The 72,089-nt window shown below is 41.2% G+C and overlaps 1 protein-coding gene across 1 annotated transcript; it reads right to left on the bottom strand.

Moving 5' to 3' along the window:
• Positions 1–49,974: 49,974 nt before the first annotated feature.
• On the bottom strand, positions 49,975–52,883 carry LOC147460724 (uncharacterized). Its single transcript, XM_086499371.1, has 7 exons — positions 52,537–52,883; positions 52,300–52,407; positions 52,171–52,215; positions 52,057–52,067; positions 51,886–51,965; positions 51,736–51,801; positions 49,975–51,647 (listed from the first exon to the last, which is right to left on the bottom strand). Exons 1-7 carry the CDS (start codon positions 52,657–52,659, stop codon positions 51,565–51,567), a joined length of 516 nt encoding a protein of 171 aa, XP_086355497.1. The 5' UTR covers positions 52,660–52,883; the 3' UTR covers positions 49,975–51,564.
• Positions 52,884–72,089: the final 19,206 nt, after the last annotated feature.

Genomic DNA, 72,089 nt, shown 5'->3' on the forward strand with positions numbered 1-72,089 from the left:
GCAATATCCACTTTCGGTGTAAACTTTCGCGGGCGCCTTATTGCCCATGTCGGCATGAACGAAGCTGTAGGGGTTAATGACACTCAAGAAATCACAACCACTTTACTTAACAGGGAGCCACCCGAAAAGGCCAAGCGCCAGAAAATTGTAATTAGAAAGATCCTAAAGCAAAAGCTGGATATCATGTAAAGCATTGATTTCTTTAATGAAACTACTTTTTGCTGTCTATGACTCTCTTTCTTGCAAGGTTTTGAATTTCTTATATGCTGGGCTTCCATTGTGTATGAGAAGCACCATAATTTCTCCTATGACTACTAAAGGGTCTGGCAAGCATTAAAATTTAAAAAATGCATACTTTGTTATATCTAGGCTTCCAAAGTTATGTATGTGCCTAGTAAAGGGCTTGGAAGTCCCTAAAATATGCTGCCACAAGGGCGCGCATTGGGGCTTTCCATCAGCTGATGAATTGTGCAAATGCGCGCCCTTGTGGCAGATGAAATTGGACACATCTAAGAGCATACCCAGGTACAAAACAGAGTGACAAGACATTAATACCCAGTTGCAAAAGAGAAAGACATGGAGACCTAGGTAACCTTAAGCCCATCTTGCCCCAGATACCTGAAGTTGTATCAACAAACCACAAGAGTAAACTGTGGCAATATCTAAGCCCTTTTTGGAGTATAGGAGCATACCCAGTTACAAAACAGAGTGACCAGGTAACCTTAAGCCCATCTTGCCCCAGATACCTAAATTTGTATTAACAAACCACAAGAGTAAACTTTGTGGCAATATCTAAGCCCTTTTTGGAGTATAGGACTGACATGGACTAAGAGGGGATGATTGCCAGCATCATCTATGCTAATTGAAGCATTGAAGCAAACAAAACATACTTATTGCTTGTCAAAATTGTCCGGAAACCACTGGAAAGTGTCTAGAAAACACTAGGAAAGGCTGCCACAAGGGTGCGCATTATGTCCATCCATAGGCCTCTGGAAGCCCCAAATGCGCGCCCTTGTGGCAACCAATTTGGGGGCATTCCAAGCCATTTTCGACACTTTGTAGATGTTTTTGCCATGCAATAGTGAGTCACATAGCATGGATACATCAGGAAGTGCATGCCCCACTTAGCCAAGGTGCTAAACATAGGAAATTTTTCACAATAACAAGCTAATGGCTACATACATACAATAGAAGGTAGACAAAACTTGAACCAGTGCTACATTGCATGGTACAGAATTAAAACAATACAATGCGCAGTGGGGTATACAATAAAAGACGATTATATTCCAATTCTTCCCAATACAATGCACAGATCGAGTGGGATATACAATCAAAAGACGCTTGTATTCAAATTCTTCCCAATCTTGGAGTTCCGTAAATTCAAAAAGGTTGATGCCTAATTACAAGCTACTCCTCATGGCACAAACGGTGAGCAAGCTGCATATCCTTGGGCATAATGGTTACACGCTTTGCATGGATGGCACAGAGGTTAGAATCCTCGAATATGCCAGTTAAATATTGCTCTGCTGCCTCTTGGACTTCCTCTATGGCCACGGCGCCCATCCGAAACTGAGTGTTGTACAATTGCAAAACCTCCCTGCATAGCCTTGCAAAAGGGGCCCTCCGAATCAAGAGCTCGGTGCTCTTCTGATAGTGTCGAATCTCCGCAAAAGAACGATTGCGCTTTTGTACCTTCTGAGGTCGACGTGGAGGTGCATTTTTGGCACGAGTCGCGGCAGATTGCTTCCTCTTCTTGTAGACAATGCTCTTTCTCTTTTTTTTCTGCACAGGCACTTCCGACACCTCATAATCTGATTCCACCCACTCTCCATCTGATTCGTGCTCTTCACTATTGACCGGATGTGATGGTGTAGGTCCACTCCCTTTAGGAAGTGTCTTACCCCCAATAGACATGTGAGCCTGATAAGTTTGTATTTGGACGCCAACCCATGGGGCATCTTCATCCGTTTGCGTCTCTTAGGAGCCTTCTGATGGTTGCTTTTGGCTGTTTGTTTCTTTTCCCTGGTCGCTCTGATCCTCCCTGTTGCCATCAAAATCGTTGGAGTCCGATGAATAGACAACAAGGCGATGCTTCTGTCTCTCTTTTGTTGCTGTAGAGGACTGGCCATGCTGATTTGAAGCTCCAGCTTCTTCTGTGTGGACTTCACCTTGAGCTTATGAAGTTCCAGCTTCTGTTGCTGTACCTTTGAGTTGTTGGCCATCCGGCCCCTCTGGATATGCAATCCTAGCCGTTTGTTTTGTTCTTGCCATGGTAGCAACTAGTAGGGAAAATGACAAAATGAGCCCCTTCAACCTTTAAATAGGTTTTTTTGAGATTTGGGCCCTTTCACACTATGCGGCCAATTGAGTGAAACTCAAATAAAGCAATTGAATTTAACAACTAAACCTGGATCATGCGGACGGCTGACGCGACGCCCAAACGCTGCCTTTTCGATATTAAGTTGCACGCCAAGCTTCATGGCCCAGGGATGCTCGTGAGCGTTTCCACTTCTCGGATGCTGCAGTACGGGAAGCGTTGCATAACTGCTTTGCTAACATCGATTCTCTTGCTTTCTCAATAGTACGAGTTCTCCCAAAGGTGTGCCTAAAAAACCAGTTAAACATCTCTTGGAGGTAGTTGGAGTGTGAACTACCACCACCATGCCGAGTATTCTTGAATTAGACTCCTTTTGCTCGATAGTGGGACTTCTCCATGCCTTGTGTACTCCATATATCAAGCGAACCATAGTGGTCCATGAAGTATGCACCATGCGCATAGAGAATGTGCTAAAACAACCAAAAAGGAGATAAGCGAATAGAAAAGTTGCATTTTCAAACATTGCATATGTATTAAGTCCGTTAAAACAAACCATGTAGTGTGTAATCTTGCTTTTAGACCATCCGTCCTTAGCGGCCTTTGTGAATTCATAAAGCACCTTCTTGAACTCCTCTCTCTGCTCAACGGTGGTGCTTGAAAGATTCATCAATTGCACAACCTTTTGAAAGGATGACCATACTAGCTTGCGTTGGTTAGCAATCTCCACATTGGGATCTTTGTCCGTCGTGCATGAACACAAATCTTTCCACAACTCCCACCGCTTCTCACTTGCTAGATCGACACTTGCCTTGGATACCTGCATTGGAGACTTTGACATCTTCTTGAAAAATCGACGTGCCTTGGCTCCATTCATGGAAACCTTCTATGCCACCTCATATGTCTTCTCCCTACAAGTCTCTGCTACAATGTTCACCCTTGATCGGTGACATCCAATCTCATTAAGGAGCGTCTCCACCCCCTACAAGGAGTCTTTTGACCGTTGAAGGGGCTTCATTGTGAAAGCATAATCAATGTGATGCTTTAGGATCCTATCAAATATTCACATAAACGCATGCAATGTACAAAAGTGAACATTGTTGAGGGAGAAGGGAATTATGGGGTTCCACCCAGGATCTTTGCTATCCCTATTGGGCACCTGCAGCATATCACATGAAAGAACCGAAGTTTGCCACTCCCTATTTACATGGTCATCATTATCTTCGTCCCGACCTTCCACTTGAGTTTCTCAACTTGTCTTGCGCCCTTTCGTACAGAATGGATAGGGAAGTAAAGAATTTGCACCTTGGTTGCATCCAAGCATGCACTTTATGGTATTTAGATCACCACCTAAATGCCATTCAACATCAAAATCCCCACGTCCTGGAACCATGATCTTCTCACCGTTTATTTGAGCTTTAATGACCTCTCTGACCCATGGGATTCTACTGAAAATCCATGGAAGGACTTCATGTGTCTCTTTCGAAACTTCAATTGCACCAAGCCACCATATATCCTTCTCTGATTGCACACTAAAAGAGGGCTTTGTCGCTTCACTCGAACTGCAAGATTTCTTGGCATAAGCTAGGGCTTCATTCATAAGCGTGACGCTCATTCTCTCCAAATTTCTCCCTTTAACAATTACACACTCATCCAACTTCAGCACGAACACAAGCTTGCCTTCAAGAACTGCCAACAACATAAAGCCTCAGAATGCTTGTTATGACACATCATAGAGCACGTAGGCAACTCTAAACTAACCTGCATCACTCAAGTTGTAGAAAACAGCCATGGACTGCTGCAATCGTATCAAGTCCACAAAGATATTGTTGAATTTGGTGTAAACAAACCCTTTGGTCCGCAACACACTGTTAGAAACATCACCGCTTCCCTTCCCACGGCCCTTCCTTCCTTCTGATTTTCTACGGAGTGGCTAAAGAGGCATCGTGTCTTCAGTATACAAGTAGTCCCCTAATCGGTGAACAACATCTTCATTTGACACCTTCTTGGCAATCTGCACTCTGCGAGGAAGTGGGAATAGGTTTTCTGTGACTCCTCGACTTCTTAATGCATCTTTTAACACTTGATGTATTGCTTGATAGCCCTTGGTACTAATCCCAACAGCATCACAAATAGCCTGAACAGCTAGATCAGTGACAATATTAGAAAAATCACTAAGAACTCTCTTAGTGATTGCGTCTTTCAAGTGTTTTGCCTCTGGAGCATCAAGCATCCCAATAAAATCCTCTTTGTTGAAACAAGAACGAAGTAAAGTAGCCCTAGCTTCCGCATTCTCGCCGCCGCACGTTTCTTGGATGAAGTTCCTATTGCCCAAAACAACAATGATGAGCCGTATTAGACTTAAACAACATGAGGGACAGAACATGTTACCTCATAGCTGTCACCCTTTGTTTTCTTGCACCTCCACGTGGTGCAAGAGTCTGAATTTTGGACAACTCTCGTTTCCTCACCCTACCTCCCATGGAAGTACTCTTCATGTGTGAAAGAGTATCCTCAAGCTTTTTAATTACATTTTCCTTGGTTGTGATGGTACTCTTTGCCTCCTCAAGCGCACTAGTAGCTATTTGCATCTGATCTTGAAGATTGTGGAAACTCCCATTGAGCAACTGCCAATGACGCAAGTAGATCTCGGACCGCGCAATCTCGTGTTTGTTGAGTCTCTTGCAGTAGCCCAACAAACCTTGCTCTCCATTTCCAACGTATTGTAGAAGTGATGGAATGTTTGTAAAAGACGGATGAACATTGAGAGAAGGATCCTTTGGATACAAGCATCCGTCTGTCCAGAGATCCACATTCTTCTCCCCTTGAGCACGGCGTTCGTTGGCTGAAGGTAATGTACCCAAGCATGTTTTCTTTGTCGGAACATACTCTTGAGGTAGGCGTAGGAAAATCCCTGGAAACCTACCGCGTGAAGAGCTTTCTGGGACATTGGTCACGTCGTCAAGAGGCATTGTAGGATGGAGAGATGGAGCTTGAAGGATGGAGAGATAGAGCTTGTAGGATGGAGAGATGGAGCTTGAAGGATGGAGAGATGGGTGTGTAGGTGCAGCAGCAGGTGCAGGTGCAAGGGAGATGGGTGTAGGAGAGGAGCTTAGATTAGGAGGGAAAGTTTTCAATTTTGGGGGGAATTTCCTAAAAGTTTGGAGGGAGTAAAAAAATGTTGAATTTTGAGTAATTTAACTTAAAAATATTTTTTTTATTATGTGTATATGTTGGGGATACTTTTTAGGGGGGAATAGAGTTTTTTTGAAAGTTTTTGAAAAAAGTCATTTTTTTAACCTCTTTGACCCACGGATTTGCTTAGGTGGCATGGGAGAGTTAAGAGGCCACTTACAAGTTGGCCAAAAAGTTAGAGAGAGAAGACCCCCTACCCCCCTACTTTTCAAATGGTTTACCCCCCCCTTCCCTACTTTTTAAATGGTTACCCCCCCCCCCCCCCTTCTCCCTACCTTTTTAGGGGTCAAAGGTCGAGGAGACCCTACCAAAATAGCCCCATTCAAAGCCTTTGTCCCCCTTAATCTTGGCAAGCTTCCTTTAAATTAGGGATTCTTACAAGGCCCATGGAGAGTCCATTTTTTTCCTAATGCCACTACACGACTTAACTAAGAAGAACGTTAAGTTTGTGTGGACTGCTAAGGAGCAAAATGCTTTTGAAAAGCTCAAAGAGAAGCTTACTTCCCAACCAGTCCTCATGCTTCCGGATCTCTCAAAGCCGTTTGAGGTCCAATGTGATGCTTATGGTGATTGTTGCTTCAAGAAGGGCATGCCATAGCATATGAGAGCCGAAGGCTCAATATTGATGAATGAGTCTTGGGCATTTATGAGAAAGAGATTTTAGCTGTTGTACCTGCCCCAGACACATGGAAGCACTACCTATTGGGGGCTCCATTTATCCTACGAACCGACCACCAAAGTCTCAAGTATTTCATGACGCAAACCAAGCTTTCTGACATACAAATGAGTTGGGAAAATTTTCTTTCGCAATTTAATTTCCATATTGCTCACATAGCTGGAAAGCACAATCAAGTGGCCAATGCACTTTCACGACGACCCAAAGTTAATGCGGTGTCTATAGCTACTCACAATGATCTATCCTCTATGATAGATGAGTATGCTACTGACCCTGACTTTAGAGACATAATGTCAGCCCTTGCTTTGGGGAAGAAAGAGGAACCATTCACCTTGCAGGATGGTTATCATCTCCACGGCAATAGGCTGTGTGTTACCCATTCCCTTCGTGAGAAAGTTATGTATGAATCCCATGCTCCTCCATATGCGGGGCATAGAGGTATTCAACCTACTCTCCGAGGAGTAGAGATGTACTTCTATTGGCCTACCATGAAAGTGGACATACAAGAGTATGTTTCAAAATGTTTAGTATGCCAAAAGACCAAGTATGATAGAGGGAAGCAACCTGGATTACTCCAGCCATTGCCTATTCCAAATTCACCATGGGAGAGTATATCCATGGATTTTATCTTTGGATTACCCAAGTATATCCATGGGAATATAGGAATATGGACAATAGTTGACAGGTTTAGCAAGCAAGCACATTTTATTCCTGTCAAAAAGACTATTAACACTAGAATGGTAACAGGACACTTTTATGTCCTTGGACACTTTTGTGTCCTGTTAAGTGACCATTTTGCTTGAATTATTTGAAGAGTATGAAAATGAATTTCTAGGTGCTATATATCCACAAAGTTGCCTTATGAGCTGAAAAAAACTTAGCATTTTTTTTTTGAGTATTGATCTCACCATTAACCTTACTCTTGCACAACATTTTTGAAGCAAATGTACAAATTTCTTCTAAATGACTCATGTTTTTGTCTTATAAGACTAGTCCTCTTTTTAATTGTGCACAAATTTAACTAGTATGCATGCTTAGAATCATGTTTGTGATGACGAAGTCTCTCAAACACCAAGTAGAATTTGTTACTCTACTTTGGGAGAATGAAATGGACTAAAGAGCAGACATGGTTGCGGCAGCTATGTCTCCCAAGCACCAAATGGATTATTCGTCCATCTTGGAAAGATGTCGTAGGGTAAAAAGGGATCCTCTACCCGCTAGGTAAAATTGACTAATGACTAAGGCTTTATCGCTTCTACCTCATAGTCCAGGATGACTATGATTTCAAGAGAGAGGTAATGTCATAAAATCTAATATCTAATATCTAACCAACCCAAATGATTTTCTCATATTAAACTGATCACTTAATGTGGGAGAATAAACGGAAACAAGGGTTAAGATATAGACATGTGCTTATAGATCTATCTCAACACGGGGCCAATGGTAAAGGAGCCCAAATGAGAGATGGTCTATCAAAGAGCAAGGTTAAAAAATGGAGCATAAGACCTTAGGGTTAGCTTCATTGAAGACCTCCAATAATGTGTGTGAAAGTTCTTAGATCTACGACCATAGTCAAGCTAGGTCTGAGCTTGAGGTGGGAACCCGGCCCAAGCTCGAGGTGCTTGTCCTGCTTGAAGTGCTTGTCGTGCTTGAGGTTCTTGATTAAGGTGCTTGAGGTACTTGACCTATTGCATGATTAAGGTGTTTGAGGCGCTTGACCTGCTGCAGGGTTAAGGTGTTTGAGGCGCTTGACCTGCTGCATGATTACGGTGCTTGAGGTGCTTTGACATGCTTGCCTGAGATGCTTGTGGGAACACCCCTAGTCCAAGTGCTTAGTCATGCTTGATGACTAAGGTGCTTGAGCAACCAAGGTCAAAAAGATCCCTACAAAGAGGGGGGCGAGCCCTTTTCTTAGGGGTTAGAAAGAGAACACACACACACTCTCTCAAGGAAATCCCAAGCTTAAAGAGGTAGCATGGACACATGGCAAGCCCCTACCCATGTTACCTCCATGAGGTGCTTGAACCCTATTGGGTAGGATTAAAAGGGGTCCAATGATAATTTACAACAATTATCTAATTGTTTTTGCATTTATCAAGTCCTCTCTCTCTCTAAGGGGAAAGGGGGACACTTGTCCCAAGACTACACCTATTGCTAGAAATGGCCCAAGCTTGTGATTGGCTAGGCTTGGCATGAGCCAATGAGCTTCAATGATGAGCTAGAAGAGGGGGTCGACCTAGCAAGGAGGGGGGTTTCTTGCAAGGTATACTCACCCACACACACTCACAAACACTCTCATTGTGTGCTATGCAAAGTGCAAGAGCTCCCTCTCCTTCTCCAAGCACGTAGAGGTTGAGAGCCTACACCAACACTCTTGGATATGGAGTGCAAATCCAACCGAGAGCCATGCTTCAATGCTAAAGCTTGCCATCTCCTTCTTCTTCATTACTATGCTATTATGTATGCTAGCAACAAGAGTTATGATAAGTGAGGAACTAATTCTTTCTCCTACGAAATGTTTCTTCTTCCTCTTCCCTACCCTCATTCCCTGCTAGCTCTCTCCACCTTTGAAGGTGTTTGAGGTCTTGGGACTGAGGCTTGGGATAGTTAAAGCTTTCTTCAAGTTTATGTTATGTTTGTGATGCATGAAGCTTTCCATCTTCATTGCATCACCTAGGTCACAAGGAACACAAAGATTGTATTGTAACAAGTCTCTCTTAATGGGAGAAATCATAATACAAATGCCTATTGGAGGGGGGACCGGCTCCACATGAATCCGGTCCTCAACTGTTGTCATGTTCTCTAAATTCTCTCTCTTGCAAAAGTATTGTTCAATATGCCAAGTTAACTAATTGCTATGATTATGTTGCTATCTTCAACTGTGTTCACCCGCTATGCTCACAAAGTCATTTCTCAAAAGTACTTTCATTAATTTCCGCTACTCTCAAGTTAAATAGGCCAATTCCATTACATATCGCGTGCGCTTTGATGTCCCATAAGCAAAATGCCTACATTATATTGTCAACTCATGCAGGCAAAAGTAAACATGGGAAAAAAAGTAAACTCCAATACCACCCAACGATGCACCCCCATCACGGTTTTCGTACCCCAATCCATTGTCGTGGATCCTAGTATGCAGGCTTCATTGAGGACCCCATGGGATTAGCCTTAAAGGCGGGTGGCACCTTCTATAAGAGGAAAGTGAGAAAAGCGTGCTAGAAAATTTGAATGCACAACTTGGGGAAATAGTGTTATTAGCTTGCTCCCCTATAAGCATGCTTGAAACACATTGCAAGATTGGAACGTGCAAGAAACTTACTTACACAATCCCCCTTCTTTACAACATTAAAAATCATATGATTCGATCGATCTCGGCTTATGAAGTATCATTTACGCTAGGCCTTCACTAGCTCTATGGATTGTGTAGTATCATTTGTGCCGGGATCTATGCTACAAGGACTAGCTCCATTTTGCACCCCTTCTTGCCCAAAATGGAGCAATATAAACAACTTTCAGCCCAATACCACTAAAATACATTATAGGGTAAGGTAGCTGACACACTCATTTGCTGTAGAACATGTCACATGTGGACAATTGGCAAATGTTTTTAACAAATGATTGAGAAAATGTTTTTTAATTACCGAAACAGACAACAAAGAGAAACGGAAAATGTTTGTAAAATTCATTTTCTTTCTTGTATGTAAACTTTTAATTAATGATGAACCTAATTGGCAATAATATTAAAACAATGGAGATTCCGATGAATTTGAGAACTTGGGAAAGGACACCATAATACCATTCGAGCTCGAGAAGTTCGTAGGAGGGACTGGCGGCAGTGATGGAGGGAGGCGTGGAGGTTTGGAAGGAGGAGTAATTCTCATAGCTGTAGAAACAGCCCAGGCTGGAATCGCAGAGTGCGCGATATGAGTATGTAACCAGGCACTGCGAGCATTCCGTCTGGCTGAGGTAGCCCATGCATTGGGCCAGCGCGTTCATGCCGAATGAGCTGGCAGTCGCAAACCCGCCCTGCGAGGGAGCGAGCGTGGTCACATTCTCCATCACAGTAGCGATGGCGGTCAAGGTTGTGGGGTCGATAGTCTTAGCGACGGTGCAGGAGCCGACCATGTAGCTGGTGTCGAGCTCGAAGAAGGAGCGATTGTCGTAGGGCAGAAAGCAGCCGATTTCCAAGCTGGATGCGCGCCTCAACCGAGCTCGGGCACTCCACGTCCGTCAAGCCAGTAGCCGCCTCTTGCACGCAGCCCCAGCATGATTCCACGGACTGGTCGCGTCTGCACTGAAACAGAGCCTAAAGAAACGGTGGCGTATTTGCCGCCTTGAGATGCCTTCTTTGTGAGGTTGTTGAGTGAGAACCCCAAGGTGCAGTTCACATGGAGCTCTGGTTTGCAACTGGTTGCCAATTAGTTGCGAACCAGTTTGGTTCCCATGAGGTGTTGCGAGGAAAAAGTTTGCAATTGGTTACAAACCGGTTGCAATGCTGCTCCTAGGGAGGAGGTGGAGCAGGCTGGAAACCATGGAAAAGGACAAAACTTTGCTCACTTTTTCAGCTTCGCAGAGGAAAAATACGCCATTTTTCAATGCATTTCCAGAATTTTCGCTTTTCATGGGAACTGAGTAGTTGCTGGTTGCCAACCGGCAGCCGGTTGCGAGCCATGGTTCCACGTGAACTGCCTCCAAGTAAGCCTTGAAGGTGCTGCCTGCGACCCCCGCCAATGCGTTCCGCGTGCACTGGACATAGAGGGCATTCGGATACGTGTACACTAGGTAGGGATCAAATTCCGCGATGCCTATATCTAGCAGGCAATAATAAGTATATTAGGTTACGTGTTGCTAATATTCATATATTATTGGCTTTTTAAACGAATTAGCCTTGCAGGCCGAGGAGGCACACACTTGAGCATCCCAAGGCTAAGCTGTCAAAAGAAGATTTATAATTTTTTTCATGTAGGAAAACAGAGTCTTTTCCTGTGTTTTTCATACAATGAATAACATCATGAGCTTCTACTCCAGAGTCACCGCATACCTCTCTCTCTCTCTCTCTCTCTCTCTCTCTCTCTCTCTCTCTCCATCACTTCACTCAGTTCACTGCCTTTCCTCTTTACTGTGTGTTGTACATGACGATCAAATCATACACTTTCCCTTCTCACATTTCTCTCTCTCTCTCTCTCTCTCTCTCTCTCTCTCTTCACTGCCTTTTCTCTTCACTATGTGTTTCCGATCAAACCAAACATTTTTTAACCATACACTTTCAACCTAGCCACCACTGCTGAAGAAACAAGTGAAAGAATCATGGTGGCTTTTTAGAACGTGATAAAATCATTAGGCTGAGTTTAAGTAGAATCAGTGTTCAAAAAAGGATTGCCTCAGCTTAGCCTTCGGCCGATTGGAAATGGAGACTACCTGGTTTCAAACCATGGTAAAGGGAAGAAAAACTGGTGAAATATGTAAGAAAATAGTTCAAAAATCCTACAAATTTTAAATTTATGCTAGTATTTTCTTTTGTTTTCTTTGTGGAAAGGAAACTCATGCGTCGGCCTCTTAATAAAAGAGACTTAATCTATCTATATAGAGACCCTCCATGTGTCACTCACTGCTTCAATAAGAGAAAACCTTATAAGACTTCTGTTATAAAATGCAAGAATCAAGAGTAGGAAGATTTAAAATGCAAAAAAGACTTCTATACTATATATGAAGCAGCTTAATTTTTTCAGGGAAGGAGAGACCCTCCATGTGTCACTCACTACTTCGCTTAAGAGAAAACCTTATAAGACCTCTATTTTAAAATGCAAGTCAAGGGTAGGAAGATTTAAGAGAAAACCTTATAAGACCTCTATTTGAAAATGCAAGAGTCAAGGGTAGAAATATTTAAAATGCAAAAGTGAATAGTAACATTGCAGGAAATGAAGACTTTGGGAATTGAAAATCAAAGACTTTGTACTTTACACAAAGTAATTGAACCCATTTAAGTACACATAACAAAAAGACTTTTGAAAATATAAAGTCAAAAGGCTTTCTACTTTACATAAAGTAAATGGTCCACGTTAACTGCACATAACCAAAAATGACCATTGTTGTGAATATTTTATTGTTTAATAAAAATCTAATTTTTAAAGACTAATTTGGCTTTGTTCTTTTAAAAGGGTTTTTTGAAGATCAATATTGATATCTTTTAAAAATTTGTGCAAGTGTATTTTCAAATACAACATTTGTCCAAACTCACAATAGTAAGTGAATATATTTGAATCTCAAAGAAATTACCACTACAAGAGGCTATTCATATTAGCGACGCTCAAAAAAAAAAATCCCGGCGTCGCTATGAGCGTCACAAATTTACTTGTAAATTTGCGACGCTCATAGCGATGCCGACTGGGCTAAAAAAATAACAGAGAGCGCCCAAAAACTCAGATCTCAGATCTGAGTTTTTCGGCGCCCTTAAGCAAGGAGCAGGTAACGCTCTCTCTCTCTCTCTCTCTCTCTCTCTCTCTCTTTTCTCCACGCACACACACACACACACACACACACACACACACACACACACGAGGAGAGGAAGGAGAGCCAAGTATGCTCCTTCCCTCTCCTCACTCTCATGTTCCCTTCCCCTCTTTCTCTCTCCCTCTCTCTCTCTCTCACACACACACATACACACACACATAGTGTTTTAGAGAGAGAGAGAGAGAGAGAGAGAGAGTACAAACATAAACAAAAACTCACACACACATACATAAACAAAGAATGCACACACACATTGAGAGAGGAAGAGAGAGAGAGAGCATGCATAAACAAAAAACGCACACATTGAGAGAGGAAAAGAGAGAGAGAACATGCATAAACAAAAAACGCACACATTGAGAGAGGAAAAGAGAGAGAAAACATGCATAAACAAAAAAACGCACACACATTGAGAGAGAAAGAGAGAGAAACTAATTTAACGTCGTAGGAAACTAATTAAAATTAAAAGACCTAAAGATCTAGCCGACGAGGAGTTGAACTCAAGACCTATTATTCAAGAGGGAAATGGCATAACCAATCTATCATACTTGGCATGGGTGATAGAAAGGTTATACCATTTATCTCTTTTTATTGGCACACACATCCACACACGCGCACACACACAAGAAGAAGAGAGTTATAACGTCGTAGGAAACTATCCTAAAAGACGTTAAAGATTAGGTTAGATGTAGACTTACGTTAAATTAGATTTAGGTTTATTTAAGTTAAATTAGATTAGATTTAGGTTTATTTTCAAATAGATTTACGTTTATTTACGCTAGATTTAGATTTACGTTATATTAGATTAGATTTAGGTCTCCATAGACTGCGATGCCTGCATGAAGCGGGTGAAGAAAGCCCTCAATGGAATATAGGGTATTGCTACCTTCACTCATGGTGGGCTCCGTCGATCCAAAAGTACTGGTGAAATGTCTTCAGAAGATAGGGAAGAAGGTGGATCTTCAGGGCGGCAAGAGGCACTACATCCCTGACACAATGACCATCTAGACAACCTCTAGTCATTCAACAGCAACTTCAAAGTTAGTAACAAGAGCAAGAACGGTCTAAAGGGCCAATTGCTGTCGTCAGATGAGGATGGAGATGAGGCAGCGTCACCGCCGGAAGTTAACTCTCACATCTTTAGTGATGAGAATGCCAACTCTTGCCGAGTTATGTGAAAAATTATGTGTTAAATCAGTTTTAAGGTTCTTATAATCCCTGTTAGTTTAGTTCTTTGTTTTTAATATAACATAATTTACGTTAGATTTAGATTTATGTTATATTAGATTAGACTTAGGTTTATTTAGGTTTACCCACACACACACACACACACACACAAGAAGAAGAGAGTTTTAACGTCGTAGGAAACTATCCCAAAAGACGTTAAAGATTAGGTTAGATGTAGACTTGCGTTAAATTAGATTTAGGTTTATTTTTAGTTAGATTTACGTTTATTTAGATTTACGCTTATTTACGTAAGATCGAGTCCACGCAAGAATTACTTACGGTTTAGGGTTTAGAGTTAGACGAACAGTGAAAAGATCTACTGTGAAAAGATGTTAAGATGCTATGAAGTGCTACAGCTAGATAAGAGGCAAAGGGGTTTTGTCCACTACATGCAGTATCATGTAGACGTGGGTCTGTAGATTTCTTATACCCACAAATATAGGTATTGACCAATAAAGACGAGATTATAACCCGGTGGTTCTGATCTCCATGCACCTCTAGACCGAGGTGTGCGGGGATTGGACATGACTAGAGAATGTGAGGTAAAGAGAGAGAGAGAGAGAGAGAGAGAGAGAGAGAGAGAGAGAGAGAGAGAGAGAGAGAGAGAAGACGAAGAATGCCAATAGAATATTAAATTTGTTGTCCAGGTTATAAGATTTTTATCCTCATTATGAGTAGTGACGAGGATGTGGGACCGTCCAACCGAAACACCTATCTCTCAACGAGGGTCTTATGTCCTTGTAATCAATGCAAGCATTCTGTGCGACGGACAAGACGTGTTTCTTTGCATCGAGTTGTTGCCAATTATAACTCGTCGGACTCTGACGCTGGCCAACAAGCAGCAATCTTGCAACCCAATAGACGTGTTCGCAGGCGCTTTGGTCAAGCAGCATATGTGAGGCCACAAGATGTAGCCTCTGACAGCTCGGGGGATGATCATGCAGAGCACATTCCCAACGAGGCAATGTTTGAGCCCGAGATTGATGAAATGATCGAGACGATCATGGATTCAGAAAGGCTTATCTATGATGATATGAAAAGTGAAGCCGATACGCCATTGTATAATGGAGCACGTATGTCTAGATTGAAAGCACTCCTGGTTCTTCTCAATATGCAGGCAAAGTTTGGATGGAGTGACACTAGCGTCACAGCGCTTTTCAGGTGATCTATTACAATTAGTTTACTTTAATAAACTCTAAATGTATAATGATCTGATAGATTTTTACACGACTGTATCGTATTTTTATGTTGTGTAGATTGCTTAAAGAGCACATACTACCAGCTGACAATGTGATGCCAGATTCCCGAGATGAAGTAAGAAAGATTTTGCGAAACTTGGGGATGGATTACAATTCTATCCATGCTTGTCCTAATGACTGCATTCTTTTCAGAGGGGAATACATAGACATGGAGAAGTGTCCGAAATGTGATTCCGAAAGATATCGAGTAGATCTCCACGGGACAAAAATTCCACAAAAGGTTTTGCGACATTTTCCTTTGCTTCCTCGCATCAAGCATTTCTTCGAATGTAAGTCCATGGCCGCCCTAGCATCATGGCATGAGGAGAATAAATCTTCGGATGGTGTGCTACGAATTCCTGCAGATTGCGCAGCTTGGGAACATATAGATGGAACATGGTTGGATTTTGCCAGGGAAGCTCGAAATTTGCGCTTAGGCCTGGCTATGGATGGCGTAAATCCATTTGGTCAAAGATCAACATCTTACAGTGTATGGCCCGTTGTCATCGTCAACTACAACATTCCCCCGTGGTTGACTACGAAGAAGGGGCACCTATGGCTAAGCTTGATTGTGCCAGGGCGATATAAAGTGGGGAATATGGATGTGTATCTTCGTCCACTATTGGAAGAGCTACAACATTTGTGGATTGGCATAGAGGTGGTGGATATGAGCCGACACATAGGACGACGGAATGCTTTGATCAGAGGCATTCTAATGTGGACAATGCATGACTATCCCGGGCTAACAGAATGCTCAGGTGATCTATTGACACTCCTCACTCAGACACTGTAAATCTTGTTTTTTCCCATAGTTGATCTATTATCATGTGTATACATGCAGGGCTTCAAACAAGCGGATACAGAGCATGTGTCACATGTGGACCTAGACTGAATGCACGTAGGGCGCCCTCACTGAAGAAGAAAATCTACGAAGGTCATCAAGCGTATCTTCCAGAGAATCATGTGTTACGCGACGGCTTTTTGGGAAGAGAGCCACCAAGGATGTCTGCACAAGCATGGTTAGAGCAAAAGGAGATGTGCGATGACGGATTGCCTCCAGGGATGAGGAGACTATCTCTATGGTACGAGTTACCATACTGGCCCCGACTCATGATCAATCACTTGCTCGATCCAATGCACATATTCAAGAATGTGGGTAATCTACTATGGGACCATCTGACCGGCAAGAAAGATACTTTGGGAGCCAGAGTTGACCTTAGAAATGTGGATCGTATGGAGCAATATTGGCCGCAAACAGCGTTTGATGGATCGATAAAACTCCCTAAAGCACCATGGATTTTCACAGGAGCCCAAGAACGCAAAGTAAAAGAGACCATTCGATCTTTGCGGACCCCCACTGGCGTAATGCACTCGCTCCGAACGTGTTTTACTAAAGAAGGAAAGCTTACCGGTTTGAAGTCACACGATTGGCATAAAATGTGTCAGGTACGTTCATAGTGGACTTTAATATCATTGCATAAAATGTGGACTTTAATATCATTGCTGCACATACTTTACAATTTATTTTACTGGTTGCCATTGAGGGATGTTTGTCTCTCGACATCCGTAACACAATCTACAAACTTGCAAAGCTGGTGCAATGGATCTCACAAAAGGAGATCAACGTAGACTCCATACCATTCGCCAAACTAAATGCTACGGAGCTTGTGTACATGTTTGAGAAACATTTTCCTACTACCATGCTAACCATTCAGGTGCATCTTCTTGTTCACATAGTTGATGAGGTGGAAATAGCTGGCACAGTTCATTCCAGATGGATGTTCTTCTTAGAACGTTTTATGAAAACTCTTAAGGGATATGTGCGTCAAAAGGCACGTCCGGAGGGTAGCATGGTAGAAGGTTGGTTGGTATCAGAGTCCCTAGTGTACATTGAAGAGTGGCTAGACGGATTTGATAAAGCCCGGGACACGCTATGGCGAACCATAGATGATGAGCGCATATCTGGGATTGTCATGTGCAATCTCGGTGTTGAGAAGAAGATGACGGAAGATCTAGAGGCTAAAATCAACCGATTTTGCATGCTTCACAATCTAGTGATGCAAAAGTGGATTTCACAATATGAGGATGCAAAGCAAGAGCGACAAAGGGCACGAATCGAGTGGAGACAGGGAAGACGACCACCGATGCACTATCCAACGGTTCTGGAGAGCCTACCAACCTTCATGATCTTAAGATGGTTGCACAACCAATTGAAAAGCGCACAACAATGCGGTGACGAAGTGACTGAGGAAGAGTTGGAGTACTCTCGGGGTTGCGCGACCAAGGTAGTTTGCGATGTACGACTAGCTAGTGACTTTATTTCTAAACGTTTGAACGGCCACTCATAATCTTTGTTCGTTGTAGTATAAGTCATACACAGCAGCATGGTGTAAAGGTCGACATTTTAGGGTGAAACGTCGACAAAAAGCGTTTTACTCAAGATTGTGGAATCATGGAAAAATTTGAACAGTCTAGTCGACGACGTTCCTCTGATGCAGATCCAGTGGTGGTGGAACTCACTTACTTCGGCACGCTGCAAGAGATTTTGAGGATCGATTACAGAGGATTTTTTGTCGACTTGTTCGACGTGCAATGGTTCAAGATAATCATGGAGGATCGCAACGCTACTGTGCGTAGAGGAGAGTCTGGTTTTCTTGAGGTGGATTCTACTAAGAAATGGACTGACATAAGAGACACTTTCGTACTACCCGAGCATTGTGAACAAGTAAGTATGTAAATAGTTAACATCCCCCTTTTACAAGTTATGTTCTTGAAAGCTCTCATGTAAGTTATGTGGCTCTGGCAGGTAATATTTCATCCTACAAAGTCTACATCAAACTGGTGGTACGTCATAGAGGTAGCCCCTCGTAGTGCAAGGATGTATGAAGGCTACCATGTGCCAATCACAACGGCATCAATGGAGGAGATCAGAGAAGATGCTCAAACAGAAGCCGCTGCGGTGGTGCCAGACGAGCATCAAGATGCTACTACTCTATATGGGGTGCATGCAGAGGAGCTACAAAATGAAACAGAGGATATGTGTTTAAACGGAGAGCTCTATATAGATATAGGAAGTTATGCTGAGTTATGTGAGGATGAGAGAGAGATCTCTTAAAGCCACAAATATTGTATTTGAATAATTTTGCTCCGTGTTGTAAAAGCTCTGGCTCTCTAAGTACCTTCCATGGTGTATAACGCTCTTTTCTACTAGCGCTCACATCTTTTGATTGAAAATTCTGAGTTTTGGACTTTCCTCTTCTATCACTCAATTCATTGCGTCATTGTATTTATATGCATCATAACGTCATTGTATTTAATGGTCTTTGCGTCATTGTCTACTCTATTCATTCAATATTAAGTTTCAATATTCGTGTGTTTAATGCAGGTATGGATGATGAGGAGTTTCTTTCTTCTTTGTCACCGCAGCAGAGACAGTGGTACGTGGAGCGTCATCGCTCTGGCGCATCATCGCGCGTTCCTACTCCATCCGCATCTCCCTTTCTTTCGGAGCATTCGGCGCGCTCCGAAGCTTCGGCGTCGACGAGACGAGCTTCACACTCGTCTAGACACCGGCGCTCTAGTGGTGGTGGTGGCGGTTGTTGTGGGGATTCTTCCACCGATGCCTCCACACCGCCTCGTGTTCGACGAGGCTCTTTACCCTCCCGTTCTTTGCCCGCCCCTACACCAGCCACAGCATCGCCATCTACGCCATGTTTTGCACGTCTGACTGTTCCTAGAAGCTACACACCTCTACCTACTCCGCCAAGAGCCACCCCACTCGACACTCCTCGCTTCGGGGCCCAGACGCCGGTGGAGACACCTGACGGCCGTACCCCCATCGACACGCCGCTAGAGACCCCTGCCGGGACACCCAGGTTCACGCGTCACCGGCTAGAGGGCTTGTCTTACTCCGTCGACTTCAGCGGCGGCATCATCATGGATGATGACGGCAAGAAGGTGATCTCGCGCATGCGTGGTCTTTGCTCTCAGATGTTTAGACACTACATACTAAACAAATGGAGTGAAGTACCAAGTGATTTAAAAAACAGAGTCATCAACATACTTCATGATGAGTTTCCCATTCCAACACGGGATCAACGCTTCAATGAAGACCTGATGAAGATTCGAATGCACGAATACTGCAAACACAAGCGTTCCGAAGTGCAAAAAGCAATCAAGAATGGGTGGAACAGGCCACATTGGCTGGCCAAAGAAGATTGGAAGAATGCAAAGAAAGCAGCGCGCGAGAATCCCGACAAGTGGAAGCAACAAAAGGATGCAGCCCGAGCGCGAGTAGAGGCAGGGAGCTCGCACCACTTGGGGAGCGGTGGATGGGCATCATTTGAGGCCGATTTTGTAAGTGTTTTCGCATTGCTCTTTATGTTCGATAGTTTAGGGTTTATGAGTTTTTTAATTCTAACATAATGAAATCTTTGTATGTTTTGACAGTGGTCGATGACAGGACGTGATCCCACACCGTACGAGCGCGAGTACGCAGGCAGGAAGGGCTTAAACGCCCTGATGGACATTCTCAGTTCTCGCGGCGGCATGGTTAGTATTAGAGTTTACTCTTTTCTATTTTTTGTATTGTTTTATAAATGTCGTTATATGTTTATACTTACTGAAAGCTGTCTTATTGTCTTTTTTTGCAGAATCCGACAGATACGCCGCTTGGACGCGATGAGACGTCTGACTAGACGACGTCAGTTTAGCCGTAGCTAGATAGCATTAGTTTAGGGTTTCTCATAGCTTATGTATCATGAGACGGATTTTATACGTCTTTTTGAACCATGTATATTATTACATTTGTCACCGCAGTTCCTTTTGCCAATCAATTCTTTATGCCTATGATGTTGTACAATTGTCATTATTACATTTGCCAATCAATTCATTTTGCCTATGATGTGTACAATTGTCAATTTTACGCTTGTCAATTTTGCAAACAATGCGTCTTGTGGGTGACTATTTTGGGTCAATTATCTACCCTTGCACTTTTTTTAAAAAGTGAATCAAGTACAATATGGTTGATGGGTGGCAGGGTTTTCAATGCCCTGTCACCAAAAAAAAAATTCTCTCGGGCGTCGCTATAACCGTCGCTATTTATGGCTCTGTAGCGTCGCTATGAGCGTCGCTATAGACTTCTGTGTAAACGTCGCTATAACCGTCGCTATGAGCGTCTCTATATAGCGACGCTTATAGCGACGGTTATAGCGACGCTCTCGTAGCGACGCTATTAGCGACGCCGGGGGTTATAAAAACCTAGTGTATTTCCGTCGCTAACAGCGTCACAAGAGCACACAACCTCTTGTAGTGTACAAACGGCCTCAAGCTTGCCGAGCCTTGAGATGCTGAAGATTACACATTTTTTCCCTTCCCGAGGCTAACAAGAACATAGTAGGTGTACTATAATAACAAACTTTTACTTACCGCAACTTGCCACAACGACATTAGTGTATTTTCAAAATTGTAAAAATGACTATAAAGAGGCAGTTCTATACCCTTTCTTAAAGTGCTTGAAAAATTGTTGAGAATTGGGTACCTATGTTGGTGTCCCTTGTCTCCCAATTTATCGCTTACTATAGACTAGATGTATGTATGTGCATGAACATGACAGAGACATTAACGAAAACTCAAACATTGAGTATATTTTTATGAAGAGAGGAGGGCTTGCCTGCTTACAGCAAAGCTCGGCCATCCATAGGGTAGCTCTCAATGCAACTCAAGTATGTCACCGGGGGGAAAAAGAGAGAGAGAGAGAGAGAGAGAGAGAGAGTTGACAAAGAGAGGAATTTTGTGGACAATCCACTATTAGATTTAGTAGGAGTACATCTTCTTGTGTGAATCACCTTTTTAGATGGTAGATAGGTCAATTTCAACACGTGCATACGTGCGTGTATATGTGTGTGTGAGTGTCTGTGTGTGTGTGTGTGTGTGTGTGTGTGTGTGTGTGTGTGTGTGAGAGAGAGAGAGAGAGAGAGAGAGAGAGAGAGATATTAAAGGGGCACTGATCAAGAAGAATAAGAAGAGAGGTTCTGTGTATGTGTGTGTGTGTGTGTGTGTGTGGAGAGAGAGAGAGAGAGGGAGAGAGATCAGAAAGGCTCTAATCAATGAAAGGAAGATAGGGGGAGAGAGAAAGGGAGGCAAAGAGATCAGAGAGAGGTTGACTCTCATAACGTCTCACGTTAAGATATGCTCAATTTTTGGTAAAAGATGATAAACGGGATTTTCCTTGGGAAGAAACAATGGGTCCACTACACGCACACATATATAAATACATAGACGGAAAGAGAAGAAGAACAAGATAAGATCTACCTTCAATAGATCTCTGTGTGTGTGTGTGTGTGTGTGTGTGTGTGTGTGTGTGAAGAGGCAAATTTGTACTACTGAAAAACAACTCTAAGAATTAAAACAAATGGTGATAATTATGAGGGCACTAAAGAAACAACCTGGAACTATACAACTAGCCACATGGGAAAACTGGAAAAACCAAAACCCAAATGAAAATTCTCTCTTAAAGGATTAAAATTTTTCCATGGTAAGCTAAATGGAGAGAGGATGATAGTAACCTCAGAAAGATAGGCACTTCCATCAAGAGCACACTCTGCAAACTCTCTTTCTCTCTCTCTCTCTCTCTCTCTCACACACACACACACACACACACACACACATACACACACATCTATGATAAGAATTTCTAATGTATGTGAATATACATTCCTATATATATATATATATATATATATATATATATATATGTATGTATATATATATATATATATATATGTATGTATGTATGTATATATATATATATATATTATATACATAAACATATGTATGTGTACACACACACACACACACGTGTGTGTGTGTGTGTGTGTGTGTGTGTGTGTGTGAGAGAGAGAGAGAGAGAGAGAGAGAGAGAGAGCGGGTGTGAACAATGTTGTATGTGAAGATCCCTTTTGCTTTGAGAGAGAGATAAAGAGAGAGTGAGATATATATATATATATAAAAACTCATGCTTCAGCTTTCTGGGCTAATTGAACAACAAAATCTTAGAAATTATGATTGGAATATTATGTGATATGCAATCTGTAAATGCTCATAAATTATACACCATGTACACCAAGGTTATACATCCCCTCTATACATCCTATATAAATTAGACCATGCTATGAGCAAAAAAATGTATAACCTCTAAGTCATTTTCCAACCAATGAACATAAAAAATAACCAGCCCAATGGAACAATATAGTAACTTAAAGCAGCCAGCAATTACTTTATGTTTCAAAAAGGTTATAACGATAAACACATTGATGTGAGTGGATTTTCATTGGGTTGTCTTCTTAGAGGGTTTATATATCATCTCCTCGATTTTTCTATATGAGATGTCACTATTGATAGTTAATTATTATGGTTGCCTTATCGTAGCTTTGGAGGATGATCTTAGTTAATAATGAAGCATCCAAGAATATATTTGGCACTACCTCATCGATGCATAGAGAATGTTTGCACATGTTTCCACCTTGCGGAAAGATGAGGGAGGAGAGTATCACAGACTTATCTTGGCTTCTAATTAGCCGCAGCAACACGCGGGTCACATACTAGTTTGAATATTGACTAGAATTAAGTTATAGAACATAAGAAATGTTAAGCCATGTGAAGTTCTTAAATAAAAAGAACTAACTAATATGTGTGTGTGTGTGTGTGTGTGTAAAATTTACTAAAATTATGCGAGGTGAAGCTTCACTTTAGCGTTCTAAAACAATAGAATGCAAGAAAAGTAAAGACATGTCAGGATGTGAAATGAAAGTTAAGTCTCCATCATGCACGGAAAACAATGAAAGTCTCCCTAACCCAAAACAACACTAAGGGTTTATTTTAGAAAGCCAAAAAGCATTTTCTTGTCCATGATTTATAACACTAATTTGGTATGGAGAAAGACACTTTTTAGTGTACTTTTTTGCTTGCTTTTAAAAACATAGTAGGAAAATTTCCAGAAAAGATATATCCAAAAATCTTTTGATACGCTTCAAATATGTTAGCTAGAGTATCTATAAAAATTTAAAGTTTTTATTTTTGAACTTAAATTCTTATGAAATTACACTCATTAAAGCCACCTACACAAAACAACCTATATTTTTCAAAAATATTCCATTCAATCCTAGAAAAACAAGTGATAAAATCGCGAGGTCTGCCTCAAAAAAGATGCAGCAAAAGTGAAAAAAAGTGACTAGAGTGATCATGAATTCAAAATAGAAAAATCACTACCATAACCACCACCAAAAGAGCCAATGTGATCTATAAGCATTTTTTGTGGGCAAATGCATGTATATGAATTATTATATGTGTATTGCAATCTGGCCAGCAGACGCATGAGCTACCAAAACAGAGAGAAATGAGAGGTTTCCATGTAGCAGGTACGTATACCATTTGACATTCATACGAATTGGGACATACATATGCTTGCATGCGTGTGTGTGTGTGTGTAGAGAGAGAGAGAGAGAGAGAGAGAGAGAGAGAGAGAGAGAGAGAGAGAGAGAGAGAGAGAGAGAGAGAGAGAGAGAGTGGTTGCCATGTAGCAGTTACGTAGCCCATTAGACATTCATAAGAATTGGGGCATGCTTATGACTGCATGAGAGAGAGAGAGAGTTCTTAGAGATAGAAAGAGGATGAGCGAGCAGCACAATTCACTCATGAAACACACACATACACACACACAAACACACACACACACAGCTCATTCTTAGAGAGAAAGAGGATGAATACGCAGCAAAATTTAAACTCATGGAAGAGAGAGAGAGAGAGAGAGAGAGAGAGAGAGAGAGAGAGAGAGAGAGAGAGAGAGAGAGAGAGAGAGAGAGAGAGAGAGAGAGAGAGCTTATTCTTAGAGAGCTCGGTCAGCCATGGCCTTATGGACTCATTCTCCATCCTTCAAGCAAGCGACAACTTGGGAAATTTGGGGGACATTTGTGAGGGTTGATATGGGAAATTTCACCCATGTCAAAACCATTAGGCAACATCGCTCTTGCAAAAGATATTGTTTTTCTATACCCCATAGGCCCACTCGTCCCAATAAAGAACCCATGAATTCTGCCGATGTTCTCCACCTTCTTGCATCACACATCCACAACCCATGTTCCGCCATTTTCGCTTGCAGCCCTAATGCCACAAGAATCGTCTAGCATCAATCATGCAACCAGCCTACTGAGGCCCGAGAATCTTTGCTTGCTATCCAAATGCCCATGCTCTATGTGATTCCATATTCCGCCCTCGTCGTGAACCATGATCACCGCGACCTTCATCAATACTCTCTCTCTCTCTCTCTCTCTCTCTCTCTCTCTCTCTCTCTCTCTCTCTCTCTCTCTCTCTCTCTCTCACACACACACACACACACACACACACACACACACACACACACAAACACTTTAATCGAACAAACCTCCCCCCATCATCAAACACCGCTAGGAGTGATCACATTTCTTATATTTTAATTCTCTTGTACGAGTGAGAATAACTCTGCCTCGGGCGGAGTGGCCGCCACAAAAAGAAATCAAAGATAGGCTACACCTCACAATACACACAGAATAATACAAAATGAAACGTTTACGTTGAGGTCGAACACTGCCATTGGTGCAAGCAGGTCGAATGTGAGTGTTAAGGAGGGGATGGGCCAAGTGTCCTCTTCATTAATGACAGCCCTCACATAGCTAGCTTATCACAGTTGGATAACCGCTCTCCAATGCAGCACACCACTGTTTGGGAGAGGCACTCATGATGGACAAACGAGGTAGGTCTCAATCTGAAATGTTGTTGTATGTTGTCACCTTAGGTGGCTGGACTATATGTTGCTTTGACAATACACCGTGTGAACACATGAATCAATTGTCATTGCTATTGGTGATACTAATGATACCCGCCTTGAAGACTCAATCAGGACCCCCACTTACTAATTAGAAGTACATGTTCTCAATCATATGCACTAATTTGAGAGACAGCTGAGGTGAGCCACTTGCTACAGCCGTGTTGGGTATTACTTGCCCACCGTAGAGAGAGAGAGAGAGAGAGAGAGAGAGAGAGAGAGAGAGAGAGAGAGAGAGAGAGAGAGAGAGAGAGAGAGCTTATTCTTAAAGAGCTCGGTTAGCCATGGCCTTATGGACTCATTCTCCATCCTTCAAGCAAGCGACAACTTGGGAAATTTGGGGGACATTTGTGAGGGTTGATATGGGAAATTGCACCCATGTCAAAACCATTAGGCAACATCGCTCTTGCAGGAGATATTGTTTTTCTATACCCCATAGGCCCACTCGTACCGAAAAAGAACCCATGAATTATGCCGATGTTCTCCACCTTCTTGCATCACACATCCACAACCCATGTTCCGCCATTGGCACTTGCAGCACTAATGCCACAACAATCGTCTACCATCAATCATGCAACCAACCTACTGAGGCCCGAGAATCTTTGCTTGCTATCCAAATGCCCATGCTCTGTGTGATTCCATCTTCCGCCCTCGTCGTGAACCATGATAACTGCGAACTTCATCAATACTCTCTCTCTCTCTCTCTCTCTCTCTCTCTCTCTCTCTCTCTCTCTCTCTTCTCTCTCTCTCTCTCTCTCTCTCTCTCTCTCTCTCTCTCTCTCTCCCTACATACCTTCCTCTCCCAACCACGATGTGGACTCTCTATTGCGACGCTCATTTCAGCCATTTTTGAGCATCAAGAGTCACTTATGAACTCCACTCACACCACGTGACATGTTCATTTGGTCCCATAGGTCATATTTGACCTCCCAGGACGATAATAAAACTATCTATCTCTCTCTCTCTCTGTCTCTCTCTCTCTCTCTCTCTCTCTCTCTCTCTCTCTCTCTCACACACACACACACACACACACACACACACACTTTAATCAAACAAACCTCCCCCCATCATCAAACACCGCTAGGAGTGATCACATTCCTTATATTTTAATTCTCTTGTACGAGTGAGAGTAACTCCGCCTCAGGCGGAGTGGCCGCCACAAAAAGAAATCAAAGATAGGCTACACCTCACAATACACACAAAATAATACAAAATGAAACGTTTACGTTGAGGTCGAAAACTGCCATTGGTGCAAGCAAGTCGAATGTGAGTGTTAAGGAGGGGATGGGCCAAGTGTCCTCTTCATTAATGAAAACCCTCACATAGCTAGCTTATCACAGTTGGATAACCTCTCTCCAATGCAGCACACCACTGTTTGGGAGAGGCACTCATGATGGACAAAGGAGGTAGGTCTCAATCTGCAATGTTGTTGTATGTTGTCACCTTAGGTGGCTGGAATATATGTTGCTTTGCCAATACACTATGTGAACACATGAATCAATTGTCGTTGTTATTGTTGATACTAATGATACCCACCTTGAAGACTCAATCAGGACCCCCACTTATAATTAGAAGTACATGTTTCCGATCTCATGCACTAATTTGAGAGACATCTGAGGTGAGCCACTTGCTGCGGCCGTGTTGGGTATTACTTGCCCACTAGAGAGAGAGAGAGAGAGAGAGAGAGAGAGAGAGAGAGAGAGAGAGAGAGAGAGAGAGAGAGAGAGAGAGAGAGAGAGAGAGAGAGAGAGAGAGAGAGATTGTGGCAAGTAAATCCAAGGTAACCATGCAGGGGACTTGCAAGGTGAGGGAGACTCAAAGAAAGGGGCCCACCATCATCACTATGAAGCGAGATGACATGCCCGAAAGGTTGTGCAAACCTGCAAGAAGAAAAGGTATGCATGTGGCCATGGGTTATATGGATGGTAGCAATCGCCAACTTACAACGCTATGTATTCAGCCGTAGAGGTGCTTGCTAGACGCCGGCCAAGCTTTGAGAGGGTGTGGGCGTGATGTTGCTTTGAACCGGGTCGCCATAGCTCAAAAAGGTGCTCGCCAAATGCCAACTGAGCTTTGAGAGGGTGTGAGTGTGCTGCTGCTATGAACGGGGTCGCCATAGCTATGAAATGAGCTAGCTTACTTGGCTGCATATATTTTGTTGGCCTTCACATCAGCTACAGCTGCATTTCTAAAGAGGGCAAGCTGCCTAAGGTAGGCCCAGTGAGCCAACAAACTACCTTTTCTGTCATGTGCATCAGCTTCATGACTTTCTCATGCCCAGGATTGTGTATTAGCCAAATGTGAAATTCAAATGTGTTGGTCCCACCATGAGACAATCCACTCCATAACCTGTAGAAACATTGAAAATATGGTCAACTGCTTCTGTGGATTCAATTTGCAAAATTCTCAGAACCTCTTCATTGTGGCACATCTGGAGGTAGCTGGTATCAATGCCATACATGGATGCATGCACAACAGGATGTGCGTCCCCACGGTTACCAAGCGGAGGGTACTGGCAAGAAGTAATAGCCTTCATTACGCATCTGAGGGTTTCTCAATCATGCACACCATGACACCCTGCTTCGCCTTCTTCATAAGTACAGGATCGCTGGTTGCAATGCGCAAAATGGCAAGAACACTTGTAGAGGCGAAAGCCTGCATGCACGGCAATGCTAGAAAAGTGTCACCTAGCCGTGCTCCATGTCAATAGCAACATTATGGTAACCTACCCAGGGTTTGGGCGTGCTTCTGCTATGAACGGGGTCGCCATAGCTCGAAAAGGTCATGCTTTTGCCATGCACAGGCAAGCAATAGGAACGGGGTTTGCAAGCTGGTTGTGAACATAGCTCTGTGTGTGTGTGTGGCGGGCAAGGAATAAGAAATGGCTTTGCAATCTGGTTGCAAGCGTAGCTCTCTGTGTGTAGTGTGTGTGTCTACGTGCATGTGCTGCCTCTTCAACTGCCCGTTTGACTCTTGTCAAGAAGTGCGCAGTACGACTAGGAAAGCGTCGGGCCTCTGACTCTCAGGATTCGTAGCAAAATCAAGTAAGGCGTAGATGATTTGAAGCTAAAAACACACTAAGAAAGAAAAAAACTCCAGCCATGAAAGCTCCACTTTGAAAAAGAACCAATAATAACCCAAAACTCTTGTGTGTGTGAAGATTAGGTGTAGCCTCGCTCCCAATTGCTGAGATGCAGTGCTCATTCGACCTGTTAAAAACCCTAAATATACGGTTCAATTCTTCGTAGTGACCGTTTCATGGAAGTTTCAGTACTTCATTGGAGAATCTCAAGTAGTTATTTGAGGAGGGGAGACCCTAATTGGAGGCCTCACAGCCTCAACCATGGAGTGGAAGCAGCACGGGACTGCACTAGCACCTTGTAAAGGAATGGCTGTATCTCCTTGCTCATATGCTCAAATGAGCTCATACTTGGATCTAAAACTTCCCACACCACTTGAGAAATGATGACATTGTCAATGATGTGGACTTTTGAGCTATTTTGAGCTATTTTTGGCCATTTAAAGGCCATTTTTTTGTCATTTTTAGCCCAAAAATGTCACGGTTTGTCCGTAAAAAGCCCAAACGAGTCGAGAAAAACCCCTACAATTGTGGAAAAATCCCATTGGGCTCAAATTTCATGTTGAACCTCATTTTACCACTTGGTAAGCACTTTGGACATGTCTTTTATGGCAGCGCACGAAACCTGCTATTTTTGACCCAGATTGTCCGCATTGAACTTTCTAGAGCAAAACGAGCGTGCCACTTCAAAACACTTGACATTTGTACATCCTTAAAGAAAAATAGGCATATATTTATATTATAAAGCATTCCATAGCGTCACCTGTAGGGCCTCGCCCGCCCAACAGGTATGTACACGCTGTCCTTATTCTTTAACATTGCATCTTTCAATCGTGCTATTGCAATCTCAATATCTTGGGGCCTTCTTTCTAATTGTTGTATGCGCAAAGCAAGAAGGTCTTCCCTACTCATTCCATCTTCCCAAGGCAATACATTCCATGTGGGAATTACATCCTCAATTGGCATTTTAGGTTTTTGACCATACATCAACTCAAAAGGCATATAACCAGTAACTGAGCTATGAGTCGTACGATCAGCCCATAAAGCATAATACAATAACCTAGGCCACTCTCCCATTTTACCTTTGCCAGCCTTAGCCAAACCTTTAATGATAGGAGGATGCACACGCTCTGATTTTCCATTTCCCTCAGGATTATATGCAGTAGTGAGAGCAAGTTTAATGCCCAATCTAGAGAAAACTTCCCTTGCTTTATCAGCATACAACTCACCCCTGTCCGCTGTTATTTTCCCAACACAGCCATAACGGCTAATTACATCATCCAAGAGGAACTTACGTACCCCTTCTGTGCTTTTTGTTCTTAGAGCACGACCTTCAACTTGGTTGGTTAAGTCTTCTCGTGAAAGCACTACGTATCTCATTCTCCATGAGCCTAATGGCATTGTAACTAGATCTACTACCCACTTGTAATGCATAGCCAATGGGTAAGTAGGGTGCAACCCATCAAGATGACGTACATTTGAATACATTTGACAATTTTCACAGGACTCCACAAAGTGAGATACATCTTTATACATACCTTTCCACCAATACCGCTCTTTCATTTTAGTAAAGGTGGCCCATACATCTCTATGTCCAGCATAAAAACTCTCATGAAACTTTTTCATAAGCTCATTTTGAGCATCCTTATCATTCACGACTCTCATCGGCATTCCATTTCTTTGTTCTAGATGCTTCCATAAGTACCCATCTTTCAAAAAGTATCCATAGGCCTTTCTCCGTATTCTTTTGAACTCTTGATCAGTCCACCCTTCTTTCCTTGTCAAAGTGCTCAGGTAGTGTCCAATGAGCAACCAGTCACCTTGATATAGGTCCTCTATAAATGACTCAAGTTCATCTGATAGACAAACATGATCTCCCTTGGCATGAGAGATACTATAGAACTCTGTGCCTATATCATCGCCCTCGACAACCATGTCTTCTTCATTTTTATACCTTGCTCTTGAAAGCATATCCGCAACAAGAATATCTTTCCTTGCAATATGCTTAAATTCTGGGTTCAAGGACTTTATGTAGGCAATCCATCTCAGCATAGAAATGTCGGGAGTTGAGCAACTTGTGATCATTCCAAGAAAGGTTAAACAATCAGTGTCCACTATTACATTTTCTCCTATCAAATACTCTATGTCACATTTCAAAGTTTTGACTACTCCCCATAACTCTCTTTTTACCTGTGCATAGTTGCGTTAACGAGCACTTAAGACTTTAGCTCCAAATCTCACTACACATCGCTTGCCATCATCATTATCTTGCCCAATCGCCCATCCAATTCCTGTGGGGCTAGCATCCACTATCACAATTACATATCTTCCACATTCATAGTTTGCTTTCCTCAAAGTTGGAGATGTAAGCAACAACTTCTTTAATTTCCTCATGGCATGTGTATGCATTTCTTCCCATCGAAACTTTTGATTCTTTCTAAAAAGTTGATACAAAGGTTCTGCCACATGCAGATAATGTGGAATCCAGATAATGTAGAACACACATGTACCCAAGAACCTTCGAACCTCAGTTACATTAATACATGTCTCTTTCATTCTTTGAATTACATCAATCTTTGCCGGACAAGGCCTTCTACCATATGGCCCACACATATGTCCCACAATAAGAACTTCGCTCACACCAAACACTGATTTTTTGGCTAGACAAGGTAAGGTTCACCTCTTCCAACCTTGACAAGAAATTATCACAATCATTGATATGGTTTGCACACACTTGCGGCACCCCCTCAAGTCCAGAGCCACATCTATATTGCTTACATCACATTCTTTGACTGGCACATCATCAAGGAAAGGCATTGTAGTTTGTGGTATGAAGTCACGTAGGACTTTGTTCATACCATTCATCATATGTGCAATTGAATTAGTTTCCCCGTGAGGTAAGCTACACATCCTTACTAAACCCAAGGGTGTGCTCATGGTAGTTAGGTCCTGCTTTCCATTGCTAGTTGAAACTGATCATACCCTGAGTACAAATCTCCCATAGAATATATTGCCCTTCCTGCAAATGCCTCTGCAAATTCATCTACAACTGCCCTGTACCCACAATTCCGATTGTCACCTTATTTACATGTTGCATATCTTGAATAAAGCGTAAAGAACCAGTTTTCTTTGGACCTGTGAACCACCTGTTTGAATACGGAGCACAAGAAGGCTCCAAGATACCCCTCTTGATCTTTTCATTAAGCAACTCAATGAGTTTTGGCAAATGAGCTTTTGGAACAGGAATAGGCCTCAAGTTCCAAGGTACATGAGGGATAGTGAAGATCACCATAGGAGCAACAATGGATGGATCAACACACCCTATCTCGTAAGGCTCAAATGCAAAAGCTTTTCCGTGTTTGGCAAGCATGTCTTCAAAGCATATCTTTTCATCTTTTGTCAAACTGTCCGCGCAACCAACCTTTAACTCTTTCAAAGAATCCTTTGTGAACTTGTATCCAATCTTGCTTGGGTCACGAAGGCTAGGTTGCAAAGCAGCTTGTTCCATCTTATATGTGCAGTCTTTTGGTAGAGTTAATGCCATTGGTTTCACTTTCTTTGCCACAGACGTATACTTAGTCTCCAATTGTACATCAACACCTTGAGCATTGTTGAAATCCTAAATGACCTTGTACATTTCTATTGATCATACTTTCAGGCGACCTCACTTCCCATACGCAAATTGGAATCCACTAAAGACTCCAAACCCTGCATAGTATCCACAAACGAACACTCATCAAACACACCTGCAATGCATTCATCATCTTCTAGCAAACCATTCATCTTCAAACCTCTTTGTACACTATTTACATGTTGTCGTTCACCCCGCTTTAAGTCCTCACACTCTGTAAAAGCAATAGATCCATAGTCTCATAATCCTACAAAACCTGTAGAAAATGTTTCCTTTGCATATACATCATGTGAGAACCTTTCTCTTCTTGTACCACTGCAATCCCGCTCTACAATGGTACATGGCCAGAACCCCTCATATCCATGTAGTCCTTGAATTCTTTGTCTATTTTTGGCAAGGGTTGCTCTCTAAGACTTTCACGGTTCCTTTCATGGTCCACACAAACAGTAAGGAATTGTACTGCACGCTTTCCATCCCTACTCCTTATTCTTGCATAAGCTGACCCATCATCCATCACCTTGGTTTCCATGCGAGTAGTAGTGATGTATGGCTGCCCAAGGATAAGAGGGTATGTAGACATCTCCTGCACAAAGAAATTTTGGTCATCTTTCACATCCCCTATAGTCACCTTAACATTTGGACAAGTTTCGTACAACTCCCCTGATGAGTTGTTTGTTGCACGAATCATCCATCCATGATTTATATCACTTGGCCATTTTCCTTTTCGATAAAGTCTCTTTGACATGAGGTTAATTTGCGGCCCATGATCTATCAACGCAATGTATGGCTCTTCTAAGTCTCCCACTTTTACTAATGTCTCAGTAGTTGCTCTTGCCTAGTGACTCTTCAAGTAGTAGCTCTTGTGAGTGGTCTCCACTTCATCTTCATCATTCAAGAAGCGAATGTGTTTTACTCCTCCCCTAGACTTGTAGCATCCAACAACAGCTTCTTCACCTTGCTCACCATAGACTTGTTCACCCTGGGCATTTAAAGTCTCTCCTTCACCCTGTAAGATTCAGTAAGAGACTGTCGCTTCCTCTTTATGATATCAATTATTTCTTGTGCAATTCCTGCTTTGCTATACCAAGGACCTCACCCAAGGTAAATTCCACCTTACTGTTTAGAATCCTCTCTTCCAAAACCTTTTTGAGATCCGTTGCTGCCTCTATATTGTATTGGAGTTTGTAGGCCAGACCCTTTGCTTTGGATTTTGTTGCATCCTTCTTCTTTTGTTTAGAGGCTTCTTGCATAGGCACTTCGGGGATAGGCATCTCTTGCAGGAAGGTGATCTAGGAGGCACTGTGTCATTTCTGCCTCCACTCCTTGTAGCCCGGTTTGAAGGCCCTTCATCCCCAATCTCGTGACTACGTTTCTCTTCAACAATGGCCGCATTTTCTTGAAATTTGGCAATGTATGCATGCATTGACAAAGAGTCCATAGGGTCATTCCAATCTGTTTCAAGCCGAATACAATCTCCAGCTTCATGTAAAACCTATGTAGTCATTTTACCCTTCATAGCAGACTCTATAGCGCATGGCCATAGCTCTCCAATACCATTAGACTCCTCTTCTCCAACGTTGACTAATCCTTTTTTCTTAATAGGATCCACCTTCAACCCATAGGCGGCTACCTCAACCATTGAGATGGCCTGGCTAGTAGCCATGTACTCAACTAGCTTCTTCATTCCACCCTTTCCAAAGTTTTTCCCCAAGAGCTTACATGTTTCACTTAAATGAATTTTTCCATCTTTAAAGAAAACGAGCTCCTTTGTCAAAGCATCTTTAAAACTTTCACAATCCCTCCTTCCATGGTCAGTACTATCACACCATATGCATCTATTGACAAAGACTTCTCTGGTTTGAGGTCGTTGCCCTGTAGATTGATCTGATGGTTGCCCCTTTACTTCTAGCCTTGTAAGATTTAACTTGAGCTCTTGCATTCCCTTGACAATATGATCTAGAATGGACTTGTCACTCTTTGGAACCACAATACCAGGCTTTATAGGACTCTCGGAAACACTTGGGACTTGAGTAACGTTGACTATCATCTTGTCTCTTCGTCATTGTCACTTAGTTAGCAGTGAAATAGCATCTTCAACATCATTCCAATTAGTCTTTAAGCCTTGTTCCGCATCTTTATCCTCAAGTAGTAGCTCTAGCTTCTCTTGAATCTCTTTACCTGTAGCCTGCAAAAAGACATCTCTCTTCTCCGAGTTTAGGGTAGCCTTTTCAGTCCTTGAAAGTTGATCATAACGGCGTTTGAATTCCCTTAACAGTTCGGTAGGCGAGAGCCCCTCTTTTGGCCGAACTACCCACTCTAAAAAAGTCCTCTTTCTTACCCTTTCGGAGTCTTCTATGAAATACTCTTCCTTCAAGGCTAATTTGAATGACTCCCAAGTTGCCCCATGCTCATTTCTAATTCTGCTTACATGCTCTCTGATCTCGGGAACCACAGCAAGTTCAACACTTTGCACCATCTCTAGTTCGGGCACTTGATGAAGCTCCATGTCCTTTACATATCCACAAAGATACTTTGTTATCTTCACCTTTAAATTGGTCCATTTTCTTCACCACAGATTGAAGCACTTTGGTTGAGGAGAGCTCCCTCCTTTCTGCAGCTTGTTGCTGCTGCATAAACACTGCAAAAGCTTGAGACATTTGCATTGTGACTGGATCAAACTGAACCCCCTGTTGCTCTTGTTGCTCCATAGATTTCAACCTTTGTTTTGAGACCTTCAATGAATATTTTGAACCCTCACCCTAGCCTACTTCGCATCGGGTTCACCAAAAATGTCTCAAGAAGTGCGCAGTGCGACTAGGAAAGCGCAGGGCCTCTGACTGTGAGGATTCGTAACAAAATCAAGCAAGGCGTAGATGGTTTGAAGCTAAAAACACAATAAAAAAGAACAAAACTCCAGCCATGAAAGCTCCACTTTGAAAAATAACCAATATTAACTCAAAACTCTTGTGTGTGTGAAGATTAGGTGTAGCCTCGCTCCCAATTGCACAGATGCAGTGCTCATTCGACCTGTTAAAAACCCTAAATATACGCTTCGATTCTTTGTAATGACCATTTCATGGAAGCTTAAGTACTTCATTGGAGAAGCCCAAATAGTTATTTGAGGAGGGGAAATCATAATTGGAGGCCTCACAGCCTCAACCATGCAATGGAAGCAACACGGGACTGCACTAGCACCCTGTAAAGGAATGGTTGTATCTCCTTGATCATATGCCCAAATGAGCTTATTATTGCCTCTAAAACTTCCCACACCACTTGAGAAACGATGGAAACGTCACTGATCTGGAATTTTGAGCTATTTTTAGGCTATTTTTGACCATTTTTAGCCCAAAAATGTCACTTTTTGTCTGTAAAAAGCCCAAACGAGCTGGGAAAAATCCCATTGGATTCAAATTTCATGTTGAATCTCATTTTACCACTTGGTAAGCACTTTGGACACGTCTTTTACGCCAGCGCACGAAACCTGCTATTTTTGGCCGAGATTGCCCGCATTGAAGTTTCTAGGCAAAAAGAGTGTGCCACTTCGAAACACTTGACATTTGTACATTTCTAAAGAAAAATAGGCATATATTTGAGTTAGAAATCATTCCATAGCGCCACGTGTAGGACCTCGCCCGCCTGGCAAGGTATTTACACAGCTGTAACCGTGGCAATCATTTTTGCATATATCACACTATGTACATCATAGCATTTAGTCCCACATAACAAAATCATAGAGAGTGAGGTAGATATTTTAGTTTTCACATTATGCACGTGCAACGGTACGACACCGTGCTTGTTTACCTTCCATTCCCTCCCTGCCAGACGTCCTTGGCTCTTCGCCTCCCTGCATGGATTCCCCTCAGATATCTTCCTGGTAGCTCAACACCTCCCCACCTGTAGCCACGTGGAGTGCCTGAATATGGCCTCTTACAATAGAGTATCGTATAGATAGATTGAAAGTTGTCTTTTTATCGAGGCTGATACGTGTTATAGGGAGGCCATGCATAAAGCTGGAAGCGACCATCACCTCTCTTCTCATCTCCATCGCGAACCTGTAGCCCTTGAAGGAAACCAAGTACAAGTGAGGATGGTTGGACCTAAGCACATAGATTTCCTTGAAAGGAAGATGCTATAGGCTCTCACATCCATCCAGCACCACACCCTCTAGGTTTCTCAACTCATCACACCCTTCCACAAGTCACGTAGGCTGACAACTTGCATTTCATCCAGGGCATGCAAGGAAGGTAGCTCCTCCAGTAGTGAACACCCCGACAAGCAAGCAAGAAACTCTGGAAGTGAAGCTCCCTCTCTCTCTCTCTCTCTCTCTCTCTCTCTCTCTCTCTCTCACACACACACACACACACACACACACACACACACACACACACACACACACACACGGTGGCACTCATTTTGCCAGTCTGCCACCACCCTTGCCTTGCCACTCAAGAACACCTTCCTCCTTGTCTCAAAACAGGCCTGTTCCCCCGCGATAAACCAAGTTCTCACACAGACACACGGCTGAGTTTTGGGCATGGCAGCATTGCCCTTGTTCCCAGCAAAAGTTGGTGGGCAATTTGATACACACACTCCCCTTCCCTCCCTCTTCAATTTTCAAGAATCAGGAGGCAACATGTCCACACCCATGTGAGCTCCTATGGACACCTCCTTTGTTGGGTGGCCAAAAGCAAGGCGGGGCCATGTGGAACGACTCTTCAAGCTGGGGAAGGTGCTCTTTGATCAAAGTTTGGCCTATTTCAACATTTTCATGGTGAGACTATTTCTTTTTAATAATCAATTTTCACACTAAATTTTTCAATTTAATCTATTTTCAAAATAACTTCCCCGTTTTCATTAGCAAAAAGGGAGACCATCACTAAGGCCTCCCCTTTTGGTCAGGCCAAAAAAGTAACAAGATACATGTAATTATTGGATTCATGTTAGGTACTTATGTTTGTGCTTCACATTTTTACACGTTTCATGCAAAAACTTTTGTGGGATAGATGCACAACTTCTCTTAGTTTAACTCTTGGCAAGGTAAACATGCTTTTCATGCAACTTTACATTTTGTTATGCTATGTATGTATCAATTCTATCAATTTATTACTTAAGGTATTAGTATCTCGTACACATTTTGAGAAAGGGTTAATAAGTAAATTAGCGTCGCAAGATACTACTTTGGAGAGGTCATTGCACTTGGTGCAGCCGGAGGCAATCAACTAGAAAACACTTGCATGATGAGCAAACATATAACGCAAATGAGAAGAAAGATGGGGAGGTGGGTAGCTGCCAAGAGCAAGAGATGCACACACGTCTATTGGTGAGAGGAGCAAGGCAGGCCATGTTTGCACGCAAAGGGAGGATCCTTGAACATTTTTTTTGAAATTTAGTGTAACAAGTTTTCATCACGCAGAGCATTTGGGTGGATGGCTTAGAGCAACATTGTAGGGGTGATCATCACTAATATTCTCTTCTGACTCATGATTGACAATAATAAATATCATGAGATGAGATATATATATTTAGATCAATTGTTGCTAATATTCATATATTATTGGCTTTTTAAACAAAGCCTTGTAGGTTGAGGAGAAGGAGAAGAGAGAAACTATGCGGACATTTGACTGGCCCAAACATAAGTTGTGTCCATAATATCTCCCTCTTCACATCTCTCTCTATGTCATCTCACTTCTCTCTCTCTCTCTCTCTCTCTCTCTCTCTCTCTCTCTCTCTCACACACACACACACACACACACACACGCACACACACACACACACACACACAACCACACACACACCCACACACACACATCATTGTCTTTTCTCTTCTGTTTCAGACTGATGCCATGGAAAATTTTGGTATGACAATGCACTAGACTTAATAGTTGTCACACTCCAAGGTCAAGCATGCCACTTTCAACGCTAGGGTAAAAAATATATCGGATTTTCTAAAATTCTAGAATTTGCAACCTAGTGTAGCTAAATAATTGAAAATAGGTTCCAAGAACCTGGTTAATGATTTGGCTCATCCTTTGATTATAAGTCTTCCAACTATGCTCCACAATTCAGAGTGGTAAACTCGGGTTCTCAGGTGTCATTTGTAAATTCAACGCTCCAGATTCATGACCGTCTATATGCATCCCCACCCTGATCCACCCAATCTTTGTGGCATGCCATATAGAGAGGAGGGACTCCCCACTCAATGACTAAATAAGAAGCACATGGGTAAGTTGTACCCCATCCATCAATCATGGAGTACATGATGCTATACCTTAATGAATCTTCCATTCAAATCAAACACTTCTTAATCATACACTTTCAAAACACTACAACCACTGTCTTGAAAGAAGTGAAAGGGTCACAATGGATTTCTTAAAACAAGTGAAAGGGTCACGGTGGCTTTCTAAACAAGGTGAGATTTCACGATGGCTTTCCAAAAAGGAAATTTAGATATGTGAGAAATACAAATACTATATATATATATATATATATATATATATATATATATATATATATATATAGATAGATAGATAGATAGATAGATAGAGAGAGAGAGAGAGTCACAATCACTTGTTCTTGTGAAAACAGCTCTTTACTCTTTAAAAGCTTAAAAAATAAAAAGATACACAAAATAAAAGCAATGTAGTCTCATCCTAAGAAAAAAAAACAAGTATAATTGTGTGTTCATGTTGAAAATAATATAAGATGAGCAAGGACAAAAAAAATAAACAAGGCAAAGTCTTAAAAAGCCCCTTAAGGCTATGAAATGAAAGGGACCCATTTGACAAACTCCATCAACATTTAAGATGAGTCTCATCGTTGGCACTGAAAACATTGGAAGGATGCCTAACTAGACTCAACACTAAGGCTTCTTTTAGAAAGCCAAAAAATAAGAAAGTGTCAAAGTCTTCAAGGTCGAGATTAACTGGACACTAAGGCTTCTTTTAGAAAGCCAAAAATAAGAAAGTGTTAAAGTCTTCAAGGTCGAGATTAACTGGAATCGGTGTTCAAGAAAGGATTGCCTCAGCTTAGCCTTGAGCTAGTTGAAAATCGAGACTAACCGGTTGCAAACCATGGTAAAGGAAAGAAAGGCAATGAAATATGTGAGAAAATAGTTCAAAAACCTTGCAAATTTATGCTGGTATTTTTGGTTCGCTTCTTTGTGACGAGGAGGAATTCGTCCAACGGTCATTTAATATGAATTACTTTCTCGAATATTGATTAGAATTAATTTATAGAATGCAAGAAAAGTTAAGCCATGTGAGGCTATGAAATAAAATGTGAAATGAAACAATGTGAGGAGTCATGGTGACCTACTGAAGGTAAGGAGGGAGGGGGAAGATTTATCGAAAGTAGGTCTCAATCAATTGTACAATTGTATTGTCTATATACACACATAATTCGGCCCCTATCACACTGGGCCACGTGTCCATCATGAGTTGGATGACCATGATCAGCATGCCCTTGCATGAGAAGAGTTTGGATTACAATAGCTAGCACAAATGCTGTCACACTGAGCACGTGCAAGAAATTAGAAAAGCTGCTACGCGTCTAATCAAATAGCAGTATTAGTGTTGGGGTTGAAGTTGGGTGGGCATGGGAGGCCGATACAGTTTTGGAAAAAGTGTGTCGCTAAGCTAGACGGTGTGAGTGGGATGAAAACACACACATCGCCTCTATAACGACCCGACACACACTCTTGGGAAGATACACACACACACTATGGGGCACCACTCGGTGTAGACAACACACGTGGCCGAGACAGGGAACACACCTCTGGAGTGAGAGGAAAGAGACTATCCACTTGCCCACTCTACACAGACATACACACACACACACGCACACACAAAAAACTCAGCTCAAAAGAGGAGAATTTCTGATTTTTAGATACAAATGAGCTTGGGCCAACACCAATGGGGCAAACAGCTCACACAATATGGCTAAAAGATACCAGATATAATCACAAACTGGAGCAGAAACTTCGCTCATAGGAGAAACTTACACAGAAAAAAAGCAAGAAAAGAGTGAGGAATTTGGCAAAATGGACAGCGCCATCGCGTCCGGAACGGCCCAAAACCCCAGTCTACAATGTCAAAGTGCTCAAATCCGACCTCGGATGAGCAGTTTACGGCCAAAACAGGCTCCAAAATGGACAAAAACACACCTGCGACTGTTCCTCCTCTCTTCTCCACGTTTTTTCTGGTCTTCTCTCTCTTTTTTCAGTTCCCACACTTAGATTTTTTAGTTGGGCACCCTTGGCCTTTTAGATGACCTCAAACGGACCCCGAACAGGCCAAAAACTGACCTCGCAGTGCATAGTTGTCACCTTTTTGCATCATTTGCACACCTGGCACTCAGCTTTTTTCCAATAATGCATCTCGCCACCACGTGAAGTGGCCCCTAAAAGTGGTCCTAATGATGAACTCTCTGCATAATTCTCACAAGAAAACACCCACGTTGTGTCCGTACTTCTCCGCGTGCAAGTATTGACCCCGTTCGGCCTCCTGACGCCGCTAGATGCCATCTGACGCACTAGCTTACCTCATGCCGTCGGCCCGCGGATAGCTTCCTCGAGAAGTTTTACGCGCTACAACTCCTCTTTATTATAGAAAAAACACACTGGTACTAGTAATAGTGAAAATTGATGCACTATGTACATGCTGCCCTACCTGTACACATGTGGGCCCCGCGTAACCACCTGGCTATGGAAATTGGGTAAACCTTTATTCGATGCACCATGCATGTGTATGTACATATGCGCAATCCCTTGCTCCAAAAAACTCCTGACATAATTTGCCCACCCCCTAGCCTGCTAGAGCATTCATGCTCAGCAGCAGCACTAGTAGATGCTCATTCCACCTGGATCAAAAGGCCAAAGGCATATCGCCTGATTCACAAGAAGCATCATAACACCACACCTACATTTTTCAACAATCAACCAAAATGCACCATAGGCATATCCAACTAACACATCCGCCCTATCTGGAGTTCCAAAAGCATAAATATTGCATGCCACATTCAACCCAACCGATAGAGACAACTCAAGTGACTCATCACCTGGCATCTTGGCTTCACCAGCCATAGCAACAACTTGCAAATCATGCACCAAAGTAGCTAAAATCATTGTGTGAAGGTAAATTTGTTGATATCCAAAGCATAAAAGTATCCCCGCAGAACACATATCCCTAGCATAGGCATCCACATTGTTGGAGCTATATATGGACATGGTATCAGAGCGGTAACAATCACGCGCAGATTCAATTCATGGTGACAACAGTATGTGTATGCGATTCGCATGTAAGATTCAAAATTGTTACAAATTTTATTTTTGAGCGTTGATTCTTGTTAACTGTGGTTGTTTTGTGTTAAGAAAAATATGATTAGTGTTTTATGTGGCGTTTATTTATAATCAATGTAATCGTTGATTACGTTTTCTTGTTAATGACACCCTGAACTTCATCTCAATTTTTCTTGCTGTTCTGCTCAAAATTTGGAGAAACGGGAAAAGCGCGATGGAGCGTAGCGCAATGGCACTTTTCATCCAAAACTTGTTCGTCTCCTCGAGCTCTTCGATTTGAGTTCTAGGTTTGCGTCAATCGGAGTTCGCAGCAGAAAGTTATGTTGTTTTTACTGCAATAGAGCTTGACGCAACTTTCTTCGTCCTACTTCTTCGTGAAGCGTCCGCGATCGTTTTTTCTTATTTTAGCGTTAAATTTTTTGAGAAGATTTAGCTTTTTGCTATTCGTATTGTGGCCGTCAATCTTGCGTCTCACGCCACTCTATTTTGAGGACTCGTTTATTATTAACGTCTCCTTTTTACCCTGTCTTTTTTGGGTGACGTCTCTCACATCTTTGGACGTTCCTTGAGCATCCTTCTTACCTTTATCGTTGACAGAACGCAGTACTCATATCTCTCTCATTCTCAATTGCGGCCTTCACCATATATGGTGTGCAGATTCTGCGATCTTATCTTATACGTCTTCTCGCAACAAGATATGGCTATGAATATTCTCGTCAACGGCTTTCCTTTTGGCCAACGTTCTGTTCCTCCTTTCCAAGGTCAAGGATTTCCAGGCTGGAAAGCAAAGATGTTGTTAATTCTTGAAGGCGATGAACTCTCCGATGTTGTTCTTGGAAATCGTGTTTGTCCGCCTCAGCCTGTTGATACGGATAATGATAACGTGCTTATCACTGAAGGACCTATATTTGAAGATTGGAATGTTGCCTATACGGATTGGCAACGACGTGATAAAGCAGCTCGTCGGTATATTCTTTCTGCTCTTACTGATTCCCTTTTGCTTGATATGTATGAACTGCCTACTTCCCATGACGTATGGAAGTACCTTATTGCAAACTTTCAAAAGAAATCTGTTACAGAAATACTTTATTTGAGAGGGTTGCTTAACAAGTTACAATATGAAGTTGGTACTGCCATGACGGGACATATTGAGTCTTTCAAATCTATTATTAATCAACTTGCTGCTACCGGTGATCCTGTTCCACAAAAGCAACTGATTACACTTCTCCTTGATACGGTGAAGGACTCTTCTTATGATAACATTGTTACTATTCTCTCTAATAAAGATGGTCTTGATTTCGACCAAGCTTGCATGTCTTTAATTGAATACTCTCAACGTCAAGAACGTCGAAATGCTGGTCACGATACAGCTATGATTTCACAAGAGGAGACTGAGTCACAACAGATGGAACGTGCTTTTTATGCTTGAAGGCGTCCATTTCAACGAGGAAACCGCAGAGGTGGCCGTCGCGGTAATATTTTCTCTCGTCTCAAATTTCCTAATAAGCAATGTTCTTACTGCAACAGAAATGGCCATACTGAAGATGATTGCTGGGCACGTCAATATGATGAAGAACACAATATTACCACAAAACAACCACGTTTATCTAGAGACTCTTCTTCTTCTTCTTGTGAATATTGTGGACGATCTGATCATCCCACTCATATGTGCTATAAGCGTCGATTCGACACAGATCGGAATAGAGCATATGCTACTGAACATCGAAACAACATTGTACCAGAAACAAGCTGCGTCCTATGTTTAGTTTCTCCAGACAGAATACTTCATGTACGTGATGGATCACTTTTTATTGTCGATTCTGGTGCTACAGGAAATATGACATATCAGTCTAAGTGGCTCCATAACTATCATCCACTGCCAGTTCAACGTGTTGTTTATCTTGCTGATGATACTACTTGTCAAGTAAAGGGTATTGGAGACTTATATCTTGGTACCTTATCTTCTTCCACTTGAATTTTGCGAGGAGTATTACATGTACCAGATCTTCAACGTAATCTTCTTTCAGTTGCTAGACTTGTTGATCTTGGTCTGTTTGTTGGATTTGATTATACCAAATGCCGAATTGAGAAAGATGGACAGACTATAGCCACTGCTCCTCGAAACGGTAATTTATTTGAACTCTCTCTCAACGATGCTGTAGCAAATATTGTCACTGCTCCAGGTGATCATGATTGCAAAGTATGGCATCACCGTTTTGTTCATGCTGATTTCTCAAAACTCCTTGATCTTCAACGTCGTGATCTTGTTCATGGCATGGATCTTAAAGCCCATCCCCATATGGGAATTTGTGAATTTTGTGCTCTTGGGAAACACAATCGTAAACCCTTTCCTCTCTCAAATACAACTCATTCTCATGACATCTTGGATCTTGTTCATACTGATATATGTGGACCTCTACCTTCTTCGAGATCACAATATCGCTACTTCATTACTTTCATTGATGATTTCTCAAGGTATACGACTGTATTTCTACTTAGACAAAAATCTGAAGCGTTATCTGTTTTCAAACAATTCCACAAGGCTGCGGAACTTCAAACTGGTCGTCGCCTTAAGAAGCTTCGTAGTGACAATGGAGGTGAATATGTTTCTCGAGAGTTTGTGAGTTACTGTGCTGACACAGGAATTCATCATGAACACACTATTCCATATTCGCCTCAACAGAATGGTGTTGCTGAACGAAAGAATCGCACTATAGCTCCAACACACATAACTGAGATTGGAGTCATATATGCCAAACCCCTTCTCATCATCATAAGCATACTCATCATCACACATCACTTTATCCACATCATAATGATGGCTAGCACCACTATCCATAGCTTCTAGCATGGGTTCATCATTCTCCAAGAATACAGATCCCTACTCTAAACCACAATCATGCTCACAAATCGGTTCAATCACTGCACATACATCAAAATATGGCTTCAAAACAGGCTCCACATCCAACAAATCCACAAAATGGCTCTCAACCTTGCCCTCTTCCCTAATTTCCAAGGAACTAGTATCCAAAGATACGTGCTCATCATCAATAACCTCAACCTCACACTCACACCCAGAATCACAAGGTACACAAGTAGCCAATGCATCCTCTTCAAGACTTTTCAATCCTGTATCCAAAGCATTACTCACCTCTTTAGGCTCTTCCATAACCCTGTCAACCTGCAAGACCTCCTTACGCTTCACAATAGACCTTGGGAAGAAACGAGAAACATCATAGGATAGGCTACTTTTCACCTGCTTAGGCTTAACTTCATCTTCTATGCCAAATCCATTTTGCACATGCATACCTGTACTGATACCATGTTCCTCAAGACGCTTAAACTTCCACTCCTTGTGCTTTGCAATGCATACTGCATCTTCAAAAGACTCGGGCCTCTTCAACTCAACCTCGAACCGCAACCAAGGTGACAAACCATCAACAAAAAAACTTTTCTTCAATGAATAAGGGGGGATCTCATCCTTAAGAGCAACACACGAACGAGTCCATAAATCTGTAAAACCTTGTACATATGCATCAACACCTTGACAAGAACCTTGCTTAAAAGCATTGAGCTCATTCCATACTGCATTTGCATCTTGAAAAACCTGGAAACGCTCTAAAAAAGCTTCTATAAACTTGTCAAGACTCAAACCATAAGAAGAAGCCACTGCTTCTTTAGCTTCCAAATCCATGAACCAAACACGGGCCTCATCTTTCAAAAGCAATCCAAATAGCCTCAAAATCTTGTCCTCATCACACATTTTGTTGCTTATGCATGCCACCTCGACTTGCTCCAGAAAGTCTTCCGCATCTTCACCACTTCTTCCATGAAATTCCGGATAAGAGAAAGCCATGGCTACCCAAGCTACTATGCTTTGAGAACCCCTTCAAACACATGTCCAAGAACCCAAGACTTTTGACTACCCAATCCCCAGAAACTTCAATGGAGCTCAGCTTTAGATAAGGACAAACACATGCACATCAAATGAGTTTTCATAGTTAATCATCGGAATGACAACAGGCAAAGGACATTCTAGGATCTCTCGTAATCTTCTTGGTCCGAACATAAAGACTATGCGCTGCTGGAAAAAAATCTTCCTGGACACATGAACATTTATCTGGATTCTCTGAGTTAAATGAAAAGGAGTGAATTGAGGGCCATTTTGATCATCCATTAAAGTCAACCATGCAACTCCCAAGAAAGCACACCTGTCTTATCCTCTGATTTTGCCAAAATTTTGACAGCATAACAGCATAAATGGCTCAAAATACCAAAAAACCAGCCATCATAACTTGGGAAAATTTCGACAGAGTTTCCCCAGAAGTAGAGCAATGAGAACCCAAAATATAGACTGTATCTATATGCATAAACTGCCAACAATAGAACCCGAGCATCAAATAGGACTCACTAGTACATAGCCTATGGCGAGGTCACAAAAAGGGTGCTCCAGCTACCTGTATCACCGAAAGGAACTCCACATTTGAGAATCCCCCAGCTCAATAAAAACCTCACGCTATCGACCCTCACACGAAGGCTAATGCAAATCGCGTATAGTCAAGTCTCAGAAATGACTATCTTCCAGACCAAGTCTCAGAAATTGCTGGGACTGCCAAATACAACCAAGTATGGCTCCACAAATGCGTACAATGGCAGTTTCCACAAGTAACGTACAATCCAACAGACAATGCGCTCAAACAGGCGCCAAGTGATGCATACCCACAACAACTGCAAGTGACATCACTGCTAGTATATCACTGTACTCCAGCTACCTGTACCTGTGTGAATCACCTGTACCGGTACTTGTACCTGTACCTGTAACCTGTAACCTGTAATCTGTAATCTGCAACCTGCAACCTGTAATCCCGAAGCTCGAAGCTCGAAGCTCGAAGCTGAAGGTACTCGAAGAAGATTCTCAGTGGGGGCACCGAAAGAATGTGAGCGGGATGAAAACACACACAGCGCCTCTATAACGACCCGACACACACTCTTGGGAAGATACACACACACACACTATGGGGCACCACTCGGCGTAGACAACACACCTGGCCGAGACAGGGAACACACCTCTGGAGTGAGAGGAAAGAGACTATCCACTTGCCCACTCCACACAGACACACATACACACACGCACACACAAAAAACTCAGCTCAAAAGAGGAGAATTTCTGATTTTTAGATACAAATGAGCTTGGGCCAACACCAATGGGGCAAACAACTCACACAATATGGCTAAAAGATACCAGATATAATCACAAACTGGAGCAGAAACTTCGCTCATAGGAGAAACTTACACAAAAAAACAGCAGGAAAAGAGTGAGGAATTTGGCAAAATGGGCAGCGCCATCGCGTCCGGAACGGCCCAAAACCCCAGTCTACAATGTCAAAGTGCTCAAATCCGCCGACCTCGGATGAGCAGTTTACGGCCAAAACAGGCTCCAAAATGGGCAAAAACATACCTGCGGCTGTTCCTCCTCTCTTCTCCACGTTTTTTCTGGTCTTCTCTCTCTTTTTTCAGTTCCCACACTTAGATTTTTTAGTTGGGCACCCTTGGCCTTTTAGATGACCTCAAACGGACCCCGAACAGGCCAAAAACTGACCTCGCAGTGCATAGTTGTCACCTTTTTGCATCATTTGCACACCTGGCACTCAGCTTTTTTCCAATAATGCATCTCGCCACCACGTGAAGTGGCCCCAAAAATTGGTCCTAATGATGAACTCTCTGCATAATTCTCACAAGCAAACACCCACATTGTGTCAGTACTTCTCCGCGTGCAAGTATTGACCTCGTTCGGGCTCCTGACGCCACTAGATGCCATCTGATGCACCAGCTTACCTCATGCCGTTGGCCCGCGGATAGCTTCCTCGAGAAGTTTTACGCGCTACAACTCCTCTTTATTATAGAAAAAACACACTGGTACTAGTAATAGTGAAAATTGATACACTATGTACATGCTGCCCTACCTGTACACATGTGGGCCCCACGTAACCACCTGGCTATGGAAATTGGGTAAACCTTTATTCGATGCACCTGCATGTGTATGTACATATGCGCAATCCCTTGCTCCAAAAAACTCCTGACAACGGCCAACTAAGTTAAGGAAACATGGACAACATCCCAGTGTGACAGGTGACTCCGTCGGCACGCCATTGATTGGTTGGGAAGAGAATAACGTTGTCTGCATGTCCCAATGTGACACGGGCGTTAGAATCTAGCGGTTCCAAATTGGCCTATCGATTGGTATGACCCCCACCATAGCCTTCGACAACGGATTATGGATATGGGAAATGCACTTTCCCTTTGTCCCCAGCCCCCCCACACAAATGCACACACATCTACATAGAGGTGAAATGGTCAACAAATAGTGAGGTTAAAGTTTGTGTAAATGTTGAAAGAAAAGGGGAGGTTTTTATGGCCTTCAAAATCAAAAAAATTGAATCATCCTTAAGTGACACTTATTTTTTCCAAACTCTATAAAGACATAGTAGAGATGCCTTGTCTGTTAAGATGGGCCTACTTAAACAAGGTGAAAAGATCACATTGACATTTTAAGATAAAATAAAGTAAAAAAGTAAAATAAAAACAATAATTAAAAAAACAACAAAATAAAGAGATCCCATTACAAACTAAAAAGTAGATCTAATAAGCATAGATAATAATTAAACAAATTCTTAAGAAAAAGTAGATTCAATAAGAATAAAAAATAAAAAAATATTTTCATAAAATGTCCTTTTAGGAGGTCTTAAATGAAAAGATTTTTTTTACAAATCAAAATATTAACATCAGAGGATCGAAATTCTATGAATGTACTACTAATGCTTTGTTCTTTAAGGTTTTGTAAAGCAATCCAAATAAACAAAGATAAAATAATATTTTGTAATGAAATGGAGTCCATGTTCTTAAATGAAATGATTTTTTACCAAATAAAAATGACAAAAAACAAGTGAAAGGGTCACGACGGCTTTCAAAAACAATAAGAAAGTGATAAAATTGTTAGGTTGAATTAAATTGGTATCAGTGTTTGGGAAAGGATTACCTCAGCTTAGTCTTGAGCCGATTGAAAATCGAGACTAGCTAGTTGCAAACCATGGTAAATGAAAAAAAAACCGATGAAATATGTGAGAAAGTCGTCCAAAATCTTGCAAATCTCAAAATTTTTGCTAGTATTTCCGATTTTCTTCTTTGTGAGGAGGAAACTCGACAGGCAGCCGCTTAATAAAAGAGACTTTTTCAAACGTTAACACTGGCTAGAATCAAGCTATAGAATGCAAGAAATGGAAAGCCATGTGAAGTTGTGAAATGAAAGGTGAAATAAAAAGAACTAATTAATATATGTGTGTGTGTATATAAAATTTATTAAAATTATGCAAGGTGAAGCTTTACTTTAGCATTCTAAAACAATAGTATGAAAAACAAGGTGAAGATTCACGATAGCCTGCATAAGGATGTAGGAGTGTGGAGTGGAAAAGTTACGGGTGTTGAAAAGGTAGCATGATGCATGTCGCAGAATGATCTGATCAATACATGAAATTTGTGCCTCTTTGGCACATGCACAATGTGGAGCTGGTCCATATGTGATTCAAGGAAGATCCATGGATGGTTGTAATTCCTGTGAGTCTCTACTTAATCCCATATTTGGCAAGGGAAGAAGAAAGGAGATTGTAGGAAGGGTTTGAAATGATACTGTCAATGTTCAAGTCACCAAGATCACATTGTTGTGGTTGCCAAGGAAGGATGTTACTGCGTTAAGTAAGTTTAACTGTGTACACACACACACATCACACTTATACTGACATATTGTCAATTAATTTCTCAGTTCTCAGCTTTGTGTATGCTTGTAGGCTTGCACGTCAAGCATACACAAAGTCAAATTCAATAAACATTAGAATTTAGGACAAAGTGCAAGCATGAGGCCTAGTTTTTGTTGAAAGGAGACTTTTCACAAGCAATAGGTCATAAGACGCATTATCCTCAGTGCCAGAACTTAGGACTTGACTCGCGACTCCCGGATATGCCCTGGATAAGGCTACAATAATTGAAATATAAAAGCCCAATGGTTAGGTCCTGGATATGGATGCCCTAACGTACAAAAGGCTTACGAAATCTTCAGCAATGTAGCAACTAGCTCTTTGTGTTTTGTTGGATCAAAATTAGGATTCATGTCTACATCCCAAAGAAGCTACATCTCCTGCATGCTCATCATATCACGTCTAAGGATCGATCCCCAATCTAGTCACACTCCCATATCTCACAATGTGGAAGGTAGCACGCGCCTCCCAATTTATGGACATCACTGGTGTGAGCATCTCTGACATCAAACTCACCAAGAAAGCCTGGATCCTCCCCGGCCAAAGTTGCACCATCATCGACCTCATGCCCGTCAAATATGCCTTCGACGTCCAAGCCGAAAACTTCCATTCGTCCTCCCTACCGTCTTCACCATCGACCTCATCAAATACGCCTGATGCAAAAGATCCCGCCTGTGTCCTACACTAGATCCCCTCTCCTGGGTCATGGAAATAACAATTCCCCATTTGCAAATTCTTATATAATAATAAGCATGCGATGAAACACAATTTTCACAAACCTGTTCTTTTTCCCTTGTTAATCAACATATGTTAAGGCTTCAAAAAGATAAGACTTGAAGCAAAAAATTACAAGAGGAGTCTCGAATTGACTGTTGACAAAAAAAATGATGTTCTGCAACACATTAAGCCACCTACCCTGCTTATCTAAACATTTAAGTTTTGAATACTTCTCAAAAGAATCAATCATAGCTTATAGCAAGTAAGCACTCTCTAGTGAGTTATGCTCGTAATAAGGCCAGTCGCCATACTTACAAACATCATAACGCATCTATCTCTTCCACTTTATGTAACCAGTCAACTAAACTAATTAAAGACCTCACAAAACTGCATTGCCCATAAAATTATTTCTTTATTTTTTCACTACACAGAAGTAGTGCAACTAAACTCCCCCAAAGACAATTCATGAGCGAAAAGGAAACAGATTTCTTTGGAATGGTATTTAGCAAAAGGAATCAAAACCACACAAACCATCTCAGCAGTTTCACAAATGTTACACTCTGATCGTTACAAGACTGACTAACTCCAATGAGTCACACATATGAATTTGCATTTAGCAGCACAAAAAAGGAAAAACAAAAGCATGTGGGACAGACAATGAGCAACATACATTGCTTTTTTCTGAGCGTCTACAATTTCGAGCTTCGACACTACCAAGGCAGGCACCTGAGAAAATCAGAGAAGCATCATCTAGCTGATGTAAAACAACTCTAAATCAAAACGCTGTCTTCGTTTGAGATCCAATAGGGAACCTTCAAGGCTGCACCTCAGAAAAGCATTGTTTCTACTGTCCTAAACACCGGGGCTTCAGGGATTGAAGCAAGTCTCCTAATAGGAAAGGAGGCATGTGCCAAACTCTGCATTAATGCTTTACTAATCATCCAGCCCAAGTTTTCGCCAGATTTTTCATCTCTGAGACAATTGCTTAAACAACCTCAGCCACTATCATGATGTACAATATTGTCAAGCCTGCACTTGCACCATACAAAAGCCATTGACAAGCAATTATACAGAGAATGTTCATGAAAATCAAGGCCGCAACCTCTTCAAGCCTGCCCGTGCCTCTTGTGACTTGAAATCCAATATCAACACACGCTCATATATCCTTTTAGCATCTGCAAAAGACTAATTCCTTTCATAGCAAAGACCCAGCTTGCAAAGAACCTTCGGGTTATCTGGGGTGATTTGGAGGCATTTCTTCAAATCAGGAATGGTAGCATCCACATTCCGCCGGCCTTTGGAGGAGAGAGGAGGAGGTTGGCACGCCGCAGGAGAGCATCACACATCTCAGAAGGAATCATGACATTTTCCATGTCATCTGAAAGGGCTATGTTCAAAGAATCAATGACAATTAAAAGAAGTTTGCAAGAATCCATTCCCTCCCATAGACACGAAGTAACACCATTGCAAGCATTTAATAAGGGGCAGTGAGACAGGATTAACAATCGAGGTTCATGAGCCATGTCTCGAAGCAAACTATACACGGGCAACGCAAAAATCAAGGAACTACAAAGTCCCCTCTCCCCCCTTTTGGCCCGGATGACCTCATGTCCCACCTTCATGTCGTTTGACATTCCACCTTCATGTGTCTTTTCACTTATGCACTTAGATGTTTTGAAAGGATTTCTATTTTTCCCAAGTTTGAGAGGCCTTGATCTCTCTCTCTCTCTCTCTCTCTCTCTCTCTCTCACACACACACACACACACACACACACACACAAAAACTAGTTTAAACGTGGCGTAAGAGAGTCGGGAGCGATATGTTTCAAGATATGACTCAGAGTGATGTAGAGATCATGACTGAACCATATTGTAAAAATGAACATTTTGCCGTGTATATGCGAGAATTTTATGACAAGAGTGAGAGATCTCAGAGCAGACGAAGCACGCCAGAGGCCAGAGATTTGAGGAGAGAGGGAGAGACGAAGAGCCACTCCTGCACTCCCCTCCCTACATTCTCATTCCCCACCTCCACCTCCACCTCCACCTTCCAGTTGCCTGCCCCTGCCCCATCCACCTCGTTGCCCACTACTACGCTCACCTGCGCCATCATTCATGTACAATATACACAACAAACATCATATACATGCAACACACACGCACAATCATATTGAAGCTCCTTAACATACCTGCAAGCGTGAGGGTGAAGGCCAATACAGGAAAATGGAGGAGCCTTACGTCAGCCAGGCCTTCTTCTGGAAGAATTCCACCAGAGAATCCAAGGCTTCCTCCTCCTCCTCCTCCTCATATAAATCTGCATATGCCAAGTGGTCGCGCACGCTTGACTGCAGCGGAGTTACAAAATGGCTTCCTTTCACCTCCTTGATTATCACCAGCTTTGCCAGCTTCTCTACCGGAGCTGCACTCTCACGCGCCGGCTCCATTCGTTAGCTCTTTACTCATATCGATCTACAAGTATACATTAATAAGCCATGAGGAGGCGTAGCTACCTTTGCAGAATCTTGGAAAGAAGGCACTGTCCTCTGCCGTCAGTTCCCCTTCACTCTTGCCTTTCCATTCCTTCAAGTGCTGGCCCAAGTCGGCTTCGGCGTACACTCCTATACCGTAGAATTTGATTTGCAAGTAATGTATTTACGTGTCATAAATCCCTGCACGCAGTAGCGTTCGCACACTCGCTAGTCCGCTTCTTAGATCGCTGCAGCATGTAATATTTAAGTGGAGTTAAATGCTACCGTTTCCCAGAAGCAGTAGCTTTCTGGAGCTGGAGGAGGTGGAAGACATGGTTGTGGGGAAGCTCGCGCTTTCGAAGACCACACATTCCGATTCCGATTCCGAGCCCACTGTCATGACACAGGCGCAGCCAGAGTTGTTCAGTTGGTTAGGTTAACCAATCAAGCTCGACATAACCGGTCGCATAAATCAGGGCGGCATGGCAACAACACATCAATTACAATTTAACTATAACTTACTGGCGCTCGAGTTGGCGTTGTAGGCAAGACGTCGGAGAAAAGTTCAAGCACGCTCCATGCTCTCTCCCGTTGGTAGGACGATCCCTTTGCATTCCACCTCGGGCCCTCGCGACTCCATCCCATCGTCAGGAAACGTGGCGTGCTTACTCTTTGCAACTGCAACAACAGACGGCTCCAAGCAGGTTTTCGCACGCCCTTCTCACCTCAAAAAGAGCTGGCCGTCCACGTGGAGGACATCTGTGAAAGGACGCCCAAGGTAGCTCAACACTAAGGCCTTTCCTTAGCAGGCCAAAAAACATATTTTCGTGTGTGTAAAATTCACTAAAATTATGCAAGGTGAAGCTTCAGTTTAGCATTTTAAAACAATAGAATAAGAAAAGTAAAGACATGTCAGGATGCTAAATGAAAGTCTCCATCATGCACTAAAAACAATGAAAGTCTCCCTAACCCAACACAACACTAAGGGTTTCTTTTAGAAAGCCAAAAAGTGGAAGAGGACCAAAAAGACTTTGTGTGACCCAATTTTCAATGGTCCTCTTTAAAGAAAGATGTACACAAATATCAACACCTTTTACAAAAACCTAAAAAAAATATTAAAAAACAAGCAATTGTATATGTGTCTTCCATCCGATTGACTTGCATCCACGCTCCACAATTTGTACCCAAAATCCACCCACCTTACTATGGCCTTCTTCTGCAGGCCAAAAAACTCATCAATGTGTGTGTGTGTGTACAATGTATCTATAGAATTTACTACAATTATGCATTGTAAAGCTTCACTTTAACATTCTAAAACAATAAAATGCAAGAAAAGTCAAGACATGGCAAGATGTGAAATGAAAGGTGAAATAAAAAGATCCATGTACTATTTTAAAGTTGAAATAACATTTAAGGTATGTCTCAATCATCACATTGAAGGTATGTCTCAATCGTCACTCAAAACAACGAAGGTATGCTAACCTATTTAAGGTATGTCTCAATTATCACTGAAAACAATGAAAGTATGCCTAACCCAACACTTCTCCTGTAAGGCTTCTTTTAGAAGCCAAAAATATGAGAGCGATAAAGTCATTAGGTTGAGTTTAGCTGGAATCACTGTTCGAGAAAGGATTGCCTCAGCTTAGCCTTAAGACGGTTGAAAATGGAGACTAGCCGATTGCAAACCATGGCAAAGGGAAGAAAAACGATGAAATATGTGAGAAAATAGCTCAAAATCTTACAAATGTACGTTAGTATTTTCGGTTGCTTATTTGTTAGGAGGAAATTCGACCGCCGGTCGCTTAATAAAAGAGTCTTTCTCGAATATTGACTAAAACTAATTTATACAATGCATGAAAGCTGAAGCGTGAGGCTGTGAAAAGAAATGTGAAATAAAAAGAACTCATCAATGTGTGTGTGTGTGTGTGTGTGTGTATCTATAGAATTTATTAGAATTATGCAAGGTGAACCTTCACTTAAATATTCTAAAACAATAGAATGCAAGAAAAGTCAAGACATGTCACGATACAAAATGAAAGGTAAAATAAAAAGATCCATTTACTATTTTAAAACTCAAATAACATTTAAGGTACGCCTCAATCATCACTAAAAACATTGAAAGTATGCCTAACCCAGAAAGTATGCCTAACCCAACTAACCTCGAAGGTAGAAATCCAAAAAAGTGAAAGGATCACGATGTCTTTCTAAAACAACAAGAAAGTAATAAAATTATTAGGTTGAGTTCAACTAGAAATTTACAGCGTTCGAGAAAGGATTGCCTCAGCTTAGCCTTGAGCGAGTTGAAAATCGAGACTAGCCAGTTGCCAACCATGGTAAAGGAAAGAAAAACATGTGAGAAAATAGTTAAAAAATCATGCAAATTTTAAAATTTTGCTAGTATTTCCGATTTGCCTCTTTGTGAGGAAGAAACTCGGCCAACGATAGCTTGTAAAAGAGATTTTTCTGAATATTGAATAGAATTAATTTATAGAATTCAAGAAAAGTCAAGCCATGTGAGGCAGTGAAATGGAATGTGAAATAAAAGAACTCATCAATGTGTATATATATATATATATATATATATATATATATATATATATATATATATGTGTACATGTGTGTGTATGTATGTATGTATGTGTGTGTGTGTATCTATAGAGTTTACTAGAATTATGCAAGGTGAAGCTTCACTTTAACATTCTAAAAGAATAGAATGCTAGAAAAGTCAAGACATGTCACGATGTGAAATAAAAAGATCCATTTACTATTCTAAAACTTAAATAACATTCATGGTAAGTCTTCATCATCAGTGAAAACATTGAAAGTATGCATAACCCAACTCTTCTCTAAGGCTTCTTTCAGAAAGCCAAAAACCATTTTTTTGGCCATGTTTTTCAAGGAAAACTATCTAGATAGTGCATTGATAGAATTTCCACTTGGTCCAAGAAGACCTACAAGAAATAAGAGTGAATTTTTGGCTTTCTAAAAGAAACCCTTAGTGTTGTGTTGGGTTAGGGAGACTTTCATAGTTTCAGTGTATGATGGAGACTTACCTTTCATTTCACATCTTGACATGTCTTTACTTTTCTTGCATTCTATCGTTTTAGAATGCTAAAGTGAAGCTTCATCTTGCATAATTTTAGTAAATCTTACACACACACACACACACACATGTTCTTTTTTGCATTCTATTGTTTTAGAATACTAAAGTAAAGCTTCACCTTGCATAATTTTAATAATTTCCATACACACTCACACATATATTAATTAGTTCTTTTTATTTCCCGTTTCAGTTCATGACTTCACATAAATTTACATTTCTTGCATTCTATAGCTTGATTCTAGTCAGTGTTAACGATCCAGAAAGTCTCTTTTATTAAGCGGTTTGCTGGTCGAGTTTCCTCCTCACAAAGAAGAAAATCGGAAATACTAGCAAAAACTTTGATTTGCAAAATTTTTGGACAACTTTCTCACATATTTCATCGGTTTTTCTTCCATTTACCATGGTTAGTAGCTAGCTAGTCTTGATTTTCAATCGGCTCATGCTAAGCTGAGGCAATCCTTTCCCAAACATTGATACCAGTTTAATTCAACCTAACAATTTTATCACTTTATTAGTGTTTTTGAAAGCCGTCGTGACCCGTTCACTTGTTCTATTTCATACCAAGATTGAGAAGGTGATGTCACAGAATTCAAGTCTCTCCCTTTTGTTTGATATTGATCTTAATTGTTTCAAAGTCAAGCTCAAACAAACTCTTTCACATGAAGGACATAGTGAAATAGTTCTTGTCACAAACATTCAATCAAACCTAAGAGCAAACTCTTTCACAAGAAGGACATAGTGAAATAGTTCTTGTCACAAACACTCAATCAAACCTAAGAAGAAACTAAACGTTATTTTAAGGTATAATCAAAACATAAAATTGAGATTTATTGTGACCTATCGAGGGGGGAGGGGGGGGGGAGAGAGAGAGAGAGAGAGAGAGAGAGAGAGAGAGAGAGAGATACCTCGACTCCAACCAAGTGAAAGAGTGGGGGGGCACTCCCATATGCACACATTAAAATCCAAAAATATTCAAATGCCACATGAAGAAAATCCAACAATTCAATTCAATGGTAAAGGAATTGCACCAAAAATCTTCGCTTTTTCTTATGCCCTTATATATGAGTGTTATATTAATTGACCTCATGAAAACATAAATCATATCAAATATTATTGAGAGTTTAAGAATTGATCTAATTCTTGTATAAATATATCAATACAACAAATTACACAATAAAATGATGTATGCTATTGAATGAAAAAATCCCATAATATCTTTAGGATACAAATGAATATTGAAAATATATAAACCTAATCCTATTAATAATACATGCACTAAAGTAACAAGGTGACATTTACATATCAAAACAAAAGTTGAAAAACAAAATTTTAGTTGTGAAAAAAATTCTAAAGCTAATCCCTAATAATAATACATGCACTAATTAAGTAATAAGGTGACATTTGCATATCAAAACCAAAAGTTGAAAAAAATCTTAGTGGTGATAAAATTCTTTCATTTAAGGACAATTTATAAATTTTTAGTCAAAAATTATATGTAAATGAAAAGAAAAATTACAAAGAAAAAAGTATGTTTTAAGTCAAAAAGTTGACAAGAAAATCATTAGGTCCTTAAATGAAGAGACCCAATATTTATAAACTAAACAAAAATTTAAAAAAAGTCAAGTGTGCATAATGGTGAAAAGAGACAGTTACATTATAAAAGGAAAATATAGCCTTTATAAAACTTATAAAATAAACAAAGATTTAAAAAAATAAAATCAAGTGAGCGTTAAATAAAAGGACCAAATTACATTGATGAAAAGACCCATTTACATTATAACAAGGTAAAGATTTACGGTGGCCTACATAAGAGAGAGAGAGAGAGAGAGAGAGAGAGAGAGAGAGAGAGAGCTACCTCGACTCCAGCGAATTGAGAGAGTGGGGGGGCACTCCCATATGCACACATTTAAATCCAAAAACGTTCAAATGCCACATGGAGAACATCCAAGAATTCAATTCAATGGTAAAAGAATTGCACCAAAAATCTTCTCTTTTCCTTATGCCCTTATGTATGACTATTATATTATAAATTGACCTCATGAAAACATAAAGCATATAAAATATTAGTGAGAGTTTAAGAATTGATCTAATTTTGTATAAATATATCAATAAAAAAAACTACACAATAAAATGATGCATGCTATTAAATGAAAGAAATCCATAATATCTTTAGGATAGAAATGAATATTAAAATTTCTAAACCTAATCCATAATAATAATATATGCACTAAAGTAACAAGGTGATATTTACACATCAAAACAAAAAGTTGAAAAAAAAAATCCTAGTTGTGGAAAAATTCTAAAGCGAATCTCTAATAATAATACACGCCCTAAAGTAATAAGGCAACATTTGCATATCAAAACCAAAAGTTGAAACTTAGTGGTGAAAAAATTCTTTCATTTAAGGACAATTTATAATCTTTTAGTTAGAAATTGTCTGTAACTGAAAAGAAAATTTACAAGGAAAAAAGTATGTTTTAAATCAAAAAGTTGACAAGAAAATCATTAGATTATTAAATGAAGAGAGTCATTTAAAAACTAAACAAAGATTAGAAAAAATTTCAAGTGAGCATTAAATAAAGAGACACTTACATCATAAAAGGAAAATATAATCTTTATAAAACTTATAAGATAAATAAGGATTTAAAAAAGAAAAAAATTCAAGTGAGCATTAAATAAAGGGACCAAATTAAAATGATGAAAGTTTCAGTTACATTATAAAAAATATATATGACCTTTATAAAACAAGGAAGTCAATTGAGCATTAAAAGAAGGGACCAAGTTGAAATGATGGAAAGACCAAGCTCAACTCACATGTGTCGCCAATCTATGATTCTTAATCAACGGTCCAAAAAGTGCACCAATTATCCACCCACTCTCCTATGGCCTTCTGAAGGCCAAAAAGTAAATATACCTTCATAAAACAAGGAAGTCAATTGAGCATTAAAAGAAGGAACCAAGTTACAATGATGGAAAGACCCATATACATTATAAAATAAACTCACTTGACATCTATCTCCAATCCGTGTTTCTTAATGAACGGTTCAAAAAGTGCACCAACTCTCCATCCACTCTCCTATGGCCTTCTGAAGGCCAAAACCAATCATAGAAGACTAGGATGCATTCTAGTAATCCATTGAAGTCTCCTTAGAATGGGATGCACTCTAGTAATACATTGGAGTACCCTTAGCATACGGTACACTCATTGAAGTATTCATCACATTGACAAATTCTTGTTTGAAAGAAAAATTATATATTATAGTAAATTTTTTACAAATCTTGGAAGCAACACATTAGGGAGAATATTGCAAGAAACATCTTGTGTGCCACAAAAGAGAACATTATTAGTCATTGTTTCAGATCTTTTGTCTTGAGAAGTACACATCGAGAAAATTCTTTGTCTCAAAATCATCATGTTGGTTTAAAATTGTGTTCTATGTATAGTATCTATAGTTTCTCATGAACAACCATCCTAAAAACCATGGAATTATTGTTCCTTATGAGAAAAGTTTAGAGTTTCTCAAAAGTATGCCTCCACGTGTTTAGAAAAATGACATATGTTTTCGTCATGTTCTATGTCATTCTATATGGAGTGTCATCAAGTATTTAGATATTACCGCCCTCCAAATCTTCAAATATCCTCCAAATATAACTCTATTTTTCATGACCAACTCTTTTGAACCTAACACAATGTTTGGATTTTTGCAATTCTTGTTGCTCATAAACATGTTGAACTTGGGAATTAGGGTTGGCCGTTCAAAGCCTCTTAGGTTTGGCTGCTCTCATCCGGATTAAAGCCACATCCGTTTAGCCACTTTAGTCTGTTTAGGGCTAGCTCTTAGGGTTAGCAGATTATGGTTTGGCTACTTTGAGTTGGCTGTGTAAATCTACTTAGGGTTGGACGCTCTAAACCGGCTTAAGGCCACGTTGGTTTATAGTTTTAGTCCTCTTAGGGTTAGCGAATTATGGTTTGGATTCTTTGAACTAGCCATGCAAAGTCACTTAGGGTTGGCCACTCTAAACTGGCTTAGAGCGACATTGTTTGGCCATTTTAGCCTCCAGGGTCACTACATTAAAAGAGGCCTATTGCATGGGTTAAATATTAGGGATTATTTTTTTATATTTTGTAGCCTTTTCACATACACAAGGGTACTGAAAAAAAGATCTTGAAAAAATATTACAGATTGAATAGAAAAAGGGTCCATTTTATTTGTGAAAAATTCACATCTAATGGGTTTCATGAATAGTCATTCAATATATGCGATATATAGATTTTACATATAGTGAATCCCCAAGGTTTCCGTCTACGTAGGGCTAGCCTCTTAAAACTTGCTGCTTATGGTTAGGCCTCTTTATGTTGGACATGTAAAGCTGCTTAGAGTTGGCCGTGTAAAGCCACTTAGGATTGGCCATTTGAAATTGACTTAAGACCATGTTGGTTTGGTCATTTCAGTCCACTTAAGGCTAGCCACTTAGGGTTAGCAACTTATGGTTTGTTCGCTTCAATTTGCTTGTGTAAAGACACTTCGGATCAGCTGATCCACCTTGTACCTATTGATGGTTTGGGCAAGATAGCAAACATATATGGAAAGTGTATAAACTATTTCTAAAGTCCATTTTCATTTAGGAGAGAAACGACCCAAATGGACTTAGATATGGCTTGTGTATTTGCCATTTGTGTTTGTCGCTTTGCATAGAGCATGCCCACTTACCTATTGATGGTTTGGATGAGACTTATGCAAAGCGATTAGCATGAACGGAAAAATGGCAAGAAATTCCTAAAGTCCAATTGAATTTTTTTCTTTAAAAAACTTCAAAAACACTTTTCTATCTTTGCCGTTTGTATCAACAAAAGTACAAAAGGCTTGCTCAAACCACCAATAAGCAAGTGGTCAAGCAATATGCAAAGTTACAAGCACAAACAGAAAGTGCACAAGCTGTTTTTGAAGTCCATTTGCGTTTTTCTTATAAAAATGCAGACAAACTTTGCAAATGGCTTGTCCTCTTTCTATTTGTGCTTGATGCTTTACATATAGTTTATCTAGATACTTATTGATGGTTTAGGCGAATCAAATTCAAATTCAAATGGCTTGTTCTCTTGCCATTTGTGCTAACAATATAGCTTGCCCAAACCCTCAATTTGCAAATGGACAAGCTACATGAAAAAAAACAAGGGCATACGATAAGCTATGTGTAAAATGATAAGCAATGTGAAAATTTGTAAGCAAAAATGGCAAGTATGCCAATTGTTTTAGAAGTATGATTGCATTTTCTAGAGCAAAATGCAAATAAACTTCAGAATAAACTTGTGCACTTGCCATTTATGCTATATAGATTTCTTAATTTACTATAATCAATGATTTGGGAAAGTCATAAGGATTCTTATTGGTACAAAGGTCAAGGCGAAAAGCTATTTTTGGAGTCTATTTGCATTTTTTCCTCTTAAAAACACAAACCGATTTTAGAAACGGCTTGCCCTCTTGTCATTTGTGCTTGTTTATTTGCATAGGGCTTGTCCAAATTAGCAATAGGCACAAGGATAGGCTATGTGTAAAGAAGCAGGTAGAAATGGTAAGTGTGTAAGCCATATCTCTGTTTGCAATTTTGTAAGAAAAAACATAAATGAACTTCAGAAAGCCTTGTGCACTTGCCATTTTTGCTTGCCGCTTCATATATGGCTTGTGTTTTTTTCCAATTTTAGTTTGGGCAAGCTCTATGAATTTTTGTTAGCACAAACAACAAGAGGACTAGCCATGTCTAGAGCGACAAGCAAAAATGGAAAATGAGCAATCCATTTATGAAGTCCATTTGTGTTTTTAATAGAAAATAAAGAAACGAACTTTATAAATTTCTTACCGTCTTATGATTTTTGCTTTCCATTTCACATATGGGTTGCCTAGATCATCAATATGCACAATGGCAAGCCATGTGCAAAGTTGCAAGCACAAACAGCAAAAGGAAAAGCCATTATGGAGATTCTTTTTTGTTTTTTCTCATGGAAACACAAGTGGAATTTAGAAATAGTTTATCCTCTTCTTGTTTGTTTTCCGCTTCACACCCAACTTGCCCAATCATTAAGAGGGACATGGAAAAACAATGTACAAAGCAACAAGTAGAAATGGCAAGTATGCAAGCTGTTTCCGAAGTTTGTTTGCATTTTCAAGAGAAAAACATGCAAACAAAATCCAAAAGTGACTTGCACACTTGGTATCTCTACTTTTTGCTTCTCATATGGTTTGTGCACTTGCCTATTGATGGTTTGGAAAAAATGATTTGCATTCTATTAGCTATTTTTGGAGTCCTTTTTCATTTTCTTTAATACCACGTCTAGGTTTAAGGTTGTGTACCATTTTTTTGAGTCAAGTATAGGTTTAAGATTAACGTTATAGTTATGGTTATATTCAGAAGAATTATGAGTAGCAATGATGGTGTGGAACCTTCGATCGAGATGCCATCTCTTGGCCAATATTTCATACCCTTGCAATCAATGAAAATGGGTTGTGCGTTGAATAGGATGTGTTGCACAATAGCATTTCCATGAATTTAATAAGTTTGATCGATCAATTATAGATCAAATTATTGTCAACAATTCTAATTCATGATAAGTGTAAACAAGATGTCTTCATCACTTATTAGAATTACTTTGTACTGAAAATTAAAAGTTCTCAATTCTTTAGGACTCAAACTCTAGACATCATGCATAAATCCTGCAACCTACAATGCATGTTTATATGCTATTAGTTCAAGCAAAAACCATAGCTATGTTTGAAGTGTCAAAAATCTTAGAAGAGGGTGACGATGCAAAGCAGCACCTCGACCAAGAGATATATATCATGAAAATCAATTTCTCACTGTCTAAAAGTATTTTTTGTCTTAATTTGTTCATTTAGTTTTTGGAAAAAGAAAAGAGAACAAGTGAAGCTAATTTAAGTGCTCATGAGCTATCCCGATCAAAGGCTTGGGACCAAAAGAGAAGAAGTGTGTAAAAGAGCAAGGGCAATTTCTATTTAGTTATTTCAGTCATAGGTACATAATAAGGTAGGACGAATATATCCTGAGAAGCCTTGATCAAAGGTACAAGACAAAGGATATGACCTATAGCAATTATAAGAGTTTAGAAATAGAAAGTAGTGCTAAGTTCAAGGTATTAAAATAACTCTTTAGACTCCAAGTATGAAGTCTAAAAAGTCTTAGGTTAAATTCAAAACATGCCACAAATAATCTAAATTTAGTAAGCTTCGAGAGTAGCTTGGTGGCACCTCCAAATCACTGTGCTAAGCTTTCTTACAAGAGGTGAAGTTTTAAAGCCCAAGGGACGTTAGTTTTTTTTAACCAAATTCCATCCTCATTTAGCAAGTCCAAAATTAGTAGGAGGTAGATTGTACCCCGGATTAGCTTCAAAAATCCTCAATGGTTTGTGCAAAGGTCTTACACCTAAGCTAATTAATTAAAGGTTAAGTTTATGGTTTGCAATAAGTGAAAGGAAAAAGATAAAGTCTAAATTTAGATCAACCCTTTCTTATTTAGAAATTCGACTCTAGTCATTTCTTTCTAAGCTTGGCTAGACTACATGTCTCAAAGAAGCACCAACTTGCTTTCTGTGAAGTTAGTAAGTGTGTGTGGTGTATAGAGAACCCATTTTTCAAGTATAGAAAGCATAGGAAATTGTGTGACCATGCATGAGTTGCATTATGGAATGTTTACTTCTCACTCGTCAAGTTGTATGCATTCCATTTGAAGACTAGTTGCAAGTTTTGCATGAGATAAAAGCAAGGGCTTGTTAGGATTTTTGTTGTCTCTCTCCCTCATTCACATGCTGTCAAGTTCTAAGTGTGGCAAAGAAAACTCTCTCTCTCCTCTCTCTCTCTCTCTCTCTCTCTCATGGTAGCTCTATAGATAGACTCTATGCTCAAGAGCTTGGGTATGGATGCAAACAAGTGATAGACTCATCAACCTCTACTACTCTATTATGCTAAGCCATACTCAGAGCTTGCTTGATAAATGTTTGTGTCGCCCTCATCTACCTCTTACCCCATAGTTCTTTCTCCACGATTGGGTGTTTTGGGCTTGTAAAAGAGGTTTACACCATGGAATCTTGAAGAACACTACCTTCTTTTTTCAAAGAAAGCTTTGCAACAACACAAGTTGTGTTTTGATCAAAGCTCTCTTTGAGAGAGAATTTTAATACAAAGACCTTTTGGAGAGGGAACCAACTCCAAGAAAATGTACAAGTTGTCAATCTTAATTGTGATATTCTCTTTCAATTATGTGCATGGTTTAGTGTTCTAATGTGTAAATTTGTAATAAAATCAGCCCATAACAACCTCTAGTATCCTCTCAAAGAATTATCCTAAGAAAAACTCTCTTTTATTAAGTTGAAATTTTGTTGAACCTACACTATGACATTTGGAGCACATTACCGCTCAGATAGACGCACAAAAACAAAGGAAAAGCTCAAGTCAAAAAATCTCGGGGGCGGTAATGCTCGAGTCAATGCTCGCGGTAATGGTCCTTCAGCAATGCACGCGGTAATCAGCCCGACTATATTTCCGCTCTTATTTCTGCTGGATTTATCGCAACCGTTACCGCGCATGCGAGTATTTTTTAAAAAAAAGCAGACGACCATTTGGATGGTCCTTGGTAGGACCCATCCAAATGGTCATTTGCCTTTTTTTTCCTATACATTTAATAAATAAAAAAACAAAAATTTTATTGCACAAAAAATTTGGACCAAAATCAAATGTTTAATAATATTGGAGAAACTGTTCATTATAAAATTGCCCAAATAGGCGATGCATGGCGGCTATACATCTGTGGCCAAAAGAAGAATTTGGGCCAAAATCAAGTGTTTAATTATATTGGATATTACAAAATTGCCCAAATAGGCGATACATGGGGGCTATACAACTGTGGCCAAAAGAAGACGGGCCCAAAAACACTTGGAGGATTGAGCTACTCGGATCCTGGGACCTCTCGAGGGACTCCTTAACTCTGGAAAAGAAAAAAATAACAAAACCTTTAATTAATACAAATGGATACATAATTCTGCATGCGCTCATTAAAAAAAAAAGTTCACACTTACAGGCTGTAGTGTATGACATGCATTTTCAAATTCTTCGCAATTGATTTTGTTGTTTTCATACAGCCAGCACCATGTTTGATATTCGGAGTGTCTCTCTCTGTATCTCTGGATCTCTCGGCTTGGGCGGGTCATAGTAATATTTTGCTATATATCAATTAAAAAATATCACAAACCTAACCTTATTACCACAAATTAAATCAATTCAAATTAAAATACAGGCACTCACAAATTTATCTTTCCATGCTCCTTTTCTGCCCGAGCCGTAATGCGTGGGCGTTTGTTGTGCCCTCACCTCCACCTGCCAAGTGTCCGCCCTAGCACCTGCCGCTCTCTCGTCCTCCAGCTCGCCCTAGGCTTTCTCCCACTCCTCGTCGTGAACATCTCTAGGGCGATAGTTGTGACCCTCAGATTTAAATGTTCGCTTTGCCACCCTCCGCACAGTGGACTTCTTATTTTTCAAGAAATTCTTGATGTACTCCTCGAGCCACTGCCTGGAGAATTCTTCCACTTCCGGATTAGGAAACCGCATGAGCAATGTCGTGCGAATGTACGTCAAGTCGGCTAGTGGGTCCTGATCTTTGAAAGATTTAACGAAATCTTGGTATGTCGAGTGGATCAGCTGGTTAAGGTGCCCTCGAAATGTCCTCCCCAAAGAGGAACCTAGATCCACCTCCCCCCATCGATGTTTATAATAGTAGTAGCCACGAGCGTCTGGGGCGGGAACATCGCAGTCCTCATCCTCATGTGGAGCTCGAAGGGGTGAGCGAGGAGGTCGGGGTGTAAGAAGAGATGAATCTGTAGCACTACCCCCTCCACCACCAAAGCAGCACAAGCCACTACCTCGACGAGAGCGTGAGTCACCACTACGGGAAGAGCGTTGGCCACCCGAAGAGCGTTGGCCCGAGCTCGAACCGCTGGGTGGTGCGGGCTTGGACGCTGCAAATGCAAGGTGGAGGGAGCTGCGGGTGACGGGAAAGTCGAGGGTAAGGTGGAGGGAGGCACACTCTACACGATCGGAGTGCCGGCGCCCGGTGTGGCAAGCGGCGAGATCCCATAGGCAGCCAACTGTGCTAGTGTGTACCGCCCTTGAAGACTCTGCTGCGAGGATAGCCACTCTGCCTAGGTGCGGTATGCCCTCTCGAGGTCGGGGTCGTGTACTGCATCTCAGAACCATCAAAAGCCGAAGGTGGATTGTGACTGGTGGGAGGAAGACTGCGAGTAGTAAGCATCACAAGCGTCCTCATAAGAGAGGCCCTCGACGAGAAAGTCCTTTATGGATCGATAGCCGGGCATGGAAGAGGATGCCATATCCTACAATTTCACAAAAAAAGAACCCTAATTAACATTTGATTCTAGTCAAAGTGAGATTCTTTATTGCATAGGATTCCTCCCTGCATAGGATTCCTTTTATCTCCTATTTAAGAAATGGTTTGTGTGCTTATTTTTTTTGCATCCATTTAGAGTGTATGTGTGTGTGCTTCTAATTAACCTATTGTGTGTGTGTGGCAAAGAAATTAATCTAGTGTGTGTGTGTTGGACCTTAATCTACCGTTGGGCTTCTCGGTGACCATTGGGGTCTCAATCCACTTCATTGCACACCCACATGGAGGTATGTTTTGGTATGCTAATGCTAATGGAGGTCTGTTTTGGTATACTAATGCATGCCCAAGCACACACTAATGTAAGCGTTAGTGTGTGCTTGTAACGCATGCACACACTAATGCTTGCATTAGTGTGTGCTTATGCACTAATTAGTGTGTGAAAACACACCAATGCATGCACACACACTAATGCTTGCATTAGTGTGTGCAATTTTTTCACACACCAATGCTCACAATAGTGTGTGCTTGTGCATGCATTAGGGTGTAGACACACTAATTTGTGCATAAGCACACACTAATGCAAGCATTAGTGTGTGCTAGAGAGGTATGCACACACTAACGCTTGCATTAGTGTGTGCTTGGGCACAAATAAGTGTGTGGAAACACACTAATGATTGCATTAGTGTGTGTGTGTATAATGCATGCATTGTGCACAAAATAGTGTGTGAAAACACACTAATTAGTGCACAAGCACACACTAATGCAAGCATTAGTGTATGATAGAGAGGTATGCACACACTAACGCTTGCATTAGTGTGTGATTGGGCACAAATTAGTGTATGATTGGGCACAAATTAGTGTGTGGAAACACACTAATGCATGCACACACTAATGCTTGCATTAGTGTGTGTGTGTGTGTATAATGCATGCATTGTGCAGAAAATAGTGTGTGAAAACACACTTATTTGTGCACAATCACACACTAATGCAAGCATTAGTGTGTGTATAATACATGCACACACTAATGCCCGTATTAGTGTGTGCATGCATTATACACACACGCATTAGTTAGTTTCTACACACTAATTTGTGTCCTGTGCACAAAATAGTGTGTGAAAACACACTAATTTGTGCACAATCACACACTAATGCAAGAATTAGTGTGTGTATAATGCATGAAATCACACACTAATGCAAGCATTAGTGTGTGATTGTGCACAAAATAGTGTGTGTGTGTGCGTGTGTGTATGCATTGTGTGTGTGTGTGTGTGCAATGTGTATGCATTGTGTGTGTGTGTATGTGTTTGTGTGTGTGTGTGTGTGTGTGTGTAGAAGAACGAGAAGAAAGAGAGAGAGTTCGAGCACTTACAGTTGTGACCTCGATCGCTTGGATATGGTGGGGATGGAGATGAAGAGAGTAATAGAGGTTGGAGATGGAGAGGGAGAAGGAGAGAGAGCTTGGAGATGGAGAGGGAAACAGGTCCACGCAGAAGAGGAGCTTGGTTTTGAATTTTTGGTATTCAATTTCGCGGGCTACGTGCCCCCTTTATACAAAAACATTTACTGGAAATTTTACCGCACGTATTATCGCGCTTGTTCCTGCTTGTATTACCACCTGCATTATTGCGAAAATCTCTGATGAGACTTTAAGGTTACGCCGACTACATGACCACCTGTACCCACCTCCCCTCTATCTTTAATGAGTGTCAGTCGTGTCAGTACCAACATTCTTGACTCTTGTTTTTCTTATTTAGTGTGTGGTCGTGTGTGCAGGTTGATTGGGATGACGTCCGCCGGTTGGCGTGGAACGGACTTGATGGTTGAGCGAGCGACTACCATGTCCATGTACGCGATGTACGCGTGTGATTGCACGGATTTGGCGTATATGCTTGGCTCACGTGGATGATTATGGACTATGGGACAATTCGAGAAAACGCGCTCGAATGGATACTAGCGATCCGAGGGTTTTGGCATCTATTGATGTCGCTCCCCATTGGAGTGTGATCGAGGGCGGAGGCGGGAGGAGGACGGAAGAGCGATTTCACCAAGAAGCAGTCATGGGAGGGGGGGTCACACCAGCCATTCGATGTGGGTGGGTCCACACGAGTGCATGCACATCCTACATCCACCACATATGGGGATCTCCCCACCACCCCTCCCCACATGGAGGTGGAGGAAGATCATTTGCACAATATGGTTGAGGATCTTCTTGCACGTGAGGCGGCGAATGAGTGTGAGCCTGAGTGTGCATGTGAAGAAGCCGCCCAAAAAACTAAAGATTCATTGCTAGAGGCAGCACACACCGCTCTTTACGAGGGATGCTCCTACTCCATATTATGAGCGTCTCTTGAGATCTTGAATATTCAAGCAATGTTTGGATGGAGAAATGCAGGGGTCGATGCACTATTGAGGTACGTTTAAGTGTAATACGTGTTAGTTGTGAGTTTTTTGTGTGGTTATATGTAATAACGAGTGTTCTTTAATTATGTCATAGGCTATTAGGCAAGATGATGCCTAAAATCAATCATCTTCCAGAAAATCGAAGGAAGGCACGACAGGTGGGGACATGGCTTGGGATGTACTATGATCGCATACATGCATGTGTCAATGATTGCGTGCTATTCGGCAATGAACATGCAGGGCTTGATGCTTGCCCCGAGTGTGGAGAATCAAGGTACAAAGAGGGAATGTAAGGAACCTCAATACCTCGCAAGGTTCTTCGTCATTTTCCCCTCATTCCCCGCATCAAGCACATGTTTAGCACTAAAGGAACAAGCAAGCTTCTTACATGGCATATGACAAATCGCTCCACCGATGGGGTTATGAGAGTGGCGGCTGACTTGCCGGCATGGCAACACATTGAGCAGACATGGCTGGAGTTTAGAGAAGAGCCTCGTCACTTGAGGCTTGGTCTGGCTAGTGATGGGGTAAACGCATTTGGGCATCGGTCTACCTCATGGAGTACTTGGCCAGTGGTTGTTGTGAACTACAATATTCCACCATGGGAGTCAACCAAGAAGGGGAACATTTTGCTCTCTCTTCTAGTCCCAGGAAAACACAAGGTGAAGAACATGGATGTATATTTAGCACCTTTGATTGAAGAGCTTAAAGAGCTATGGAACGGCATAGATGTTTTTGATGTATCAAGACCACTTCGTTATCGGCGCACAATGATCAAGTGCATTCTCATGCGGACCATCCATGATTACCGCGGGCTTGGAGATATTTTCGGTAAGCTTATACTTTGTGACGCTCTTTAAAGTCTTTGCATTGGTCACTTATATGCGGTTATGTCTTTTGTTTTTGTATGACTATCGACATCTAGACATAGGGCATGCCCAACTTGTGGACCCTCACTCGTGACAGAGAGACCCTCTCTACTTGGTAAGGTGATCTACCCCAAGAACCATCGCTTCTTGCCGCCCACACATCAATCTTATGCTCCACCATGCAATGGGATGGAGCCACTCCATTGGACCATGGCCGATTGGGCAAGACATTGGAATGAGCATCACAACACATTGCCTCCTCCCAATGATCCACCTAGGGGTATGTCTAGGTACTCTATTTTCTTATCACTACCTTATTGGGCTTCATTGAAAATCCAACACCTATTGGATCCAATGCATGTGTTCAAAAATGTTGGGCAAGCTATATGGGATCACATAGTAGGAAATAAAGATTCATTGGGGGCTAGAGAGGACATGAGGGCCATAAGGAGTCTCCCTCCTTCGGCCACACCTCGCATGGGGCCTCGGGGAAGATGGTTTTTCCAAAGGCACCTTGGATTCTATCAAGGGTGGATCAAGAGCAGATGAAACAAGTCATTGCATTGAGTGTGTGTGTGTGTATGTGTGTATTGGTAGATACTAATAAGTCTTTTTGTTTTTGCAATAGTTTGTGCTTCCAATTAGCATTAGTGGATTTGCGGACATGAAGGTAAAGACTGCAATATTCAAGGTGGGAGAAGTTGTCAGGTATAGCACATTTGATCCTCCCTCCTAAACTTTACTTTGAAGACTAACTTTACTATGAAGATTATGAAGGGTTTTTTGGTTACAGGTTTGTGAGTTCCAAAGAAATCGAAGTTTCATCCATTCCAACAGCTCGACTTCTAGCGATTGAAGCAACTTGTGCTATTGAGGATGCATTCCCACGTTCTATCCTTGTTAGCCAAGTTCACCTATTGATCCATCTTGTTGAGGAGATAGCCATTTGTGGTGTGGATCACTCCAGGTGGATGTTCTCTCTTGAGAGGTTCCTAAAGACCTTGAAAGACTTTGTAAGGCTACGATCACAACCAGAGGTATTCATCAATCTTAAGCCTTAAACCTTATTAGGATTGGATTGTATTCACAACGCTTTTTATTGGTTACTTTAATCACTAATGGTTTCATGTGTTCAGGCAAGCATGGCAGAGGGTTGGATTGTACAAGAGGCTTTTGTGTATGTCTCTCAATATCTTTTCACAATAGACCCATCATTGCCTCGTTTAAAGACGAAAAGGATCCAAAAAAACAACAAACATTCCAAGTGGGAAAGGTTCTCTCTTGATTTTGGATAGGGAATTTCAAGCCATAGTCAACAACCATTGTCTACTCAATGCTCCCATCATGGGCAAATGGGTGGATATGCATGTGGAGGTGCGTACAACGAGAGAAAGAGAGAGGGAAGCATGGAAGAGGTCACATGGCGGTAGGCGAGCACCTCCCTTTCCTAAAGAGCTTGCCAAATACCCTAATCTAATTCCAGTTGTGTGGATACACAATGCCATGACCAAGGCCAAGGCACAAGGAGAACAAATAAGCCCTAAAGAATGGGAGTACGCATGAGGATGTCTACCGAGGGTAATATACTCAATGTGTTTAGTGTGTGTGTGCGAGTTTGTGTGTGTGTGGGTGTGTGTATGCGTGTTATCTCTCTCTCTCTCTCTCTCTCTCTCTCTCTCTCATCTATCTTGATTGGTTTTTGCAGGCCTTCACATTCAACTCTATGTGGTCCGAAGGACGTCATTTTCGAACCCGCAAGATAGATGAGCGTCGAACCACTCACGATAGTGGAGTTATGGGCAACTTTGACACGAAAACACAAGAGGTGAGGGAATGTGGAACAATAGAGAGGATAATCAAAGTGGATTTCATAACATTTCACAAATATCTCTTTGACTGCCGATGGTTTGCGGGTGAGGTTAAGAGACATGAGAATGGGCTCTATATGGTAGACTCCGGGCAATTTCATCGCGGGACGACCGACAACTTGGTGCAACCTAGTAGTTGTGAGCAGGTAAAGTCCATGTGAAACTCACTAAAACATTATATGATACATATAAAACTACATTCATGTTGTTGTTTGCTCTATGACCTACAGGTGTTTTATGTGCCTTGTATGTATCGAAGACGAATTTGGTATGTTATTCCAGTCACACCATGGAGCATATCTATCTTTGCAGATACAAACATAGAGACTTTCGCAGATCCCACCATACCATCTCAAGAAGACGCCAATGACGATGATGCAGTTGAGGTCGAGAAGAACCAACCATTCCCAATAACCAACCATAGTGAGGAGGAGGACGAGGATGGAGAGGATGATGATGATTCAATAGGAGAGGCTATAGAGGATGATGATGATTCAATAGGAGAGGCTATAGAGGATGAATCAATAGATTTATTTGTTGATTTAGCTACCATGGGGTTGGACATGGATGTAAGCACTTGTAGAGATCTCTTGGAGGATGAAAATTAATAAATATCTTTTGGATTTTGTCTTCTTTCTCTACTTATGCTGTACAAAAGTGCTATTTGTTTATGAACAAAAGACAATACAATTTTGATCATCGTTCGCTTGCCATTCCCATATGAATGCATAGTTGACATAAGATTTTGAGGTGAAAACAAAATATTTTTGTTTATAGAATCTCATGGAGTACAAATGAGTAGAGTAGGAGAATCATACCAATAGATGAGGCAAGCAAAGAGAAGAGAGGTACTAAAAATCCCAATGAGAATGGGATTTCTTACACTCCGTGCAAAAGGGGGTGAATATACAATTTTGATCATCGTTCGCTTGCCATTTCCATATGAATGCATAGTTGACATAAGATTTTGAGGTGGAAACAAAATATTTTTGTTTATAGAATCTCATGGAGTACAAATGAGTAGAGTAGGAGAATCATACCAATAGACGAGGCAATCAAAGAGAAAAGAGGTACTAAAAATCCCAATGAGAATGGGATTTCTTACACTCCGTGCAAAAAGGAGGTGACAATACAATTTTGATCATCGTTCGCTTGCCATTTCCATATGAATGCATAGTTGACATAAGATTTTGAGGTGGAAACAAAATATTTTTGTTTATAGAATCTCATAGAGTACAAATGAGTAGAGTAGGAGAATCATACCAATAGATGAGGCAAGCAAAGAGAAGAGAGGTACTAAAAATCCCAATGAGAATGGGATTTCTTACACTCCATGCAAAAAGGGGGTACCAATTTCTGAAAAGTAACAAAATAGAATAGGATTTATATAAAGGGAAAAGTGAGAGAGGAATGGGCCGCGTGGATTCTTTT

The sequence above is a fragment of the Adiantum capillus-veneris genome, chromosome 3, assembly GCF_014529385.1.
Source record: "Adiantum capillus-veneris isolate H3 chromosome 3, ASM1452938v2, whole genome shotgun sequence".
Classification (NCBI taxonomy): domain Eukaryota; kingdom Viridiplantae; phylum Streptophyta; class Polypodiopsida; order Polypodiales; family Pteridaceae; genus Adiantum; species Adiantum capillus-veneris.

Excerpts from the sequence above, each read along its gene's own strand:
- LOC147460724 (XM_086499371.1), bottom strand. The coding sequence starts at position 52,659 with ATGGGATGGAGTCGCGAGGGCCCGAGGTGGAATGCAAAGGGATCGTCC. Across the intron at positions 52,408-52,536 it reads CAACGCCAACTCGAGCGCCA|TGGGCTCGGAATCGGAATCG; the intron begins GTAAGTTATAGT and ends GTGTCATGACAG. Across the intron at positions 51,802-51,885 it reads TAACTCCGCTGCAGTCAAGC|AAGAAGGCCTGGCTGACGTA; the intron begins GTGCGCGACCAC and ends GAATTCTTCCAG.